The sequence below is a fragment of the Thermobia domestica genome, chromosome 12, assembly GCF_964235325.1.
Source record: "Thermobia domestica chromosome 12, izTheDome1.hap1.1, whole genome shotgun sequence".
Classification (NCBI taxonomy): Eukaryota; Metazoa; Arthropoda; class Insecta; order Zygentoma; family Lepismatidae; genus Thermobia; species Thermobia domestica.
Window position 1 is genome coordinate 158,057,402 of NC_137465.1, and position 72,089 is coordinate 158,129,490.

A 72,089-nucleotide genomic window follows, 5' to 3' on the forward strand; every position below is an offset into this window, starting at 1 on the left:
GCACTAAATGTCACATACAATAAATGATGATATATAAAAAAAATTAGCAATGAAATAAGTATTATCTCACTTGCAATGAAATTAGTATCTAAGAGGCATTAAAAATAACCAACTAATTAATATGAACGAAATGGTATTAACAAAAATTTGAACATAACATTTACAACTTAATTTTGCACAATCCAAGTGAGAAAATTGTTTCAGGGTTACATATACCTATCTATGCTAGATCTAACTCTGTTAAATTCAATAGAATTCCTATTCATTAGAAGCATTTGAAATATTGCAAGCCTAGGTTTTGGAATATAGAGTAGACTTAACTTACGTGTAGTGTGAATGGGTTCTCGGAGATTAAGCGCTGGAAATAGAGAGAGACTGTTTAATTTGTCATTCGTTATGTGTAGAAACACAATATACTCTTTTTCAGTGTCGAGTACTGTATACTGATATATTCAGTGTTCTGTTGCTATATTCGTTACTTGAGCTATAAAACTCAGGTCAGTGACAACACCAGAAGAGTTGAATATAATAATAAATGTACTAATATTTCTACCTCAATAAGTTGCGTTTATCACATGCGCTGTGGTAGCCCCACGTAGCGTCATCATTAACGCTCTCGGTTTTGGTGCAATCGGTCCCGGGTTCGATTCTTTGTCGGAACAATCGGTCGGAAAAATGTAAAAGCCTTTTCAGGTCAGCCATCTTGAGTGAGGTTTCTTTCAGTTTTCCTCATTCATACCAGGCGAATGCCGGGATTGTACCTTACGTAAGGCAGGCTGCTTTCTCCCTTCCACCAATCCTTTCTTTCTTCCCTTTCCTCGGATAGTATGATTGCCGTGGGATTTCATCCCTCATACGTGACGGGCTGATATGGCTATAGGTGCCGAGAACCCAGAAACCTAAATCTTACTTAATCCTAATCACATGTGCTGCGGTTACTTATAACACAGACATATATGGAAAAGAACCAGTGGCGCTGTTCCTCTTTCTGCGTTCCATCCTTTATTGGCCTAGTTCTTTAACACTGCCGAGTTATTATTTTCATACCAGTTCTCTGTCAGAACGGTAACACTAGGTCTGTATTAACCGCAACATTGGCTCATCGGTATTACATGCTTAAGCCATGTTGAATCAACTAACCAGTATTAGAATTAAGTTGTGTTCAAGCCATCCTTTTTCTTACCATGTATTTGCAAAACGTTGGCATATTATACAATAGGGGGGTCAAAAAATCGAAAGTTTGAGAACCCCTTTCCGGTAGTGCGAAAAAGTTGTACCTGCATGTAAATATTACCCCTGCAAAATTTAAGAAACTTGGGATAATATCTTCTGTTCTGGCAAGACCTATGAAGTTTCGAAAATTTGGTAGAAAAAAAATAGGAAAAATCTAAAATTTTGTAAATTTTCAATAGAATCGTAGGCTCTTTCGCGGTAGCGCCGAGAAGTTGTATCTATATATAGGTATTACCTGTGCAAAATTTTAAAACCCAAGAGTGATAGCTTATGTTCTGGCAGAGGGTGAAAAATTTTGAAAATTCGTTGAAAAATTCAAATTTATTTTTTAATACTATACATTTACCACAGAAACTTTCACGGTTATAACGAAAATTTGCGTTTATATATACTGTAAAGGTTTCAGAACCCTGGGATAATATTTTCTCTTCTGTCAGTTGGCCTGAACTTACATAGTTTTTTCTTACTAGCACAGGAACCATATTCTTTCAATCACAACTCGTTTGTTTCAAGTAAAGCAGCAACATTTTATAATTACACAGTAATTAGGCTTCAAACGTTTCATTCATACAAATACTTGACAGATTAGGATCGTAATATTTGTGTTCTAATAACAGAAAAATAAACGAATACAATATAAACCTTATGGACTTTCAATTTCGAGTTTGTGAAATTATTTCGCGCAGGTTTCACAATTCACATTTCATACTGACAATTGAACTTGAATGATGACTTACTTTTTCTGAATTTCAAGGTAGCCCGAATGAAGCCATCACGGTTTTCATCACCGCAAACGTTCCTGGAGGCCTCCGTAAATAGTAATACAGTTCCTACCACAGCTTGGGTGTGGCATGGGAAGTCAGTGAATGACAATTGAATTGGAACCTCTTATTGCAGTGTCGTTCTCGGATCCAAGATATGTTACCTTTAAAATTTAGTTTAGAAACGTTTAATTTGTGAACACCATCAGCTTCACCTGTTGATTCAACTTCTCTGGCTCTGACTTTAAAAACAATTCGAAGTGCAAGTGTTCGAATATGTGCTCTTTCGTCGGTTACATCGCAATCAGAAGGTTTTCTGGAGATGCAAAGAAAACATTTCACGAAATCACATTATCGATCACCTCAAGGTGAGCTTTGTTCAAATATCTAGAGGTCACAATGAATTGGTGAACGTGTTGAACTCCATCCTTAATTCAATGTTGGACTTTGATGAGTAACCAGAATAGAACATGCACTCTCATAATGTACTCCACTATGGTACAACTCATTCTAGCTTTGGAACTTCTTGTATAAAATAACAGACAAATTCTGACCAAAGCATATATTAACTAATAAATAATAGCGTTACAGTTTCGGTAAATTAACTTTGCCTTCATCAGACACTACAATTTCTAAGATTACAGCTTATATACTTCTTAAAATGAGAGGAGGTATTCCATGAACCAATCATATTCAACCTTTTCTTTAACAATTTATAATTAATACAAATGCAACTTTTAATGATCAACTTTCACTTAAGAGCTAAACTTTTAATTGGCACACCTGTGTATGAATAGCTTTCACTTTTGAAAAAAATAAACTTTTAATTAACTATACGTTGTTCAATACACCTGTTTTTACCTCTTCTTTCTTCTCTGTTTTATCCAATATATTTCTCCATACATCATGTATATTTAGTCCGCTATTCCAATTCATAAGTTTCTCACTTCCTTCCTTTCTTATCCATTCTGCCACTTTCCATTTTCTTATAATGCTTCTCTTCTCCTCCTCTCATTTTAAGAAGTATATAAGCTGTAATCTTAGAAATTGTATTTCATAACGTGTCTGATGAAGGCAAAGTTAATTTGCCAAACCTGTAACGCTATTATTTATTAGTTAATATATGCTTTGGTCAGAATTTGTCTGTTATTTTATACAAGAAGTTCCAAAGCTAGAATGAGTGGTATTCAGATAGAAGTACCTCCAAGCCTGAATAGGAGGATAAACGGATGGAAGGACACGAGAAGGAAGGAGATTTCTAAGAGACAGCAACTAAAATTCTTAAGAAAATGTTTGGAGGAAAACACAACACCGAAAGAACTGAGGATTGTTAAAAAAGGTGTAAAGTATGAAACAAGGAGATATAAACAGTTATTGAAGAAAGCAGAGAAGCAACTTGTATGGGATTTAATTAGACAGAAGACAAGGGAAGTTCAAAAGAGTGAAATAGTGACAAAGAAGATAAAGGAAGATATTGAAGATGCATTGTTAGTGTTTGTGAGAGAAGAAGTATTGAAAAGCGTAAGTGAATGGGGAATGAGGTTTGAAGAGAAAGAGTGGCAAAGATTGGAAAAGAAAGGGAAGAATTTAGGATGAAGAGAAAGAAAAAAGGGAAAAGCAAATAGAGTTGTGAAGATAGGAAACGTAATACTAAAGGAAGAAGAAGAAAAGTGCCTTGATTTGGGATACAAGTTCTAATTGAAGGAAGAAAAGACGAATACAAGAGAATTAGTTTTTTCAGTGAAATTGTGATGAATAAATGGGAACAGGAAGTTAAGGAGGAAGGAGGCGAAAGACTGATTATGTTTTGCAGGTATGTGGATGATTGCTTAGGTATTTTGAAAGGAACGAAGAGACAATTCGAGCAATTTGTGGGAAGGATAGAAGATAAAGAAAAAGGAATAAGCCTGGAGTTAGAATTAGAGGAAGAGGATAAAATAAACTTTTTAGATATGACAATAAGGAAAGTAGGAGGGAAATTCGAAACAACATGGTATAGAAAACAATGTTCAGCAGGTGTTTATTGCCATAGAAGAAGTAATGTAGATGAAGGAACTAAAGGGAACTTTATTAGTAACATGGAGAGAAGGATAAGAATGATAGACAGTGATGACGAGAAGAGAAAAGAAGACATAGAGCAATTTCACAGTTTATTAATGCAGAATGGATATAGTGAGGATACAATGAAGAAGAATAGCAAGAAAGAAGAGGGCAGAAGGTAGAAGGAAGTGAGAGAAGATAGAGAAGAAGAAAAGAAAAGATGGTTCGGGATAGAGAGCATAGGAGAAAAAAACGGAAGTCTTAAAAAACTTATTGAGAAAATGAGGAGTAAGAACGTATAGGAAAGGTACCAGAAGAATGTTAGATGCGTTGCGAACGAGGAAAAGGAAGGTAACAGAGATTCAAATAAGTGGTGAAGGGGTTATATATAGAATTAAATGCAAAGAACGTGATATGAGTTATATAGGGGAAACAGAAAAGAGGTTACAAGAAAGGATTAAACAGCACAGGGACGACGTTCGATTGAAGAGAGATAGTAACGCTATATATTAACATGTAAGGGAGACAGGACATGAAATAGACTGGGAAGGCGTAGAGGGGCTGGAAAGGGAGAAGAGAAGCATTATAAGAAAATGGAAAGAGGCAGAATGGATAAGAAAGGAAGGAAGTGAGAAACTTATGAATTAGAATAGCGGACTAAATATACATGATGTATGGAGAAAGATATTGGATAAAACAGAGAAGAAAGAAGAGGTAAAAATAGGTGTATTGAACAACGGATAGTTAATTAAAAGTTTATTTTTTCAAAAGTGAAAGTTATTCATACACAGGTGTGCCAATTAAAAGTTTAGCTTTTAAGTGAAAGTTGTTCATAAAAGTTGCATTTGTATTAATTATAAATTGTTAAAGGAAAGGACGAATATGATTGGTTCATGGAATACCTCCTCTCATTTTAAGAAGTATATAAGCTGTAATCTTAGAAATTGTATTTCATAATGTGTCTGATGAAGGCAAAGTTAATTTGTCGAAACTGTAACGCTATTATTTATTAGTTAATATATGCTTTGGTCAGAATTTGTCTGTTATTCCACTATGGTGTTTAGGTAGTGCAAAAGTTTCCTTGTGGAAACATACAGTCGTAATATCCGTTCGCTGTTGTCAGCCATTGAGACAGGTGGAGTCGCACTGGATCGCGTTTGGCTAAATCTGCTAAATATGGACAGTTCCTGAGGAAACAGCAAGAGCAATATCCATAAGATATTTTGACCCTTACTAGGAATGGATCAATCAATCGAAGGCAAGGCACAATTAATTGGCTCATACGTTACTAACGGAAGCTGCTCGCAGCCGTCCAAAGACTTTCCAATGCTGCCAGTTTAAGACGAAAGGCCAGAAGTGGGACCATCAAGGAACTGGAACAGGCGACGTAGGAGCAATTCATTAAAATGAGGAGGCAAACAGCCCATTGAACATGTTTGCCAAACTTTAACTCAAGGTGATTCAGTACTCCTTTATGTACTCCTTTGTTCACTGGTGTTCCATCACAACCATGTTCAATAACGCTGTTGAGATATCTGAGAACCTCTGTTGTAACATGTAGTTGATAACATTTTCAGATGTGTCCAGACTGGATCCAGAGGTAGGTGAACGTGTCCAGCAAAGATATAAAGAGGTCCCTTCACAAGAGAATAATGTTCTTCCATTAATGTTCTCTTCTCGCCAAGCTTTTCTTTTGACAATATGTTATCAAGTCAAACATCAAAGTAAACACCTAAAATAGGACCACATCTATTTTCCAAATCCTCACTTCTAAGTTTATTCACAGTTCGAGATCTTTATCTTGATGTTTTGCTCTTGTCGACCACTAAAGTTGTATCCGATGTACTGATTAGGTCTACGTAGTGCAAAACACCTGTGACTATTGCAGTGGCGGCTCGTACCAAAATACTCAGGGTAGGCAAATTAGAGTAAAGCATATAATCTAGTACACAATAAAACTAAATTTAGCAGCTTACCTTAATCTGTAGAGCAGACCTATGCCACGATCCTTCCTACTGGCATATCGTTTAATGATATTCTCATACCAAACTTCTTGTTTTTCCAACTTATACAGTAGTTGACGTTCAATAGACACTATAGCTAGAGCTGAAATTCTGTTTTGTCCCATGCTGCTCCTTAAATATGATTTTACTCTCTTCGAACACGAAAAGCTCCTTTCGACGCTGCAGCTTGTCGCGTGTATTGTTGCAGCTAAGCAAAATAATCTGTAGATTTCCGGTAATACACTACTAAAATCATTGTCCACAATATTCTTTATAATGTCTGATACACTACGATGTAAGAACTAACTGTCCGAATAGATTAATTCCAACTCATTTTTCAAAAGTGAAAAATCACAATAATTGTTGTAATGATATTTTAGTGAAGTCAAGGGATTCAAAGGAAAGCATTTTCGGAATTCATTGAACTTAGATGAGTCTACTGACTGCAGGAATACCAGATTCTGAATGTCTCCAAACCGTGCCTTAAGTTAAATTACAATGTTGTCCAAAATTTCAAAATATAGCTCTCTATATTAAATAATGTTTCTATCAGTGCTATCTATATTACTTTTTGTATTTTTTCTGTCGACTACGTTGAACTTTCTTCAGCTTTTCTTTCATTTCGCATTTCCTCTAGTCTCTCTATCTGTCTCTGTATAGCTGTGAAATGATACTGTATATCTAATGACTTCTGTAATATATCAAACAGTATTTCTGTAATTGGAAATATATCTTTATATACATTGAATAAGAATAGAAATTTCGGATTTTGAAGATAGATTTTTAGACCGATAGCTCCGTTAATAGGTTAAGGACTGGAAAGAGGATCTTCTTCGATGTGAATACACACAGCGATCAGTTTATCTCTTTTAGTAAAGATGGCCTCAAGAACTCTGGGGTAGGTAGACTCTGCAAGAGCCGGCCAAAGCTTTATACGCATGCGCCGTGTATGCTTCGCAACGTGTTGGATATTATGCTTCTTCATGGGCTAAAACTTGTAATACAGTGAAAATATCTGGCAGAGCAGGCTGATTCAACTTTACTGGCCTTAGCTATTTCAGAGCTACTAGTGGGTTCTTCATGAACTACGTGCAAAAGTTAATGAGCGCGCGTTCGTCCAGGCCTGGTCGTGTGTGTATCATTAATTGCAAATTTAAACATTTCAAAGACTCTGTTACAGGAAAATTTTTATACAATGCTCTATAAATATTTTAAAGATTCAATTCATAAATTATTCAAGGAAACCGTTGTAGGCTTAGCTACCCTGCCTACCCTGAGGAGCCGCCTCTGGGCTATTGCAGCAGTGGCTTCAAGCGATACCCTGAACCTTTGGCTTAATATGGCGGTATTTATAAGCTTCATTTGCATTTGGGACGACGCTGTTCGAGGCAAAGATTGTGCATTTGTACCGACGTCCTCCCCATTTTGTTTAAGTGTTCTTCTTCTAAGATGATCAATTTATTATTGTGAATTGCATATCCTACTCTGAGAACGATGAGTCACCAAACAACCTGGTTGAGGCATTACTTTCAGAACTACGAAGAAGAGTATTTGACTTTCTCTTGAGACGCTTTTGAATTTTCATCGTTTCTTACACATCGACCGGGCCGAAAGACATAAGTCGCTTTGCTTTTTGATCGGTCAGAAATGCCTTTGTTATCCCACGGTTCTGAAACCTTTTATAGTAGTTAGATATATATATATTTATAAACGCAACTTTTTGTTGCTACCATGAAAGATTCTGTGATAAATGTATAGTATTAAAAAATAAAATAAAGATAAATGTTGTGAATTTTTCAACGAATTTTCAAAATTTTGCGCCCCCTGTCAGAACATAAGCTATCATTCTACGGTTTTGAAATTTTGCACAGGTAATACCTACATGTACTGGTAGGTAGAACGTTTTCGTACTACCCCGAAAGATCTAACGAGTCTATTGAAAATTTAAAAAATTTTTAGATTTTTCGTACTTTTAAACCAAATTTTCGAAATTTCAGAGACTTTGCCAGAACAGAAGATATTATCCTAGGTTTCTGAAATTTCACAGGGATAACACTTACATGCAGGCACAACGTTTCCGCACTACCTCAAAGGGGTCCTCAAACTTTCGATTTTTTCGACCCCCCTAATATACAAGCCTAAAGTATAGGTATTGGAGAGAATGACACTATAAATCTTATGTTTCTGAAGTATACGGTGGCCCAAAAGTAGATGTACACGCATGTATTGGTCACGTATAACATTCTATTTTATTCCTTTATTTGTTTCGGCTCTTCCGAGCTTAAGATATAAGTAAAAGCACATTGAAAACAAATAATAAAGAAACAATAAGAAATGCTATAAAATGCAATGAGCTAATCATTATGGTACTGTATACTTACTTTTGGGCCACCCTGTATATTGATCACGTTAAACTTTCATAACATACAAGAGAATAATATCAATATAAGGGATAAAAGATAAAATGGTGAAAAAGTGAGAAACAGAGAGAGGCAGATGATGAGAAAAAAATATGAAAGGAGAAAATTTTCAACTACCCCTAGTTTTATTTCAATTAATATTCTATTTACTCATTAAGAGAAAATTAAATAATAATAGAAGGAACATCGTTTTTATTGTAAAATTTGATTTCCTTTAGCAGGAAAAATTTAAAAGCACAATATTGATTATTTAATGTATTAAAAAACTGATTTACTTACGCTTCAGTATGATTTCTTGTGTTCACCCTAATAAATTGTCTGTATTACATACTTAACATATTTTGTATTCATTTTATTCTTCCAGTTTTAAACTTCAGCTGAGCTAATATTTTTTCTTCCATATTTATTTTAGGTAAAGTCTTCATCATGACTGCGGAACATTCTGTATTGATAACTGTAGATTTTCTTCTTTCCGACAGTTGGGGAAGAAGAACTACAACGAAGGAAATATTTGCTCAAACTCAATTTTTATGAAGAATTCCTGAACACTTTTTCTGTTTCCTTTTGCTACCTCAAATTCCTTTAATTTCCACATATTTCTTAGGTTATTAATTTAATTTTTCCTATAGGGATATGCTCGAGGGATTAAAATTTTCCTTGAAATTTAATCTGATTCCGGAAATTTACGTTACATTTAATCATATTTTATTGACAGTTTTGTTAGGAGAACTGCTCACAACTGTTCTTTCTAGACCATATACTTATCTGTAGATCAGGTCCGTAGCTAGAATGTGATCAGGACTGCTTATATCCCCGAAATTTTAAGTCGTTTCCTTAGATAAATACCGTGTATATTCAGAAAATAATTAAGATGAACTCAAGTGTACTCCTTCCAAACTGAAATCGGTTCTCATTATCATTGTGTTCAGGCTACAGACCTACTGTAGATGCAATTATATCAAACAATTTGAATTTTCTTTGATCAACTCAAATTTTTATTACTAGACAAAATTATTAAACGTTGCTATGTGTATTTAAGATAATATTGTATTATACAAATGTCAAAGGTCAGATTCTTTTAACAAGATTGTCCATTACATGAAAAGAGTTAGAAAAATGTACAACTTCTGAGAGAATGTGTTTAAAAAGTAGAAATTAGTAAGTTTAGACAAAAGAATTTGAAGATATTAGTGTCATATACTATTCCTGCCTGTAACATTTTTCTTAATGTCCTTTCCTTTTTGAAGCTTTCAGTATTCTAATTTGCACTCTGTGGACATTGTAAACATGCTTAATTGTGTGTTAACAGGGATTTTGAATGTTATCGGATTCCAACCGCCAATGAAAAAACAAATCGTTACAAATAAATGAATAAAATTTATGTAATATGCGTAATTTTATAAAGTATTGTACAAGTTTATACTATAAATAAAATTCGTATAATTTTACAAAGAGAACGAATCTTGTGGTTCATAATATGATTCGATTGAGATTAAAAAAAAAAAAAAATTGGGGGATTTTGATGATTTATATCATAGTGACAGACCTGTAGCCAGCATGAAAGTAGTTGAAATTATGACAGTATCTGTGTGTTGTGTTGTGTGCTGAGAAGTCTAAAAATCCAACTAATGAAAGGAGATACGACCAGCGGTGCTTGCGTTGTTGAAGCAACCTATCCTCCTCTTTCTTTCTCTTTATAATTTCAATCTTAAACTATACCAGCAAGTATCTGATCTCCAATACAACACACTACATTGTATAACAGTTTGAATGTTTTTAATAAATTTTCGTTGAAAATATGTTATAAAAATCATCAAAGAAGAATACATTTCCTCGTTATTGACCTATTTCAACCGCAAACAATTCAGACAGTAGAAAATTTCCAGAAAAAATATGCAGAGACGTTCTTTTTACAAGAGTTATAATTGAAAATTTCTTTAAAAATCTGGGAAGGGGAGGGGTGAGTAAGTCCTTATGTTTGTTTGACTTCCATTCTAAACATTGTGAATTATGTGAACACTTGAATAAACAAATAAACCATATAGTATCAAAATCAAATAATTTTTACGAACGTTCTCATATTAGATGATATCTTAAAGCCGGGGAACGAGAGAGTATTATAAGATGATTCTCCTGTTCTCGATTGCTTTCAAATCCAAGTAATGGGGATTATTGTCAAAAGAAATAAGTGTCATATTGAATGAAAATAAAATACTTTTACGAAGGATCTAGTAAATCTATGTTTTGTTGAAATCGCGGGTGATGGTAATCGAATCTCCATTAGAGGAGTTAAAGTCGCCGCAAAAATAATATTTTGCAAACATGATACATATGTCAATTGATAGATCTCGTCGAGCTGAATAAAATCACATGCTTGAGGTAAATTATCATACGTAGTTTTCGAGAAAATAGGCAAAATCGAACTTTTTGAGCACTAGAAAGAAGTGTGTATATAAAAGATTATTTATTTATTTATTTATTTATTTATTGTTTGAACATATTTAATAAGAGACTGTCTAACGGCAACATACCTACTCTTACAGCTGGTGTCTATACTGCTTTTTAAATAGGTGCTACAGTTGAATTATTTTAAATTCTACGGAGCTTTCTGTCTCTCTTTAATATCCAGTAAAATTATATTTATTAAATGTAGTTAAATGGGAAAAGGGATAGTCACGAAAGGAATTTATCACTCAAATTGTGATAAGAGACAGAAGCTAAACTTCTCTGCTGTATATTTACCATACTGTTATAATAATCAATCAGACTGCTGGTACAATTATCGTGAAGTTATAATAGTAGTCCCTAAATTAAGTTCTTAATATTGTAACTATAGAATAATTAATGCAAGAAAGAATGAATAAAAATAAAATTTGAAGACGTCTAACTTTTAACAAACTTGGAAAGTCACTAGCTCTATCACAAATAAAACAAAAATACGTAAAAAAAATTGAGGGTGGAATAAGAAACCATTCCTTGAGCGGAAAAGAAAACGATTACTGCTTTTGGTTCTAGTTCTGAAAGATTGTGCCAATTAGTTTCTGAGAGTTCCTTGAAAAATCCCTCTCTGTTTTTGTTAGCGCACTTCATATCACAGCAAAGGAATTGTTCTGTCAAAAGCAAGATTAAAGATTGTTAGATTGTTTGAAGAAATTTCTTAGAGTTATTGAATCGGAAGCTTAATAGTAACATAAATCCAATTGCACAACAGAATACAGGTAGAATGGATAAGTGTTAGGAGTATGAGTCTCAAAGCTAAGAGAAGACTAACAACAACAGAAACAATCTTCTACTGAACAGTGTAATTTTAGCACATATACACTGATCAGCCAAAACATTATGGCCAACCACTACTTTTTAATGAAGTCACTCGGATGACTTAAGAAGTATGGATTCAACAAATCCGTTTGTCAGATGGTAAAAGGGATCTCACTTGATCACTCGTCAACATGATGCTTGTATATAGAACGAGGAAGGCCGGCGATATATCACAGTTTTATACGGGCCAGATTGTGGTGGCCAGAAGGCTGGGAAGGAGAATTTCGGAAACAGCGCCACTTGTCGGGTGTTCATGAGCTAAAGTGGTTAGTGTCTTCCACAAGTTGAAAAGAAAGATGGTGAAGCCAGCACAGGGCGCTAGTTGGCCCAATGTCATTAAATATTTCAGACGTCCTAGACTATCGACGTTGCGAAAACATGCTAAGGTGCGAACTTTTGCACAATTAACACAATACTTTAACAGTAGACAAAACGTATGTGTCTGAGCACACAGTTTGAAGTACAATGTTCATAAGCCTCCACAGCAGATTTTCCACGCGTCTAACAATATTAACCGCATGGCATATAGATAATGACCGAAATGGCCACGTGGAAATCATCATTCGACCGTAGAGCAATGGCACAACGTTGTATGGTTTGATACATCACAAAACTGCTTGGCCATACTAGAACTCGTCATTTTCCGGGGAAAATACTGCTCGAGACTTGCACAGTAGAATGACGACAGGTTGATGCTGGCTTCATTGTGATTTAAGGAATCTTCATATGGTCATTCCCAAGGATCCGATAGTGGTGTGGAGGACGCCCCAACAGTTCCTAGCTACAGTCTCAACAGTTCATTGCTTCTCACGTACACTTATTCATGTTTTCAATGTTTCCAGTTGTGAATCGAATCTTTCAATAGTTCAACGCTCCTCATCACAACTCCAACATTGTGCTGCAGTGGTTCGAAGAAGACAGTAGTAAATTTTCATTGCTGTAATGAACCTGAAATTCGTCCGATCGTAACCCAACTGAACACCTTTTTAATGCCATTAAACATCAGATCCAAGCTCATCATTTACAGGAATTAAGTGATTTGTGTGTGCAAATTTGGTGCGCCATGTCTCCAGCTACCTATCAAGATCTCATTGATTCCAGAGCACATTGGTGTCGCACATGTGCACATTTCCAAACCACAAATGTGTAAATATCAGATATTAGATAGATAGTCATAAAAATAATTATTATTAACAAGAAACGACAAACTTTTTTAGCCTCTTAAAACATCACTTTTATTTATTTTCTCGAAATTCCTCATGAGACTTTGCTTTTTTAAAGCATTTGTTCAGCTTGATGTGGCCTTCAATTGACATCTCTCTTATTTGTGCAAGTTTTCCTCATACACTGAAGATAATATTAAATTATGACTTTCAGGATGCACCTGCCTGCTCCATCATTTCAAGTAATTAATATTGCTTGACATCTCTTGCTTAACATTACAAGGCTGCTCTCTAACTAAAAGCATCCTTAATAAAATGGAACTTTTGAAAGAGTAAAAATATTTTCTGACAAGAATCAGTTTTGTAATAAGGTTTGTTCATTTTAGAGTAAAAGATAAGTGCACTTCTTTTTAAAATAAGTATTATGATAAACGTTTTCATATATTTTGTTTGCGAAAAGAAATTCATACATTTCTGTAAACCTTTTGAAGCAGGGAACGCGGAAATCTAGACGTTCAAATATCTAGCAACGTTAACAGAGAATGAATGACGTCAGAATGTTCATAAAGAGGAAGTTAATTTTCAAATCAAATGAAATTTAAGAAAGAAGTAAAAACAGTTCTTGTATTACGGAATGAGCTTTTTAATGGCTTTGGAGTACTTTCAAGAGATTTGAGATGCAGGCTTTTCCTTTGATTTTCAAGCGTTCAAATGACTCCAATGTTTAGTTGGATCTGCAGCCTCGTATCGTGTTTAAACATCTCACTAATCCAATATGAAATTATTTCTCCAACTCTCTCCTTTACCATTTGTTAAACTATCAGTTGCACAACCACCTTTCGCAGAAAATGGAGCAGTGTATTCAACAGTATTTCGGTACTTAAAAGAGGAGAAAACAGATTGAATTTCAGGTTGATCTGGAGTTACATTTTAAATATAAGTAAATAGATGGTCGTAATTGCTCGTAATATGATACAAACGAACAATGGTTCAGCTATATATAAAAGAAAAAAATATATAATAATAATTTCAGTATTGGAGATATGTGCTTTTCTATTAAAGACGCACCACCAAAATCATAAATCTGAATAATTGATCCAAGTTCTAGTATGTTTATCACTTTGTTAGGGCAGAAAAAAGGCTGGGATCTGAAACGAATCAAAGGTCTATGAGGAAAATCGGAAAATTAAATTAACAACTTTTGTACTGAAAGCAAGTGCAGACAAGTTCTCACCACTGAAGTTGCAAATTTCATATTGCGATATACAAGTTTCAATAGAACTTTGTATCCTATCAGATATCTATTCTTTCTCTGAACCAAGGAAGTAATAAACGTATTATAATTTGGCTCTACTTTCCACATTTGTGATTTTAATAGGATATAACAACTTTTCCAAAGCATTTATAATTTACCTAGTATCTAAAGCGGTAGACAGGACATTAGTTTGTAATGTACCATTACAATTACGTAATGTGGTCTCCGCTTGGAGGGGTCCACTTTTTTTTATCACCTTTGTACCATGCTAATTTTTCCGAAATAGGTTTCAATTTATATATGATATTTAATTGATTATAATTATACTTGGAATCAATGTGGAAATTCAGGATAATTCGGTTGTAACTATATTTTGGGGAATAATATCTTTATTTATACATTATCTCACGATAATATTCCATATATGGGTATTTCAAATAGGGAAATATTGAAATAATCATTTTAATGCTATACAAAAAACTAGGCCCGCTATTGGGCAGGAATTTCTAGAAAAATTACCAATCGAAATTTTGGCAGAATATTTTCGGACCCCCCCTCATCGTTCTTGAGTTCCCCATATCCTCTCTGCAATCCGGTTTGATCCAGATTTTACCATTTTCTATTCGTTTTGTACGCTCCGCTACCAAAAATCTCTGCTCTGATTGGAACTACTTCACGAACTATGGTATACGGCGCGAGAATCTCTATTCTAGTACCAGACACGAACTACGCAACAGCGCACTACTTCAGTTCTTTCAAATTTGGGATTTTTCGGTCCAGAGGCATCAAAAGCAGGTAAAATTCGTACATTTTAAGAAAAGAACTATTAAGGAAGCTGATGGGAACCCTGAACTGTAAACTTTTGCAGTAAAATCAATCGAAAACATCCGAAATAAGTATTGGGTTCAGCGACGCCATGTTCGTACATATGAATGATTGTGGACAGGAGCAACATACAAGTGTTTTGATTTTAGTGTTGAAAAATCTTCAAGTTTTGTAAGTGTCAGTGATTTAAAACAGTTTAAATGTTCTTCTCACTTCTCCTTCCCCCAAAAAACTATTTCTGTTAGGGTCGATACGCCTGTCCATAGAAATATAGCTTTGTTCATGTATGTAGCAAGTGTGATTTTCTTCTATTAACATGGCTGTAGGTTTTTGTGTAGTTAATGTAGTGTTCGTTATGTCAGTGTAAATAAACCTAAGGGGCTCCCATCTACTTCTCAACTGAACATCGTCTTAGCAGAAATGGGTTGATAAAATAGTTAGGGATCCTCTTCCTTACAGGAAAAGAGTCTCCCTTTCCATTGATAGCTGCTCAGTTTCCTTATTCAGATAGTTAACTAACGAACCATGAGTTAATTGGTAGAAGGGTCACTTGGGCCTTGTATAATTTCAATCCCTCCTCTTCGATCTGCAGAGCCGGTTTAATATGATAAGATCTGGATTATGTTTATTTCATGTATCATTTAATTGGGTAGTAGTGTTGATTAGCATATAAAATAACATGTATTAATATGTGTCTCGTAGTTTATGTGAAATGTAGCGTATGTGTCACTGCCAGTAATGTAGTATTTGACGAAAGTAGTAGTAGTGAGTGATCGAAATGTATGATATAGTTAAGTAAGGATAGTGTATTAATTATTATTAAATTTTTCATCTCCGGTTAGTCATAATAGATGACATAAGTCGTAATAAAAGTATTAGTTATTCCATATTACGATGTACACAGTGCAAGAAGTATTTCTAGCGTCGCAGTGTCCGATTTCAGTACCATCCGCTGCTCTCATTCCGGTTACTCCAATGTCTTAGTGATTTAGGTTTGACGAAATTGACGTTCCTTCTACGATTAACAATATGTAAATATTATTTCTGGACTATCTTAACGAACAGTTGGGTAAATTGTTTCCGAGTTAACCTTTCCTCAAAATTACAACGCTCTGTGTGGACCAGTAATTAAAATATTAACAAAAATAAACTTTGCGTTCGTCATTAAACGGAAACCAGAATATATGATGTTATTTTTTCCGTTCTTAGATTACGAAGCAAAACTTTTTCTTCTTTCTTTTATTCGTGCTGTAGAATACATCTCATTGTTGTCATCAGAATAGAAAATATTTAATTAATATTAGGATTGATAATATTGTTGTTCTTTGAGGCTATGTGCATTTCTAAACTGTGAAGTGGTATATAGTTTGGATTTGATTGCAAAATATTTGGGTTCGTGAGATATTTTCGTGTATTGGTCCGTGCGTGATTAATCTTGTAGTGACATATATGTCGTAATTATATCATAAGACTGCTTTGAACAGTCTCTAGTATATTTAAAGTATAGGGTATCCACAAGTGGACATACATTATAGAGTGTAATGAAGATAAATAATATATATATATATATATATATATATATATATATATATATATATAGGGGTGCCCACAGAGGCGGGCTATTACGCAAACTGCGTCATTGAAATATTTGGGGGGTTAAAATCTATATAAATATGTTTGAGGGGGTGTAAAAATAATCGGAAAGATTTTTCATGGAAGGACACCTACGGGTAGACAATTAGGGGGGTACGTCATGGACATACGGGGGTGGGCACCACTGATATATATATATATATATATATATATATATATATATATATATATATATATATATATATATATATATATATATAAATTGAATGTCAAATAATAATAGGACACCCCTGAATGTATGTGTTTAATGTATTTATGTAAAAGTAAGGTAAACCAATGAGTATTTACGCATAAAGGAAAGATATTTCAGACACTGACCTCTACACTAAAACCTCTCGCGCGTATGTAGTTGTGATTTAGGGAATGAACTATGTTAGCACTTCGCAGTCTGACGATCGGAAATAATAGTACCTCTTCGTTGAGAATCGAGTCTAGCGGGGTAAATAACATAATATAATAACTCATTCGAAAATATTTTACAATTAATCACGAAAGTACGATAGTTGCTTAAAAATGTGATGCGTCGAATTATATGCATTCGTCTTGAGGTTAACCTGCAATTTGGTTTTGCAAATCACCTATTCCAACTCAATTGCCTTGTTTGTAGTGGTGACAAAATGGATAGAGTTAAACATTTTCGTAAATTAATTACAGTAAACTCCGGTATTTTCGTACCCGGTGTCGACCCTCTCTCCCCTGCAGATATTTTTTTCATTTTTCTCTTAGTTTTAACTTAGATAGCTATTGAAATCATTCGACACCTCAAGATGTGACGTTCGAGCGAAGAGGGAGCCACTGGTGAGATTTGGGGAATAAATCACCACTATAAAATTCTAATTTATTTATTTTTTTATTTTGACAAATCCCTAGTTAGGATCCTTCTATTTTAACGACTTTAGTCTAGTTTCCATACTTTACTCCAGACTCTTATGTCTCTGAGGGGTCGGATACTTTTTTATTGTTCTAGAAATTTCAAAATTTAGGGCAATGACAACCCTACCCTTCCCCCTCTTTTCCTTTCCCTTGTTGGTCTGGGCCGGATTACGGTTACTAAATAATAATTTCACAAGCCATAACTTGTAAAGTTCTTATTTACAAGACACAGACTTGCTCCTTGGGAACAAGGTTTCCCCTTGAGCCACGCACTTGAGTAGGCCACTTTTTTCGGAGTATATAAGTATATTTGGCTATGGATTGTTGTATGTCTAAATTCGACCACTTATCTTTGTAGTTTTAGTGTTCTAGCTTATTCCTTTGAGGCCGCTTTTTTTCTCTCTCTCTTTCTTCACCTCTTTATTCTCTCACAAATCCTACATTTGTGTCTAATATTAAGTTTAAATTTCTACATGAAGTATTATTTAAGTGTTGAGTTAAATAACGTAATTGCAAATGTAAGTTTGTTCTTCATGAACCAATATTTCATAAACAATCTTATGGCATAAGCTTCCTTTTGGCTAAGCGGTTAGCGTACGTGCTTTTGGTGTGGGTATCCTGGATTTGATTCCCGGAGGGAGGTCTTGAGGTTTGGACACCATATTAAGCTGTAGATCCACGTCTCATACAGCATCCTATCGAAAGATCAAATTTTATAACATGGCATAAGTAATTTCCTGGGGAGAATCTAGAAAGGTTTTCTTACTCTGAATATATAGTTTTTTCGGCAGATTTTCTCAGAAATGACTATAGCAATTTAGTTCATATTTCGTAAATAAATATTACAATAAAAGCTCTATAACATAGAACATTTGTTAGGAAAAATCCAGCAGAAGTAGTTTACCTTTGAGGCTTGAGTTATCTTTCAGAACAAGTTTGTCTTTTCGTCTGTCTATCCATCTAATTGTCGATATTTGTCAGAACAGATATGGTAGCAGATGTCAATGAAGTTTTTACATTATATATGTACAACATATCGCGACTAAGTTCCACTTTCAGCCCTTATCCATCTATTGAAACCACAAATGCTATCTTTCTGAGTTCTTTATTAGATCTCTTATCTCAATTTCAATGTCAGAGTAAAAATGGTAAGACATAATGAGAACTGAACACTTTTTAAATATGGACTGAATGATCTGAGAATAGGTTTCGTCTTCTCCGTCAAATCTGACTATTGAAACCAGCAGTGATCTTTTGCTTTCAATATTGGATATCACTTTCCAGTTTTAACATTACATCTCTTACGAAATAAAACTCATTTGTGTTTTAATACCACATAAGAAATAGGAATACATAGTATACATGTTAGCTATTATTATTTACTTAATAAGATCGTTAACAAAATCTTTCGTGTTCCACAAATTGTGTGACTCTTATGATCACGTCCCGAATACTGCTATACACTAAATCTCAATATCTTATTTAACCTCTGTATTCTCAATCTTTTCCGTATATCACTTATGGTTCTCTTATATCAATAATTTTCCATCAGTTCACGTTCTATCTTAAATTATTTCTCTACATATCTTCATAATTTATTCGTCATTTAAATCATAATCATCTATAAATAAACTACCTCATATCTATATCTTATTTTCACATGTTACTACTCATTTTACTTAGTAACAGAAAGTGTAACATAAACAAGCACTTTGTGCCCATCTCACATTGTAACAATACATACAAAGATTAGTTTTAATAAGGTAACTTCGTGGACACCGTATGAAATTTTGCGAAACCTTCAATGTATGTGTGTGTATGTGTGTAGGCTCCTGGCTCCCGGTAGGCTCTTCCATATGATCGGATGTTATTCGAATCCATGGTATCAATATGCACCATTCATAATGTGAGACTAACATGTTTACCAAAATAGAAAAATAACATAAAATCTTTGAGTTTTACGTCCCATGGTTATGCCGGCTAGGCTAAAGGAGACGGTGATAATGAGAAATAAATGAAATGGTGAAATGAAGAAAGTGGGAGGAAACGGGAGAACCCCGAGGAAAGCCATGCACACCGTGTTTGTCCACCACAAAATTCATTTGACGGGAGCAGAGTTTGAACCCAGGACCCAATGCACCAGAGATGAACGCTCTATCACTGAGCCACCGCGGCCCCTTTTACCAAAAATCGATTGGCCCATCTAATGTGAAATATGGTCAGCAATTTTGTCTCTAAAAGTAAGAAATATTTACCACCAGATATGCGAGGTGTACGGAGACAGTGAAATGAATGACAGAAAATCGCAAAAATGGGTGAGATTCTTTATACAAGGTCGTCAAAACGACTCAATCTTAAAACCTGATCACATCATTTCGCTAAGAGTGTTGGGATCATCTGTCATATAGTCCAGTTTTTGCGCCTAGCCACTACCATTTCTTTCTCGCCATCTGAAGATCATCCTTGGAAGCAAATTTAGATACTCATGTAGAAGTGAAAACGATCGTGAATAACTGGTTACTGTGACAAGTGACAGTTCCATGAGAATGATATTCAAAAACTTGTTGCCTGGCACCATTAAAGATTAACACGGCAGTAGAATTAGGTAGGAAATGACAATGTTGATGTGATTCGCTTTTTATATCAGAGCGAATCATAACTTTAAAAAAATATTTCACGTATATGTGATTGGTAATAAAGTTTGATATACATCAGCTTATTTTGGAACTATTTATTATACAATCATGACATATCAAACGTCAAAGCGATGGATTAGATTTTTTTTTTTTTTTTTTTTTTTGTAAAACTCTTCTTCATACTAATGTTGTTTCCTTTCCTTCTTTCGAGACTATACAAATGAAAAATATAATTACGAATTTTTGAGTTTATTTACATACATTTTATCGTATACGGCTTTGCTTTATGTTACTGCAGGGCAGAATAAACAAACCATATTCAACACGAAACAAAATGAACTCTACAAACAATCACTAACTTATCTTCTTCATCGAGTAAAACATATTTGTTTCTTGTAACTCAGGTGCGAAAATAATACTACATTCATTCTCTACGTTTGTACTTTTCTCTGAAAATTATGTTTTTGAGGAAAAAAAGCATATGTGGCACATCATTTCCTGGTTTGTTCTTGTATGAATTTGTCTTTTATAAAAAGACCCATTATGTTTTCCTTTACCACGTGATGAAATGAATAAATTTTTCTGTTCTTTTCTTTGTGCTCTTCATAAATGCAAAGAATACAAAGAAGTTGATGAAATCTCCAACTGTTTTTGTTGTATTTTCATTTTCTTTTTGAAATATTTCTATATTATTTCTTTGTTGTATTTCTGTGTGTCTGTTTAAAATATTTAGTTTGAACTACATTTTCATATTCCTCAGTTCACAGGAAACAAAAGATAATATAGAAATATGAAAATAATTGAAGTGTATTCTCAACCAGAAAAAAGAGAATTGAAAATTCAAGATTGTTCGTTACAGGAACTGTTCGAACTTTAAAAACACGGAACATTCCGTCTCTTCCCTAACGTACAAACTATATTAATTCAATCTCCATTCAGTGCTTCGTTCAGAATCATTCATGCATTTAATGATGACTGAGGACTTCATTCGAAAACAGTTATGTATATAACCGTATCAGTTTCAACATATAATCATATCATTGTCTTACATCAAATGTTATCTTTCTAAATTTTGTACTCTTCATTCACTCGAAGAAAAATTTTCTGAAACAAAATCTTATTTGTTAATTCTTATGGAATTATATGCATTTGGCACCAAACTAAACTGTACCTTTGTTCAGTTATTCGTTTCACAATTGCCTGAAAAAGAAATAGTTAAAGGAATGTATGCATTCTTGTTGACTCCCTCAAGTTCTATAGGCCATTAGAGATTTGATTTTAAATATTTATTTTAAATTATATGAAATTATATTTTATGAACAATCTGAAGTTATATTTTTAGACATACATCAAAGCATGACCATTCAGCTACTCAAGTGCTTATTTCTACCCTATCGTCTCTCCCGTCCATCCCTAAAAAGCCTATTAAAAAAAACAAATGAAATGATAACCTTAATTATATGGGTCTTTTAACTAATGTTACACAAAACTAGTACTAAAAACAAAAGTAGTACAAGCTCTTATACAAAGTGGTATTTAAACTTTCCGCAAATTTCTCTTTAAGAATTTGAAAGCTTTCTATTAATTCTAATTTTCACCATTTCCTTAAAAGTATTCACATCAAACTTGTATGCGTCGATTCAAACAATTTCTGCACTCTTCAAATTATTGGTGGAAATCCGACGGTAAGCTGCGATTCCGCTTGGATCTCTTCAATGAAGCTAAAAGACAACTCTTTCAAGTGGAATCTCATTTAAGGGAAAAGGTAAAAACTCCAAAGTTCGGACGGGTAGGGGACAGATGTAATGATTTTTGTTTATTTTATTTTATTTTATTTCTTCTTCTTATTATTTTTCTTGTTAAAACGAGCATGATGGTCAAGTTGATTGTGGTTCAAAAGATGATAACAAAATTTCCTGTAATTCGAAGATTGGTGATAGAAAAAACCTATTTTCAGGATATTGTCATTACATAACAAAAAGACTCCACACTCAAAATTATTGAAAACGTTACCTGAGAATTTTGCTTTTCACCACTAAATATTTACGCAAATATTTTAAGCCAATATTAATCTACAGCTCTCGTATCTGGATCGCTGCTTTCCATTTGCTGCCAAATAAATATCTTGGACATCATATATTGTGAATCGCTTTCCTTGTACATTCTACGTCCTATTCTACCAACACATAACTTACGGATTCTTACCTTGAAACATAGTTTGGTTGATTGAACGCATGGATTAAATATTGAGAAACAAGAGAAAAGAATGTGAAAATAAGAGCTTATCTAAAGAAAGTGGCAAAAGAATTGGCACATGGCGTCAACTTTGAGAATAACAGCGGCGAAATATCTGAAACTAATGAAGAGATTGTAACACGTAAACGCAAAAAATAAATACCTTTTATCAAAAAACATCGAAACCGTTGAAACATGTAAGAAATGCAGAAAATACGTATGTAGTAAATGTACCTGCAGAATTTGAGGGCGAGTTGTTTGTCAAAATATGTAGTTAAATTATAAGAGTCTGTGCTAATTCATCACATGCTGTCTTGTAATTTCAAAAAGCGACTGCACCAGATATCATATGAAGGAGCGCTAATTGACACATAGGAAAAGCATTATTCTGTAACAAATACAGAGTAAATATATATTCGACATTTAGAGTTAATATCATTTGTCAAAGCTATTGTAACACGAATGAGGAAAAAATTTATTAAATATTAAAATATTTATATATTCAAATTTAAATAACGTGGTAAAGGAAAATTCATTGTTATATATCCTGTAGTAGCATCTAATATACATAGATTTTGTAAATTATTGATATAAAATCATAAAATAATATATATCGAAAAGAACCTTGATAATCCAATAGTTTCCGAGCTATTTCTCAGCTCCTCTTCTACCGATCTACTTCAAATTCCGAGTGGCAAGACTAAATAACAGTCTTCCTTTCAAATATGATGCAAAATTGTTTAACACGACCTGAAAAATAACCGGAAACCTGTGTTGGGTGATCGATGTCATATACATAAATGTAACCAAGAAAGTTCTGTCGCTCTTTCACCCACCACCTTCAAACATCGATATGTCACCTAAGACGTACCTGGAAGATGAAATACAGTCCCCATCAGAATCGAAGATTTTCCATAAATGCTCTCGAAGGCCATGGATTCCATCGCGGTAGAACTTGGTGGGTCATGGAGCGAAGAAATTATCAAGTGCATTTTGAACCTTTACTAGGGATTTGAACTGGCGTCCTCTAAGGTGATTGTCCAAGGAATGGAACAAGTAATAATCAGACGGTGCAACGTTCGAGGATTATGGCAGATGAAATAGTGTATCCCATCCAAGGTGTAAAATGGTTTTCCGGGTCACCCTAGCCACCTGGGGCTTAGCATTGTCCTGTAACAGGAGAAGCTCTTTGCGATTCATTAGCGCTAGCTCCAGAGTTTTCAGTTCTCTTGAACACGGTACAACTGCTGTCAATACAAAGTTGCATTGATGCTCTGACCAGCTGGTAGCATTTCCTGATGCAGGGTGCCGCTATCAGTCCACCGAACACGTAGGAGGATCTTCTTCTTATGCAATGCTGGTTTCTGTCGTTTTGGAACCGGTTTATGGGATGCTAACCAATGATGACGGCACCGTTGAGCTTCATACAGGACCCATTTCTCATTACATGTCAACACCCTGTCCAGAAATGTCTCCTTCCTCAGACGAGACAGTAAAGAAACATATTTGTCTGCTCGCGTTGCCTTTTGCCACGGAGTCAAATCATGAGGGACCCATCGATCCACCTTTTAGTGCTTCCAAAGTTGATGGAGGTGCTGCTGAATGGTTTCTCCACTCACACTGAATTGTAGTGCCAGTTCCTTATAGGTCTGGCCATAGTTCGCCTCAATTGCTGCCTGCAGATCTTAATTTTTTACATGTTGTTGGTCTTCCGGCACGTGGTGCGTCTTCGAGTGTTTCGTTACCATCCTTAAACATGTTACAAAACTGCTGCACTGTCCGCGAAGTCATGACACCCTCACCAAAGGCCTGGAATGTCTTCCACCTCGCTGCAACGGTGTTTGACCCCAGTTTGAACTCGTAAAGCATACACGACCTTATGACGCTCTGTGGAGGTCCCATGTTTACTTTATTCTTATGCAAGTTTACGGTGTAACTTAACTGTTACAATCAGGCAGTATGTTGGATATACTCACACCAACAACTGAAATTCGCGTCATTTTTATTCACATTGAACTCGCGGTGAGACGACAAAGTGAATACAGACTTCTACAAAAAGCGACAGGACTTTCTTGGTTATCTTTATACATATTTGCGCGTGTTTGTTCTATTGATCAAATTCGCTTTGCAACACTATTTATGTCAAAAGAAAATATTAACAAAATAGAAGCAGTCATGTTGATTGCTTGGTATTTTTCGGTATATAAAATTGCGGTACTTCTCGTGTTAGAACTAAGATTGAATATATTTTTAAGATATCCAATGTCAGTTGCTTGGGAATTCGTATCATTATTTGGAAAATTCGGACTAATAAATCTTTGAGTGAAGATCATAACCGCCTGAGGAAGAGCACGTCAGGTTTGATTGACGGATGAGACAAGTTTTCATATATCCTTGTAAATATAAAGAAAAAATGTGGGAAGTTGAGTGTTCCACATTGCTAGATGAATGGAATGCGAACGTGCAAAGGTCAATATGTGAATCTTTTTCTATGTTCAGTAAAGTTATATTTTTTTAGACAGTAATAGCTGCCCATGGTCCTCCCAGTAAATAAGTTGTGAAACATATCGTAAGGTAAGGTGAGAAGGTTATCGAAAAGTTCTCACCGTACAGGAATTTTATTAGTTTATTGTAATTAGCATTAATTGGTCTTTCAAATGGCATGCTTAGTTTCTTCAAATGGCTTCTTAGTGCTTTCAAATGGCATGCAGGCGAGTGCTTTCATCCTAATTTCCCTTGTCAGGTAAGTCCAGATTAGCGTTGTGATACCTCGTCACCATTTCAACAATGGAATAAAGACCGAATGTTATCAAGTTGTCAGAGAAATTCTAGCGGAAACATCTTAGGTGTTGACATATCTTTATGAAGACAAACGCGTTTCTCGTTTCCTTATTTTTGAATGGAATCAGAGGTTGAGTACTGACAGGAATCTGTGGAAGATGACGGAAGCTCACTCTAAACAAGATTATTGGAACAAGTGAAATGCTTGACAAAGCTCGTAATATCATTTTGGGTGAATAAAATGCAAGTCTCAGAAAAATATCCAACTTCATGGGGGTGAATAAGGGGACATTTTAACCAAATAATAATGGAGGAGATAAAGAAACGGCATGTCCTATTGCTTAATGGAGGAGCATCATTGCCCTAAGATACAACGCAGTGATTGATCTTGAGTTTTTGAACCAAAGAACTACTAGTGTTACTACATCGTGCATCCATATCAGAACTGTACCCTGTTGATTGCATGTCAGAAGGGCCCGGACAAAGGGCAAGAACAGAAAGGCTCGAATGAAAACGGTCCCAAGTCAAAAGGGCCCTGATCAAAGTGCCCCGCGTCAAACTGACCCGGCGTCAAAAGGTCCCCACGACGAAAGGGACCGAGTAAAAAGAGTCCCACCTCCAAAGGGCCCGCCAACACGCACTTGCAACATTTTCCTCTCCTCCGTTTACGTATTTCATTATTAATTCTCTGTCGGATACTTTTTTCCACTAGATACAATTGTCAAACGTAGCTACCCTATTTCGTAAATGAATGAAGATAGTTAAAAAAAGAGTTCATATTCACATTTGTAGGAAGATTATAGCCCAAATTGACGTGTTCTTTCTTTCTAAAAAAAAAATATTGTGCCATATCCAATATCTTCGAATCAAAGGTATCTGCCATAACGCCCATACCGCATTAAATGAGCTTTTGCATCAATACCAGTGACGTGCAGTGGAAAATCAGCTCCCGGGGCAAGAGTATACGACGGCGCTCCATAGTTAAAAGTGAGGTCGACAGACCAGCCGTCTAGCGCCAGCATGTTTGGCGCGAAGCGTAACAAAATTTTCAAAAATAAACCCTGCTTCTCCTTTATTTTGATGCAAAATTTCGTTTTATTACGTTTTTCCTTGCATTTTATATGCACATGGATTTCCGTAACATGAGTAACATTATCTGCTGTTGATCTAAAATATTTCAAGTAATTTTTGCTCCGTCTTCTTCTTTGCTTTTCTTCTTCTCTTTTCTACTCCCGAACTTACTTTGTGCCACCTTACGTCAGTATCTGGGGCCGTCACTGATCAATACCCACCTGCAACATTTACTTTTTCTCTCTTCACGTGAATCATTATAACTGGGCTGTCGTAATAACTTTACCTAACACCGTATACAGATCCACATGTACGATCTTTCAACACAAATAAATCAGGTGTTGTCCACAGCATATTTTAAATCTAACCCTTGGGGATCCGCTCGTAGAATTTGTACCATACGGGTGTTTCATGGCACATTGCGTTATAACTCTCCTATTTGAGCTTCTTCGTCCGTTTTTTTGTTGTTTTTTTTTTGGTTTTCCAAGTCCAGAGGCATTGTAGAAGACCTTACGTATGGTTTCCCACTTTCCTGCGTCGAGACATAGGAGGTGATGACGTCATAATTCTAAAATATATTTTCTTTTATTAAGCCTAAATTCATTATTTTTTGGCGGGCTTATTTTTGCACGTAGAAGATTGAAATTTTGCACAAACATTCAGTTCACCGAGTAGTATTTACCAGAATTTTTTCTGATTTCTGCCTAAAAACAGAGGGGATCCAGAGGGGCAAAAATTTGAAAAAGGGATATTTTTAATTAAAAAATCCCTTTTTTCGGGATTTTCTCGCCTTAGATACATGATGTAGACATGTGAATGGTACCGCCTGAAAGGTAGTTCTATTCTGAAGAGAATGATTGGCGGATTATAGTCGTAGGGTAAATAGATATGTCTCAAGAATTTTTTTTACCTGAGATCATGGTGTTTTGCGGTAATTTGGGGCATTGTGGTAATCCCTGATAAAATTTCTCCCGCCCTTAGTATTCAAGATAGAAACTTGAAATGTGGCACACATATTCAGTATACCAAGTACTATTTATCAGATTTTTTCAGATCTCTACGTTCCAACAGGGCCGCACCAGAGGGGCCCAAAGTATGAAAAAAAATCCCCCGAAATTTTCCCTTTGACATCATTTTTCCCTCTCCTGGTATATGGTATGAGCATGTAAGTGATACCATTTTAAAGCCAGCTCCATTCTGAAGAGAATGAGGTATGAACCATGATCCTAGGATAAATAGTGACGATGCAGTAGCTGCTTAATTGAAAGTCTTAAAAATAGCCCCAAAACCCCGAATCCCTTTAGGGCTAATAAGCATTTTTATACTTTTCAGGCTTTTCAGGCTATATCTCAGGTTTTTTGACGTGGGGCCCGTTTCATCCGGGCCCTTTTCACGCAGGGCCGTTTCGACTCGGGCCTTTCTGTCCGGGTCCTTCTGACGTGACAACCCCCTGTATTAGTTCCATTTCCCAAATTAAAATTATCGTTGAATGGTTTTTTATGACGATATTTCCACAATTCAGAAGGCAGTAAATAGAATTTTGAATCCCAATCAAATCCAGGATCTTCAAAAGCCACTCCATTGCTTACTGAATCATGCAAAGCTGTGTATGGATAAAGAAGTTCTCTACCTTAAATGAAGAGTGATAAATTGGCTAAACTTACTCATTAACTGTTTACAGACGCAGTATCATTATCTAATTGCTGCATAGTGTAAATATTTAAATTGGGAAATGGCTTTATGAAATCTCCAGTATAGCTATACCCTTCTGTTTCAAGATAGATATTTAAAGCATTCCTAAAATAAAGCAAAGTAGTTTTCGGCTTTCGCTTCTGACGTGATAGTAGATACTGGAGTGTAATTGAGAATATCCCATTTTTTAATGTCGAATCAATAAATACTAACAATGGTTTGAGATAAGTAACAGATATGTATTTACATTAGTATGAATATTTAACACTTAAATACATGATTTTTAATTTTTTTAACATGGTGAGTAGAGTTTAATGTTGTAAATTACAGGATGACAAATTTAAAACCCTAGGACCAAAATTTAGGTTAATAATTTGTTATTAATTGTTTGTAGCTATTTAGCTATATAAGTAGGGGGTATATCGGTCACAAAAGTCCCGAAAAAGTCACGAAATCAGAAAACGGACTTTAAAGTCCAGAAAAAGTCGCGGAATTTAGCTTTTGGGTCACGATTTTTTATCTGTACAAATATAAGTACAGACTGGAAAATTTTGTTCTATAAAACGTCCAAATTCATCATCAAAAAGTCTATTGTCAGCTTTAGACGCTACCAAATCGCAAGCAAAGCACGCTTCTACCGCATGGATGAAAATTTAGCGTAATTCGTACCCAAATTCCCTCTTGAGAATGCTACGGAAAGTAAGGTTTGGTAAAGAAAAGGTCACGAAATTTCGTTTTGGAATTTTAGTAGACACCAACGCAATATACCTACTATTCGAACCCATGTCACAATATCTACCTTGAAATTAGCTTTGATTTTTTAGTTTTAGTAATATTGAATGTAAAAAACTTGTTTTGCTCATTCACAGATAATAGACATTTCTATCTCTACTTTCTGTTGTAAAGTTTTATTAATTTTGGACATGACACATTAAAATTCAACACATGAGAATTATGTTGCGTTCTAGAGATATTTTCTTAAAGCACTTGCAAAAACGGAATTTATACAAGCTGCGACAAAATGGACTTACGAAATGAAATAACTATTCTGAGAATTAAGGCAAGAGCTAGGTGTGTAGCTTATCAGTTACACGGTGCATTGAAGGGTTAAAACACGTGTCACACTTACAAGGGACATCACCTAATTGTCCGGCTCCGATTTCAATGAAATTTTTATTGCTGATATTTATTGTGATAACAGAAATTTTTGCCATGGTGCATGTTTTCTATTTTTTAATATTTTTTAAAGGTTCTGATGTGGTTAATAGAGATTTCTGCAGAAGTCCGTTACTAACCTTTGTAAACGAAGTGTTAATGAAAAAACAACCATGTAGATACATATAAGGCCTAAGGGAAAATCGTATGATACGTATGACCTTGACGGCAGCCATCTTGAAATCCACAATTTTGAATTAAGGTCAAGTTTTTTAAATGGGAATATCGTAATATGATACATAATTTCGGGCTAGAATTTAATCAGGAAGACAATGGTGGAGTTAGTTTTAAGATACGGCCATTTGGGAAATTTTCATCCTTAATGAGTAAATTTGGTATAAAAATGGGGAATAAACGTCATTTTCACATGCAATTATCTCCAGAACCCCACATGCTAATAAAAATCCGTTTTGAAGGAATTGTGCATTGATCTTTGCACTTGACATTCGCACTATAACTTGTAAAGTCAGTTTTGATATATCGATACTGTACGTGGAAAACGAAACCCTTGTAACAGCGTAAAGTTTCTCTGCACTGTAGCGACATCTTGTGCTTAAAGTTCGACAGGGCCTAAGCCCCACCCACAGTAGAATTCGGAGGGATACAATAAAGTAGTTCGCGAGGGAAGATCCGCATGCGACGTCTGCTGGCAAGGAAAAGCAGCATTATTGTGTGTATTGTGTGACAGGTGTAATATTTTTTGACGTGTGCATTTCAAGAGTTTACTGAAGTCCCCAACATGAAGCCAAGGAAGAAAGTAGGGATGTATCTACATGAGCGCAGAAGCAAGGCCAAAATAAGAAAGATTTTTGCTTATACATTTGCTTTTTCTCAAAGATGATTCTACTCAAAGATTTTTGTCCTACACCAACTCTACTAGCAATTTGTCGTTGTGTATATCTTCCTTCCGCCAGAAGTGTTTTGATAACTTCCACTTTACGTGGAGAAAGATCTCTGGTTTTCTCATTATGCAGCGATTACAGGACTTCACAGACTAAAATTTTAATACACAAAACACGTCACGATCACTTTAAACTGGCCCATTCGAACTGTTGAACGCTTTGAATGTTGTAACTGCTTACGACTGCAACCACAACACTGCAGACTGTAACTTGTTGATAGAAACCACAATCGCTGTATTAGAGACCTGCACGGGCCGGGCTCGGACTCTGTTATTTCTTTGGGCCAGGCCGGGCTGGGGCCGATTATTGCATTTCTTTAATAGTTATTGACTTTCGTTAAACGATAATTAGAATAAAGGCAAACGCTGAAGAAGTGTGTCCGTGAAAAATGTTACAAAATAAAACTTTTAAAATTTATCGGGCCCGGGCCGAAAAATTCGGTTCGTGCAGGTCTCTGCGCTGTATACAACTGAAACATTACTTTCAGAACTTTCTCCTCACTAATGTCATCTGCTGTTCAACGGTGATATCATCACTTCAACTGTACAGTAAACAAATGAAGGATCCTCTATTGGTAGTTTAACCCTTAACTCACATGTTTTAGAACTCCTAAATTAGGGCTGCAACATCAGCTTTGCATTTTACGGGCGTGAGTCTAATAATTTGAACACGTCTGTACACATTTGATTGATTAATGACAGTAGGAAATTACTTTTGCAGTAGTGGTTGATACTATTTGTTAAATAATTATCTACCATTAATGTAAATAATGGAAAATATATTAAACTCTTTATTGCACCTTCTTGCGTTTATATATTTTTCAAAATTTTTGGGTGGGTCCGTGCCTAGCCGGCCTACTCGCTAAAGCCGCCACTGATTGTAACACCCTGTATATGTAAATATACTGTAGATTTATGAAACGAAATGTGGAGAAACATAGGAACACTTTAAATGTATTAATATTGTATTGCATAATGAAAGTTTCCTGTATATGAATTTCAAGAGTATATATATATATATATTGTGTGTGTGTTCCCGTGTATGTGTTTATTTCATTGTTCACGTACTAATTCAGGTGTTTTTATTATTGTGGTAGAATAGCATATTTTGCGGTTTGTTAGAATTGTCTCCTTTCTAAGTGGTTTGTTCTTAGGAAGCTAAATTTGTAATAATACGTGTTACAAGACCTATGCGACAATTTTCGGAAGATTATTCCGGACACGAAAGAAAGACTTTTTGAACTTTAGTGCAACTAGTTTCGGAACTGCAAGATGCCGAATGCGTAGGAAATTGAATTTCAAGGGAATATAATTTTAAAACTACTCAATGTAGAGAGTTCGGCTTCCTAAATTACTGTCGAAGTCATATCTTTTATATTTACAAATGTTTGTTTCAAAATTATGTATTGTGTCCGGAATAACCTCCCGAGGTTTGTCGCATACGTTTTGGAACACCCTGTACATGTACATATAGCTTTATTAAGTTTTTAAAAGTATTATGGAGCTTACAAAACAAAATGTGAGGAAAGATAGGAACACTTTAAACTTATTAATATTGAATTACATAGTGAACGTTTCCTACGAATTTTAAAAACGTATGTTTTTTTTTTTTTTTTTTTCCTTTTTCACCTAATGATTCAAGTTTTTGTTGTTTAGTGTAATACATTTTGCCTCTTGGAACTCGCATTTCTATTGCATTTGTACTTGACGTAAGCTAAATTAGTAATAATACACACGGTGTTACAAGATCTATACGGCAAATTTTGGGAGGTTATTCCTCTCTCACACACAAAAAGTTCTTTTGAACTTTTGTTTAGTCACATTGACACCCGTTTAGTGACACGTTGAAAGGATTGTCGCTCCGTTTGACATTTCCTTTTTGTAAACTTGACATTCCAGAAGGGTGAAATTTGACGTCATTCTGGAGTTTTCTGCAATCTGTTATTTTTTTTTTTTTTTTGGTAGCTAAGCATAGCTTTCCTTTTCTTTCCTCCCCCCTCCTTTCCTCCTTTTTTTTAATTTTCTGTCATTTGTACTTCAAGGAAACCAAATTAATAATAACATTATTATGTACTGTATATATGGAACTATTACTTATACAAGTAAAATAAATCAGTATATTCTGTACCCCGAATTATTATTAAATATTTAAAATTTGACGAATTATGTTATTACTTTTATTCCAGATAGGGAGATAATTGGTTAGAATCTTGTACCTAGAATAGTACCTTAGGTACTTTGATTAGTCAGTACCTGTACAGTACCTATCTTGGGTAGTACTTTGGCTATCTATTACCTGATACCTGTTACCGATACAAATTTGAGTCAGTGCCTTGTACCTGTACTAAGTTATAAGAAATCGTGCCTAACCCAATAGTGATTATCTTCTGCAGATATTTCTGCGTCTGGGTTCTTCGGCGATTACACAACCCGGGAAAGTGGAGGTGGAAAGAATATAAAAGAAGAGAGCCCTCTCGTGGCTAAGCGGTTAGGGTACGCGCCTTTGGCGTGGGAGACCCGGGTTCGATTCCCGGCGGGAGCTTATGTGGTTCGGATTCCACGTTAATCAGTAGGACCACGTCTCATATAGCCTCGCTGCTGAACGGGACGCTAAATTAAAATCAAATCAAAAATATAAAAGAAGAGATCCGTGTCCCCCAAATGATTTCCTGAATCCAACAAATGACCGACTTCTAAAACATTATCCTAAGATTACTTCGCTTCAGTTATTTAAAAATAACAAAGTGTACACATAATGAATAATTTACGGAAGTTGCAGCTTCTTTAACCCAAATGAAAAAAAAAATCTTGTACTTCAATTATATCCAAATTTAAAGGAAAAGGTTTAGATAATGGAACTATATTATTGCATACCATTTATAATTTTGCGAGTGTGTAATTCTTCTTTAGATTTGTGTCAACATAAACTGCATAATAAACATATGGACTTTGAAAAATACTTTTTTTGACAGCAGATTACACAATTTATTTGACTTATTGACAGTTTGAAGACAAACGTTTTAACAAGGTACTATAAATACTGCCATAAAACAATGGTACTAAACTGCTTTATAAGTACTTTATATTTTTATATGCTATAACTAGTGTTTTAAAAAACATATTTTTTATTGGATGGAAAATTTGATAAAAAACGCTTTTATTCTATTTTGCAGTTTTTTCTACTTTGTGTAAAACAGGAAGTGAGATATAGCTGTTAATAAAAAAAAATATGGTGTTTTTTAATCACGAATAATAAATAAATATTTTTGTCAGTAAATCTTAGTCTTATGTAGATAGGTTCTGTGTACAAGGGCTTAAATTGAAATAGTTATACACAAATTTATGTTTTTTCCGGGGTAGTAGTTCTTGGTTAAGCATAATAAAAACTACCTGGTACATAATATTTATGGAGAAAAAAAGAAAAAAGCTAAAAAAAATATAAATTTTTTCGGTCGGAAACTAAAATTTTCCGTTTTTTCAGGCCTCAAATTTTTTAACCTTTGTATATTGTAGCTGCCCCTCCTAGATAAACCTGCTGGCTACACCCCTGTTCTAGTGTAATGTAATCCGATCTACATTCATCCCCCACCCATGGGCATAACTACTATGGCACAAAACTAAAGGGGCCCATAGACGATCCATGGTTTGTACAAACATTAAGTTTGTGCAAACACTGTGCGCAAACTCTCTGCCATACACGATTCTACTGTTTGTACAAACTTCAGTTCAATTTTGAGTTTGATCACGTAAATATGTTCACTGAAGCAGTTTGTTTAGCTATAATAATGGCTTGTGCATGGAAGGGGAAAAACCCGCGAAACCAAAAAGGAAGAACAGGTTGTGGATGAGAGAGTGGTTCAAGAAACGGTCTAGTTTAGTCATCAAAATTTAATTGCCGACAGGCACGTAGCCAGGATTTCGTAATGGGGGAGGGCCATGATATGAAATACGGTGGTCGATCATTCTAAACTTTTTTACTGGAACATATATTGGTTCGTTTAGCAAGGATTTCGTAACGGGGGCGTGACTTGAAATTCTGAAGGGCCAGGAGCTCGATCAATCTAAAGTACTTTACTATCAACATATATTGGTTTGTTAGGACAATAAAATGATGATATGTTGTCAAGTATTTAATAACAAACTATGAAGAAATTTCGAGCAAAATAATAAAAAAAAAGTATTGAAAAAATTATAAACTATTTACGCCCTTCTTCTGTTTATTCAAATATAACAATTTTCCTTTCATTATGACCATAACTATTATAAAAAGTACATATTCACTATTATAAACAGTACATACTCAATAATGTCTTGTAAAGTATTTTACAATATTTGCGTTCCTTCGTTTCCCGGCGGGAGCTCATGTGGTTCGGACTCCACGTTAATCAGTAGGTCCACGTCTCATATAGCCTTGCTGCTGAAAGGGACGATAAACTAAACTCAACTCAACTATATTTGCGTTCCTTTCTCTGTTGAATCAAATGTTAACAGAACTTTCCACATAAATTTTTGTTTTTATTATTCCGTCAACTACTGTCTGTTCCAAATAACATGTCAAAAGAGCAGTAGAAAATTGTTTTTGAAATAACATGTTTGATACTGTAAGGATGCGATGAAAAATTATTATTTAAAAAAATGTCCACGCAATTACACAACGGCACTATGCTTTCGGAAGCTTGAAATCTCCCTGACTAGTAGCAGAAATTCTGACAATTCCGTAACATTTCTAGAAATTTCAAATTCCCTGTCTCTTCCAGGATATCTCGCTCACCTCGCCACCATGTATTGCAAGTAATACAAATTTCCTCATGAGAAAGAGTAACCAAAAGCTTCCTGTAGTTTATTTTTAACGCTGATCCTTTTTTTCTCATTTCATTTTGTTTAATCTTCCCTTATTTTTTTTTTCATTTCTGGACTCGAAGAAGGGATCCTGACCCTTCTAAACCCCCCTTGGCTACATGGTTGTTCCCGAGCTTGAGATAAGTTCGACTGTGGTCTTATTTACGAATGGATTCAACTATATTTGGTGAAATATTGGAAATGGGTACTCCTCTTATTCGAGAACAGGATACAAATATGAAAGATGCAGTATCTCGCGAGCAGAGGTTCTTTGACACTTTGCATTATCTTGCGTGCGGAAACACGTACGAGGACTTAAATTTGAAACAGCCATTGAACCCCAGACGCTTGGACAAATTATTATAGAAACGTGTGAGCCCGCATTTTTCAGATTCCTGTTTTTATAATCTTCACTCTTTACCTTCCACAGTTCAGGTAAATTTCGATAAAATTCAATAAATTCTTGCCAGAATTCTTGAATTCTATTCATTAACGCCACAGCGCGAGAAATAATCGTTTCTACATAAGGTCTCCTACCTATAGGGCCCATACACGGTCCACGGTTTTTGCAAACAATTTGACCGTGTATAGTGCTGTATGAACTGTTTGCGCAAACATTTGTGCAAACTTTTTTCCACATCGAACTCGTTCAAAAATTGTTTACACAAACATGATGTTTGCGCAAACACGTGGACCGTGTATGGACATGTTTGTGCAAACACGAGCTTTATTTCCGAGTAAGAGGCCTAGTGTACAGACGTTTATTTCTTGCGCTATAGCGTCAATGAATAGGAATCAACAATTCTGGAGAGAATTTATTGAACTTTATCGAAATTTACCTGAACTGTGGAAGGTAAAGAGTGAAGATTATAAAAACAGGAATCTGAAAAATGCGGCGTATGAGAAATTGGTGGCTAAAATGAAGAAAATATATTAGAAGGCGGATAGATAGTCAGTGAGGAATACAATCAATTTTCCAGTATTTCACCACATGTAGTTGAATCCATTCGTAAATAATTTTTATAGTCCACAGTCAAACTTATCTCAAGTTCGGATATTACCTAGGTAAATTTTGATGACTAAGCTTAGACCGTTTCTTGAACCACTCTTTCATCACACCCTCTTCTTCCGTTTTGGTTTCGCAGGTCTTTCCGCTTCCAAAGCACAAGCAATTACTATCGCTAAACGAGCTGCTTCAGTGGACATGTTTACGCGATCAAACTCAAAATTGAACTGAAGTTTGTGCAAACAGTTGAACCGTGTATGGCCGAATGTTTGCGCAAACACAGTGTTTGCACAAACATGATGTTTGCAGAAACCGTGGATCTATGGGCCTCTTTAGAAATAAACCTCGTGTTTGTACAAACATGCCCATACACAGTCCACGTGATTGCGCAAACATCATGTTCGTGTAAACAATTTTCGAACGAGTTCGATGTGTAAAATGTTTGCACAAACGTTTGCGCAAACAGTTCATACAGCTCCATACACGGTTAAACTGTTTGCACAAACCGTGGACCGTGTATAAACCCTATAAGAGATGAATCCTAAGTTTTCGGAAACGCAAGCATTGCACGTACTGAATAAAGTGTGTAACAGTGGTTTCCATTTCATGAATTTTCGGTGATTGTATGCATTTACACATTATTCACAGATATAGCAGTCTTTTTTGTAATTAGAGCTCAGATATTTGCTATAATTACGACTCGCTCTTTAAAAAATACGATAAACTAAAAACGCGTAAAAAAAATGCTTGTCATAAACGTGGAAAATACACTGAAAAAGCCTTAAAATATATTATGACGTCAAATATTATTCTAAAATATGCTATTTTCACTGTACCTTAGCTGAGATTTACTACAAATATTTGAATTAAAGTACGTCAAAATAAGTTTGAATTAAAGTACGTCTCCTTGCAACGTAAAATTATACCTACGCAATACTTTTATGATATGTTTGATACAGCGAAACAAAATTATAAGTTCACACGAGAGGTCATTGTTGAACTGTAGTGCAGTTTTTATATAGTGCGAATGTTATATCGACTTGTGGAAAAACAATAGGGAAACTGTAATCGCGTTCTTCATCATCATCATCTTCCTTTTCTTCTTCTTCTTCTTCTTAATAATAATAATAATAATAATAATAATAATAATAATAATAATAATAATAATAATAATAATAATAATAATAATAAACTGAAAAGCGGGAAAAATGTGCAGAAAAGTTGTAAAAAGGCAAACAGCAAGAATGCCAAAAATACTTTTACGATGAAAGTCAAGAGCGTTATTTTTCTCATTATATGGACAGCTAATGTATTTTGTTTTGTTCCCGACATATATATATATACAGTGCCGGATCCAGGATATGATCAAGGGAGGGGCTAAACCATAATTTGCCGTTTTATCCAGTGTAAAGTAGAATTGAAGCCCATTTTATCCAGTGTAAACCTGAGCGTCAAGGGGGGCTATAACCCCTTAGCCCCCCTTGTATATATATATATATATATATATATATATATATATATATATATATATATATACTTGCCCTAGTTATAATTAAATTATCTACCATTCTGCTACGGAGAATGTTGATTATGGGTCACCAGAAAGTCTTCGGTATTATCTTGCAGGGGGCTGCCCTTACCCTTCTTTTCTCCTCGTATGGATGGATTTGTTGGCTGATGGGCACTTGATGCTTCTATGTTCGAGCCAAACAGGTTTTCAGCATTATCCTCTGCAAGCAAGTGTCAACTTCTCCCTCACCCTGCCCGTTGCATTTCGAAGCAGATATATGCGAGCACACAGGACAAAAGAGGTCTTCGCCGGGATTTCACGGATTCTCGTCCACACCACAATTTCCGCAGCACTCGCCCCACACAGAATAGTTTGTTTCACCCCCAAGTCCAAGACTTTCTCGTCAGCTGAGCCGTTGGCTTCAACGTGTAGAATGTACGGACTATTTCCTGACTCGGATTCTGACCATTGCGGCGGTGCAAGGGATTTTGGCTTGAGAGAATCTGTCAATCTCGTGACGTATCTGCTACGTCAGTGGTAAAAGCCACGCAAATAACATATCAAAAATCACGCCCTTTTTACCCCTGTTCCTCGGTTTTAAGTTTTCTCGCTTGTATGACGGAGCCTTAATGATAATAAATGGATAAAGGTTTCGGCAATACATATTATGCCTAGAGGGAAATGATACGATAAGGGTATCATTGACGGCAGCCATCTTGAAATCCGCCATTTTGAATTAAAGTGAATTTTTGAAAAATGAAAACCATAGTATGTGACACCTCATTTTAATAGTAAATTTTCCCCAAAAGCCAATGGTATGCTTATTTTTGTTCTACTGTTAACCAGTATGAATTTTGGATTCTTCGAATGTACACCAAACGTCCATTATTCGACCTTTCAAATTGGCAATACTACTAATTTTCATCGCATGTTTTAAGATTCCAACTGGCACTTTGCAATTGTTATCATGGCTCATGTTTTCTAAATTTATTACATTTTTTAAGAGTTGCGATTTATCAGTTCATGAATAGTGTTGGGATAAGCATCCAGCAATCTTTCTGAATTTTGAAGACTTGCCATGTAATTATTAATTTCCTCTACCTGCCCTTGAAAACTCATTTACTGACATGAATCATTGCACAACGAAACAACTCCAACTTTGCATTCAAGTAATACCGAAGATGTAGCTTCTAATGAATATTAGACGAGACGAGAAATCAAATGAAAATTCACTTCAAAAAAGAAAACGAAATATCATTGTTGTGTAAATCAATGGTCTTTTGTTTTGTTTTATATTTATTTATATTTATTTGTTTATTGTATATTTATTTATTTTCTATGGCAATATTTCAGCTAGTCAGACAAAAAAAGTCATTCGTTTTGTAGCGATTGTTGTCGATGGTTCATGTTTTTAAGATTTATAATCAGTATTGATCGGAAACTCGATTAAGTTACACCTGTATATGAACAAGTCACCTGTTTTCATATTTTGTTCATGGTAAAAACAGTGTGTTAGGAACAGTCATATTACGAGGGCTATCCAGAAAGTAGATTACGTTTTGGAATAAAAAATCAACAAAGTATAGGAAACAAATTTTATTATATACAGATGAAAGCCACACACAAATACTACTTTTCGACATAGTCACCATTCAAATTAAGGCATTTATCGTAGCGATGTACGAGCTTGGAAATTCCTTCGTCGAAAAATTCGGCCGCCTGCGACTTCAACCACTTCGTTACCTCTTCTTGCAGCTGTTCGTCGTCATCAAAACGCTGCATAGCCAGCCACTTCTTCATTGCTGGGAATAGGTGGAAGTCGCTCGGTGCCAGGTCGGGACTGTACGGCGGATGAGGAAACAACTCCCACTGAAAAGATTCAAGAACTTCACGCGTGACATTTGCCGTGTGGGGCCGGGCGTTGTCGTGAATCAACAAGATCTTAGAGCTCAACATTCCTCTGCGCTTGTTTTGAATTGCTCTTCTGAGGTTTTGCAGAGTTTTGCAATACCTTTGAGCGTTTATTGTAGTGCCTCTTTCCAGGAAGTCCACCAAAATCGCACCTTTTCTGTCCCAAAAAACAGTCGCCATCATCTTCCTTGCCAACATTGTTTGCATGCATTTCTTGGGTTTTTGGGGAGAACCTGTGTGCCCCCACTGCATTGATTGCAATTTCGTTTCACAGTTCACGTGTTTCAACCATGTTTCGTCACCAGTAACGATGCGATCGAGTAAAGAGTCACCATCCTTATTGTAGGCGTCCAAAAAGTGCAACGCTGCAGCCATTCGCTGATTTTTGTGGTCCTCTGTCAAGATTTTTGGAATCCATCTTGCACAAAACTTGTGGTAACCAAGCTTTTCGCTGATGATTTCGTGCAACAAACTTCGCGAAATTTGTGGAAAACTCAAAGAAAGTTCCCTTATTGTGAACTTTCGATTTTCACGGACTTTAACATTGACTTTTTCGACAAGTTCGGCAGTCACTTTGCTGGGTCTCCCACTTCGATCTTCGTCGTGAACATTGGTTCGGCCATTTTTAAATCTTATGACCCACTGTCGCACTCCACCTTCAGTGATAATGTTGTCCCCATACACTTCACACAGCTGCCGATAGATTTCTATCGGTTTACAGTTTTTTGCTGTCAGAAACCTTATTACTGCACGCACCTCGCAGCTCGCGGGATTTTCAATTAACGCAGACATTTCAAACCGTCACAGTATCTTAACGGAGCACAGCACGAACCTCTCACTACCACGGCTAGATGCCGACTGAGCTGCGCAACGCTCTGACCCCAAGATGGCCGCGCTAGCCCCGCCCCTAGCGGACACAGACGAAAACGTAATCTACTTTCTGGATAGCCCTCGTATGTCTCTTTGATATTTTCTATCATTGCTGCTGTTCCTTTAAAGTTGTATTTATTTTTAAAAACTACTGTTTGTCGTTTGCACAACGTGTAGGCTACATTTCATGATAATTTTGTGTTCGTATAACACCAATTTGTTATAATTTCATTTGTATTTCTTTACGTCATATAGCTCCATAGGTTTCTTATGTACTCTGGCTTAAAATAAATGATTACACTGCCTAGGAAATTAATAATTACGTGGCAAGTCTTCAAAATTCAAAAAGGATATCCTAGGCATAATATGTATTACCCACTTATTATTATTATTAATACGCAGGTTAGAAGCGGAGATAAGTGACTTAAGCACATAGTAAGTTTAAACAATTAATATGCCTATAACTTTTCCCCAAATGGCCGTATCTTAAAACTAACTTCACCATTGTCTTCCTGATTAAATTCTAGCCCGAAATTATGTATCATATTAAGCTACTCCCATTTAAAAAACTTGACCTTAATTTAAAATGGCGGATTTCAAGATGGCTGCCAAACATTGAAATTTGTGCCAATTTGGTTCCTTCCGTGGCTGCACGTTGATCCAAACAAAATTAATATCATTTTCTGGTTTTACTGTATGGACATCTTGGAAAATATATTAAAAAATAAGTTCTTACTGAAACCAGGGAAGACGCTTTCTCTACTGTAGGCTTTGCAATTGGAAGAAGGCTAAATAGAAATTCCGTGTACACGAAACTTCAGAATGCCATAAACTGGCTGTACGGCGCTACACGCAGAGAAAAAAATCCCATAAAAATCCAACCAAACAGACAAATTTTAGATGGACAACTGAAAGCCAGGAAATTCTTGAAAAAAAAATGTAATCTCAAGTATACGTTTTTCTTGCAAGACAAGGACTTGCATTTAGAGAACATGACTCCCGGTTCAGGAATTTCTTTCAGTTGATGAGTCTTTGCTGTGAAGATTTTCTACAATTGAAGAGCTGGATAAAGAGAAACATGAAGAGATGTAATTTCATGGATGTCAAAATCCAGAACGAAATCTCGAAACCACGGACCAAGAAATTGCTTCTCATATATGTAAAAAAAAAAAAAAAATCAAATCTCAAAACCCTGTTCTCTATCGTGTTTGATGATTCCCGTGATGTGAATGGTGAAGAGCAATTAAGTATTTGTGCCAGGTGAGTTTATGAAGATCTCCGTCCTCATGAAAGTTTTCTTGCTTTCTACACTATATTAAAAAACTACTGGTTAGTTTATAACTTCAGTTATTCTGGATGAGATGGTGAGACTCCAGCTTCCCATTGCTCAACTCAAAAGACATGCTTATCATGGCTCTGGAAATACGAGTGGTGCAAACCTTAGTGTTCCATCTATCATATGTAAAGAACAACTTCATGCCTTGTACATTGTGGAGCTCACAGTACTAATCTTGTTATTAAGGGTGCTTGTAGTGTGTCAGAAGTAGTAAGAAACTCTTTGGAGTGGGCGCATGAACTAGGAGTACTGTTTTCACAGTCACTTTCAATGAGGTCAAGATTTTCTGGCCTGACCGAGGCAATTGCTGGTGGTCTGGTCTCAAACATTGTAAACATTAAACCTATGTGTCCCACTAGGTGAATTCGTAGACTCAGTCTAATAGTGGAAGTTGTGTAACATTATGAAGAAATTCTCTTTACGTTGGAAAAGATGAAGACTGACAGAATTGTCAACACATCTTCAGGAACAGCAGCTGGGCTTTTGCAGCTTTTTCAAGAAGGATCTACGTTTCTTGGGCTCATATGGTTAAATATATTATCAGCAGGTTGGAACTTCTTAACAGAACACAAAGACCCAATTTCAGTGTCAAAATGGGAAACAATACAAATTATAAATGAAAACATGAACTTGAATAATATGTTTAGTCACCGATTTTTAGTTCATTATACTGTCATGAAACCTATAAATCAATATCATCGCCCTGGAAACCTCATTAATTTTAATAAATATTGTCAGCAGTACCATAAATAGGATTTTTCGTGGCGCTGGAATAGAACCTGTTATCACCATTGATAGGATTTATCTATCCTAAATTGCAATACTTTAATTCATGTTATGTACCATTTTGAAAATTCAGGGGGGGGGGGGGAGAAATGCAATGCATAGCCTTCTTTTAAAATTTGTCCCACAATGTTGATGAAGGGTACTGTCCCCCCAGAAAATTTTTGGTGAGCACGCCTATGGTGGATCTGACCTTTATGATATAATATGGTAAAGTGTTTGTCAGTGAGGAAATTGAAACAGTCTGAGGTGGGGAGAAATTAGTGTGTGCCTAAAATATACTTGTACTAAGAGAGTACTCTTGCAAGTGTTAATTTCTCTATGCATTCCAAACGAAACTTCTATTAGCAGGAAAATACCCTTGTACAATAAGGAAAAGGTTATGGTTTCTCAGTTCGCAGTATTTTTCTCAAAGACTTGAAAAATGAGTTTTTCATAGTGTATAAAGGTGCTCGGGTACATTATGTGAGAACATCTCCATAAAGTATGCTCATAATTCTAATTTATGTAATTACTAAAACACTACATTAAATTTAAGTTACAAATATGCATAATTGCAATTATTATGAATATTTATTCAAAGTAGTTTACCTAAAACAAAGAAGAGACTTACTAAAACTTAGGTACAAAGTTGAATAACACTAATAAACCATTAGTAATACAAGTACCGTATACATTTTCCATAACTCGTAATTTTGCACCTTAAAAAAATCTGAAATCGGGTTTATTTCCTGTTGGTAACTGTTTCATGGTAAATCATCCGCAACGGAATGATGTCCATCCTTCAGCCAAGAAATAACTAGCTCGTCTACTTTGAGCTTGTCTAGCGGTGGGCCATTAACACTGATGAACAACAAGTTAAACAATGTTTGAGCACTTAGTCTATTTCTAATATCAGTCATCTGTAAATTCATAAGGGGAAATCCCCGTTCGCACTCTATCGTGAAAATTGATAATACTTCTACCTGATTTCTGCAACCCCTCATCGACAATCTGCTTATTAGACTTAAGTCTGATAACGATTTTTCTTGGTCAGTTTTGAAATACTCAGCAAGAAGTATCATATCTCTATCACCATACAATATCTTTTCCATATTGACCATGTCAGTTGGCAATGTCGACTCATGGAGAACAGTAACTTCATCTACCACGCCTTCGATAGGGAATCTTGTGAATAAATTATCAATTAAAGCCTGATAAACTAATGATTTCTTATTTGTTTATAAATTTAATTTTTGTAATTACACATGGTAATTACCAAGTTCCCTCCCCCGTCTTGAAAGCGAAAGGGAACGAGGTTCCTGGAAAGTGTTCAGAGGTGAATGGGAATTTCCTTCCTTTTTCCCTTCAATTACCACACTGATGTTTGCCATGTGCCAAATTACGAGGAATTTCATTTAAATTATCATTGTATAATTATTTCCTTGTTGAATTATCGATTATTTTCAGTGGAAAAAAGGATGAAATTTGAAAGTTCCAAATCAAGGTAAGTAAACCAACGTAAAGGGGAAAAAAGTATAAAATTCTCCATATAATTATGCGTACAATCCAAACTTAAAATTTCCGTGTAATTAAGCTTACAGTACAAATTTTATGCCTATTTTTCTCACAACTTTATGGGTTGATTGGCCTGTGCTATAAGCGCTCCATATAATAATCATAAGCTTCAGCAATTATTATAGTAGAAAGCAATGGATATATGAAGCCAAGCACTGTATTTTTTGTTTCTGATTTTTTCTTAAATAACATCGATCGTTTTCGATCATTTTTACAAACCAACTCACTACCAATTTTCCATATATAGAAAGTGCCTCCCCCACATAAAGGATAATTGAAAAAATGCTAGGACACATTCTGTTCATTTTCAATACACTGAATTTCAGATCCGTACGTTTAACAGCGTGCGAGATGCAATTTTTTTTTCGCAAAAATTCGGATCCTCACTACCTCAGAATATTATGCATTATAATGAAAGCAATATAAAAAAAAAACAGTTTGGATTAAGGCCTAACTATATACCAAAAGTAATTTCAATTTACTTTGCAATTTGACCGTGATGATCAGGCACACATAATTACATTCAATTTTTCATATAATAATTTATATATTACAGTTATTCAAAAATGTATTTTTTCCAGTAGTTAGCTCCTCTAAAAACTCACAGGTCTCGAAAGCCAAGTAGTAGTATAAGTCCTATTGCTATTATTACAATTACAAATATTAATATCCAAAAGTGCCAGAAGTTCTTTTTTTCACTTGGTTAGATATACTCACCTGAGGTAAATAATCAGTGGAAAAGGAAAGGAAATGAAGGTCTTGAAAGTAAAACGAAGACAAATTTACCAGTCTTCAGAAGATACTGTCTACAATGCAGTGAGTAGAGTGGGTCGGTAGATCATACTGAGTCGGTGGGTCGCAGTGGGTGGTGGGTCACAGTGGGTCACATGGTGTTGACCCACGACCCACTGACCCACTCGGAAAACCTGACCCACTTGCCCCACCGACCCATTGACCCACTCCATCTCTGGAATATACCGGACATGTATCCACTTTTGTCAATGAGTGGGCCCAAAAGCTAAAAGACATGGAAATCTCCGAGAGAGAAGAAAAAAAAGAATCTTAATATAAATTCTAGGTCAAAGCTCTAAGTTTTATTTCTTCATTCATCTCAAATCTTCGAAGCCCCCTATACCTCGCCCCCAAAAATCGATATCGAAAATTTAAGATGTTCGCGATATAGAATGTTGATATATGTCAATATCAATATCAATGATATCGATACATCGACATATCGCACAGGTCTAGATCCGAGAAATGATGTAATAATAATAATAATAATAATAATAATAATAATAATAATAATAATAATAATAATAATAATAATAATAATAATAATAATAATAATAATAATACGAATCTATAGAAAATGATTAAAGTCAGTTTCAAAATGAATACGAAACTTTGTGGTCAAATAAAATACTCTACTTCCAACAGAACTGTAAATCTCCGAGACTCATCTAGGAAAATGTGAAACGTTTAACACATGCTTTCTTTCCGCGTGGTTCGGTTGCAAAATTCGGTTGTGATCATTGCACACATTAATCCTAAATACATTCTAATAAACCCAGTAGATAGAATTGGTCGTACCTTCCATTCCAGACTACTAATGCAAACTGAACAAACAGGAAGAAAGAAATGAAAAAGAAAGACACAGAAAATCAACAAGTGCTACTTTTCTGCTAAATTCCTATCACAAACACCCTATATTAAAAGTTCAAATTGCATCATAATGAAAAGTTACAAATGTTCAAAAGGAATATTGGATGTTCCTTATAGATGTAGCAGACCATACATGTTTCAGATTTCAAATGTGAATAAAACACATTGAATTATAGGATGGAAAAATATTTTATGCCAGACTAATAGAAATAAAATCTTGTTTTGATAGAACCAAAGAAGGGGACATCTTCTAGTCATCTTGGAAGATTTATGTGTTCGGAACATCCAGTGTCGATTTCATTTATTGCGTATGTAATGTAAGTCGCATAGTTGCAGCCATTATTTTATGCGAAAAAACAACAGTACCTGGTGGAAAATCGAACCGAGATTTTCCAAGTGGAAGTCTTGTACGACACCCATCACTCAAACAATTGCTCTAGCCAAACTTTGCTTAACAAATAGCAAATGGGTTTCTTCCTGAGAACGATAACATGAAAAATGCTGCAGATCAGTGAATTATTTCGAATGTCCTTGTAAATTCCTTGCCCTTTCTCAACCAACATTTGCAAATCGTCTCTGCAGGTGTTTGCTTCCACATTCTTAAAGAATTACACGTCTAGTATGAGAATTGGATTCCTCTTGATAACTTTGTTTAAAAGAAGACTTGGACGTGAACAGAATTTGAACATGGTTGCATAGCTGTACTGATTGTAAGTAAGTAACGTTACCCATAGGCTATCATGCCACATGAAACTAAACCCAAATATCACTAACTTCAACTTTGGAACGAACCGACTTCTTCTTGTAAGGTTATTTACACCAAAATGCACATCGAAATTCATTTATTCAACGACCTACAGATAAATTAGTGTCGACTAATAAGCGAATTAACGTAAAATTCAGGGAAAATTACAGAAATGATAACATAGTATACAGTAATTTTAAGTACATATTATACAGTAATTGCAAGTTCAAAAGTAGGCGAATGATAATAATAATTTGAAAACCCGCACATCCTGAGAAGCGAAGGACACTCCGCGATTTTCCTGCGTTAAATTAAGGAAAAATAGAAACATATTCCGATTTTACTATTACTAAAGCGTTCTTTGATATTGGTCATTTTCGATGATTTTTATATATTCCTCTCCCTTCCCCATGTTGCATTGCACGGCATGATAAAAATTATTCCATTCCCGAATGTCATGCATGTTGAAAATTTGAACGAGATCTGTTGTGTGGTTCAAGAGTTAATTTGTCTTTATTTTTTACTGTTAATCTCCTCCTCCCATCCTCTTCCCCTAGGTTCTACCGTCAAAGTGAAAATATTTATAAAAAAATCTATCCAGGCTCGAACATCATCTATACTGAAAATTTGGGAGAGATCGTGAGGTGATTCAAGAGTTATTAACACTGGCAAGACTGGCAGTAGTGAAGTACCTAGAAGAACTGTTACCGGTCATTTCGACTGGTGACGTCTTTCTTTTTTTCTTCAGTTTAACCTCTTAACTTTATTCAGTACGGTGTCTTTATAGGTCAATACTGCATTATGCTTATCCTACAAATAATCAATGGCTACAGAAACTGCATTTGATTAAAGAAAAACTGATCAAAGTAAAGAATACACTATAAAGAATACAAAATGTATTGAAAATAAACTTACAGATGCAAGAAAACATATATAGTATGTTTTATCTCTATGACTTTTTTTCGATGAAAGCCCCAACAGGTTTTATATATATAATGAAATTCAAAAAAAGTTGACATAAACTGCAGTAAGCTAAGCGTATGAAAAAAACTAATGTCGTGGCTTTACAGACATAAAGCGCAAGAAAAATGTCACCTGTCATAATGACCGGGAACAGTCCTTTAAGGTAAAAATGTTTATAATTCGTTCAGTTTTTTTCAAAACGTTTGTCTTTTAGAGAAATGTTAAACCACCTAAGTGCGTTAAAAGTCATTAAATATGGGTCCTCAAAATTAAAACGTACGCTACTTATTAAATGTTAAACAAAGCTCAATGGTCAGATTGAGCGGTTCCCTCCTTCCAGTATCAAATTTTATTTATTTTTATATATATATCTCCCCTCTCCTTCTCCTACACCAAGTTCTACCATCAAAGGGATATGATAAAAACCACCCCAGGTCCGAACCTCATCTATGTAGATAATTTGACTAAGATTGCTTCAGTGTTAATGCGTGATGAAGTCACAAAAACAATTTCATTTTCATTTTTTTTACATATAAGTCCACTTTCCCCTTCATTGTGCCGCCAAAGTAAAATGATGAAAACATTCCAGTTATCTATGTTGAAAGTTTGATCGAGACCTGTCGGGTGGTTCAAAAGTTATTAAGCTTTATTCATTTACATATATTTATCCTCCTTTCATTCCCCTCTAAGTTCTACCATCAAAACAAAATAATAATAAAAATTTTCCAGGTTAGAACTTCATCTATGTCGAAAATTTGACTGACATCGATCGGATGTTTCAAGAGTAATTAACTCACGAACATGATCACTTTTTTATATTTATTCATATCTGTATATCTCCCTATCCTCCCCAACACCTACATTATTCCGTCAAAGTGAAGTGGTAAAATCCATCCCAGTCACAAACGTCATCTATGTGAAAAATTTGATTGAGATTGGTCGTTTGGTTCAAGAGTTATTAAGTTTTATTTATTTTTTATAATTCTCCCTCCCCTAAGTTCTACCATCAAACTGAATACCTAAAACACTCCCAGACTAGTACTGCATCTACATAAAAAATTTCATCGAGATCGGTTGGATGATTCAAGAGATTAAGAGTCACAAACATAGTCACTTTCAATTTAGATCTTCAGTTGTTTTGTACACAGATACCGCTATTAACATATAAATAATAATAATAATAATAATAATAATAATAATAATAATAATAATAATAATAATAATAATAATAATAATAATAATAATAATAATAGAGAAAAATAAGTATAAGGACAGATTGCATTAGTCTGTAAAATAGCCCCTAACATTACACAAAAGTTACAACATAGTCGAAATTGAAGATGTGTTTCCGGACCACCAGAACATACCCCCTGCGTACGTCCCTACAACCACTTAAGTTAAACAAAAGGTTTCCAGGCAAATTTCATGTATAAAGTAGAGCTACTGAACTCACAGGAGCCGTAAGAAAAATTGTTTATAAATTATACGTTCCATTGTTATGTCGGCTAATCTAAAGGAGACGTCGATGATGAGAATGAAAGTAATAGTGGAATAAAAAGGGGGAGGAAACAGAACCCGAGGAAATCTACACACACGGCGTTCGTTCAGCAGAATGCCCACTGGGCGGTAGCTTGGTAGAACAGTCTGATTCATTAAATTTACAAAACGTTAGTAAAGTAAATACTAATAATAATTATAAATAATGCTATAAAATGTTTAAAGTTGCCCTATAATTAGGCAAAACTTACAGGGATTTCAGGGAGAGAGTTTCATACCTCGAAGGTACATTCCTGGAACAACTCAAATTTTAAACCAAAGCATTCCACTAAAATTTCACAAAGAGTTTTATTGTACGTTTTAAGAAAATGATTAAAAGTAACTGGATATCACTGAAGAGTAACGCATGTAATAACATAACTTTTACGATATGCAAAGTTAATTATAAAAGCTTTGCTACAAAAATATCTATACAGACAATAATTCGATGAGCTCCGAAATACGAAGTAACAAAATAGAGTATGAGATTCAATCTACAGAGCAATTGCTACTTAAGGAATAGACTTACACTATTTTCTGAATCGAGATAAGACGCGAAATGTTTACGATAGTTTTCGTCTCGTCTCGATTCTCATCTCCAAAGCGATACGATAATTTCAGTTACCCTTGTCCCGTCTCGAATGTAAAATGTTAGTTTTGGTCTCGTTTTTGCCTGTTTGTTAGGAAAGAGATGAGAAATTTCTCTTTTTGCTGGCAACATTAACTAAAACCGAAATATTCTTGCCAAAAGTCAAGTTTCTGCTCATAATGGTATGACATGAGCGATAATAAGCTTCTAACTTTTAATCTTCTACGAGATAATTATTATTATTATTATTAGTTTATTATTTTTACTATTATTATTATTCTTTAAGATTTGATAGTTGAAGTATTGAAACATCCGAGTATTAATATATCTGAAGATAGTAAAACGTGTGTCATCGCCATTCAATCACCACCAAAAATCCTGAAGGAAAAAACTTTCCGACGGGAATTCGATTCGAGAACCTCGAGATTTCTTTCAAGGCGCCTTGACCACTAAACCACGACCACTACGCGTTAAACGATTTGACTTTACTATGCTTACGTAAGGTTTCTTCGCCTCGGCTTACATAAGTTATACGTTGTTTTTCTTCGTTCCAATACGTCTTTCGTATTTCTTTTATGATGCCATAAGTCAATAATCTTTGGTATAGTTTATGTTAATAAATTGAGTTGTTCTTAAACCTTTGGTTCACAATTTACTTTCTTCTCCACACGAAACTACAGATATAACAGATGTAATTCTCATACTCTGTATTTGGTTCCTAAGCAGACCGGCGTTACCTGGTCATAGCACAAATTCCCGGCAATAAGAAAGTTTCTTATTTTCTTTTTAAATTCTCATAACACCTTTTTCATCAAAATAAGATGACAATAATACTCAAAAAAGTGATTTAATTACTTTTGTGCAGATAATCAGTAGTAGTAGTATGAGTAGTAGCAGTAGCAGTAGTATGAGTACTAGCAGTAATAATAGAAGTATAAGTAGTAGTAGTAGTAGTAGTAGAAGTAATAGTAGTAGTAGTAGTAGCAGTAGTAGTAGTAGTAGAAGTAGGAGTAGAAGTGGTAGTAGGACCGGACGTAGTACCAGTAGTAGTAATACAGAGGGTGTTCAGTCTACATTTGGACAATTTCGAATTACCTAAAAATTTAGAAGATTCCATGGCGCCAGGTCCGTGAGTGCTCGATGTGTTTCCCTTGGTTCCTAACAATAGTCCGACAGCGTAATTTCCACTGTAATAAGCTTCTCTGAGGAACTGAGAGGGGAATCTTGTCACATTCCCTTTGCACAGCTTTCCAAAGTCCTTCTGCAGTTGTCACATGCCGTTTCCCCAAAGCCCACTTCAGCAATCCAAATCCACAATAGTCCATAGAACTTGCATCTGGAGATTTAACAGGTACCTCATTGAAATGTATCATCTGTATACCACTACGTCCTCCATCTACCTCTAGGATGCGAAGGATGTTCGTGAAGTATGTGATGAGGCCTTGTCCTTGTGAGTGAGCACCAGATTGGCGTCATTTCCGTACATTGTTGGAATCTCATGCTCGTAGATCGGCCGCATGATCTACTCCTGAAAATACTGCGAATTTACTTTGCAGCTCTTCGCCACCCTACGAATGTTCAGTCGATAGCAGTAGCCAGTGACGACCATGAACCATTTTGGGAAAGGTTCTTTACAGACATGGACCCACCTTGTTAAGTTCTTCGCACCTTTCTCACGGTACACGATGTATCTCGGTTTGCCGCAGTCGGAAAGGTAGATCCATGTTTCATCGAGCGTTACGACGCACATCCACCTTTGTTTTGCCAGATGCCGTTCGTACAGCTTCCGGGTGTTACACTTTCGCTCCTTTTGGTGGGCATTCGTGAGAAGATGGCCGCGAGCTTTCATGACTTTTTCCAGCTTGAGTTGGTGGTGTAAGGTCCTGCTCACAGTCCCCTAGACACGTCAAGACGATTAGCCATAAACCTTTGTGTTGGCTCATTTTCTTGCATTGCCATTTTGTGAAGTTTCCCCTGAATTGTAGAGGTGGCCTTGGTGGATTACCGCTTCCCAGGCAACTTCGTTGGTGATCCAAATAGTTTAGCTTCGTTGCCCTTGCACTTTTTAATAACATTTTTTATTCCACTTAAACTGATGTTGCAACCATTCTTCTTGCACTGTTTTCTAATGACAGGAACACTAGTGAGCGTCATAAAGAGCCGCAACATAACCTTCCCAAAAACCGGCTCGTTTTGTTCCACCTTGACCCCCATGGTATAATTGTGACCAACTTAAAACAGCTGGCTAGGGTAGCGCGCGAAGAAAACGTACTTCCGGAAGTATTACTGTCCCGAGCGGGTCGTAAGGCAATCACCAGGACATTCGTAACACTTCATTGATCTGCAGGACTTTTCGTGTTATCCTTCTCAGAAAGAAACCCCACACCATTTGTTAAGCAAAGTCTGGCTAGAGCAATCGTTGGATTAGTGGGTATTGTGCAAGATTCCACGTGGAAAATCTCGGTTCGTTCTCCCGCCACGTAGTATTGTTTTTTCGCATAAAATAATGAGTGCAACTATGCGAATTACAATGTTATCCGAAATAGATTGAATCGACACTGGATGTTCACAACAGATAAATCTTCCGAGAAGACTAGAAAATGTCCTCCTCTTTGGTTCTTTCAAAGCAAGATTTTAATCTACTAGCCTGAAACAAAATTTGTTTCCATCCTATAATTTAATGTGTTTTATTCACATTTAAAATTTGAAACATGCAAGGTCTGCTACATCTATAAGGAACATCCCATTTTCCTTTGGAGCATTTACAACTTATCATTATGATGCATTTTGAACTTTTAATATAGGGTGTTTCTGATAAAAATTTAGCAGAAAAGTAGCACTTGTTCATTTTTTCTGCCTTTCCCTTTCATTTCTTTCTTGCTTTTGGTTCAGTTTGCATTAGTAGTCTGCAATGAAAGGTATGACCTACGCGACCTACTAGGTTTATTAGAATATATTTCGGACCAGTACGTGCAATGAACACAACCGAATTTTACAACCGAACCACGCGGTAAGAAAGGATGTGTTAAACGGTTGGCATGATCCTAGATGTGTCTCGAAATATGAAATTGAACAGTTCTGCTGGAAGTAGAGTATTTTATTTGACGACAAAGCTTCGTATTCATTTTGAATGTGACTTAATGAATGTTTCAAGCATTCTATATATATTCGTATTATTATTATTACTATTACTATTATTATTATTATTATTATTATTATTATTATTATTATTATTATTATTATTATTATTATTATTATTATTATTATTTCTCGGATCTATGCCTGTGCGATATGTCGATATATCGATATCGTCGATATTAATATTGACATATATCAACATTCGATATCGCGAACATCCTAAATTTTTGATATGGATATTCAGGATTCGGGGTTTAGGTGCACATAAGACTTGCGATGGATGAAGAAATAAAACTTAATCTGTACAATTATGTCTTCTAAAGACAATTTCTTTATAACCACAAATTGTATTTTAAGTAAATCCACTTGCAAATTTGCAATATTATATACTGTAACTTCTTAGAAAGAGCAACAGAAAGTACCTCTGAAAAGCAAATGCTTTGAACTTCAACCTAGAATTTATGTTCAGAATTTTTTTCCTCTCTTTTGGAGATTTCTACCGCTTTTGATCTTTGGGATCGGTCATTGGCAAAAAGTGCAACCATTACCACTATATGCACACGTGCTTTTGGCCTAATCAGAGATTTTGAAAAGAAACTGAATCTTTAATAATAATAATAATAATAATAATAATAATAATAATAATAATAATAATAATAATAATAATAATAATAATAATAATAATAATAATACCTATTATTATTATTATTATTATTATTATTTTAACAATTGGATTTGCACCTGAAGTCTCATCTCTTTATCTTGCATAGAGTAGTCTGTTATCCCACTAGTATCACTTATTCTGTGTTTGTCTCTCTTTCCGTTTAGTGTTCATGTTTATTTTTGTGCTGTTAGGTTGTTATATTATGCCGTTACATTATGTAAACTTTTTCTTTTCTAAGAGAATTTTTGGAAAAATTAGAGAAATTGTTTTCCTTTGGTATCTATTTCTTATCATTCATCTTGTTTAAACTGCGTAAGTAAGACCATTTTGTAACTTTTTATGTCATCCATTGTCCTCACGATAAAAAAAAGACCTCATTTTTAACAATTTATTTTATTTTCTTATTTGCAGTTTACCACACTGCTATTTGTAGCAAAATTGAGGTTTGGTTCAACGCCTTTCTAATTGTCAGCCACCCCAAAGACTGCGTTTATTTGGTTGCCAACTATTGCAGGAAAGGGAGAATTGCAGATGATAATGCACTTCTGAAGTTGTAGATACAATAAATAAATATTTGATTCCAACAAAATACAAAATTGTTATTCATAGTTGACAATGAATGACACACTTTTCTGCATCACAAAAGTACATGGTTTTAAATTTTTTCTAATAACTTAAGAGGAGAATACATTTTCAGATATTTGGTTTCAGCTCAAAGTGATTTATCGGCTGATATGTCTTATATTTGGACTAAATTGAGTTAAAGAAAAATGTAAATTTAAATGTTAATGTTAATTTTACCTTATATTTTATTAACCATCCTATGTTCTGTCATCTTGCTACTATCATAACTATAAGTTTAATAACGATAAAGTTCAATGTATCAGTTTCAAATTCAAGAAGCAGCACGTTTCTTTCACATTACATTTTTTTGGTTTATGAATTAATTTAATTAATTAGTTTTTCTCTAACTTTCTTGGAAAATACTCGCTCAATCTTTTACACTCAGGCATAACATTATGTTCATCTTATTAGGATCTATCGAATGGTATGTCATATCTTTCGATATTCTTTTTTTTCGTTAAACGTTAATCATATTATAGAAATTACTTAGTATTGCTTCGTCTATGAAACCTAATATATTGGAAAAACTCGTGAAGATGTGATGTTGCTAGGATACAGTGGAACCGACGGGAGTCTATTACTAATAACGCTAATTTCTTTTGCTTGAAATTTCCCTCGCACTAATAATCCTTTGTGTTATAATACGCGTAGTATGTCGCTGAAGGAAAAGACTAGATTATCAAGACTTGCGTTACACTTTATATAACAAAATTGGAGTTCCCTTAATTGAAAAAGTGACGTCAGAAAGGTGTTTGGTGACGTCATGCATATTATCCTTCCCACTCCTGTGTTGCTTTGATTTCATCTATATATTTCTCATTAGAGAAGGAGATGACAAGGGTTGCTGAGGAAACCATGCAGCCATTACTGCTTTACGAAAATTAGCTTCAGGCCATGATGACTCAATGGTACAGTACTAACTTCTGGAGCGTGAAATTCATGGTTCGATTTCAGCCAGTAACAAGTGAACTTTGTGGTGGACAAACACCGCGTGCTTTGGTTTTTCCGAACTGTCTCTCCTTTGTTCCTACTTTCGTTCTTTTTTCATTTTCATCCATCTCATGTACATAATCACAAGACGTTAAACTAAAGAAAAAAATTGATTTGTTGTCTATACCAACAGAAAAATCACCATCATTCTTATCAAATTATTTCTTCAATCAAATATAACATAAGTTCGATAATATGGCGTCATAGTACTCTTATATTTCCCAAATGTGTATATGTTTATATTCAACTATTAATATGAGTTAATCCGTGGCTAAGCGGTTAGCGTAAGCGCCTTTGGCGTGGGAGACCCGGGTTCGATTCCCGTCGAAAGCTCATGTGGTTCGGATTCCACGTTAATCAGTAGGTCCACGTCTCATATAGCCTCGCTGCTGGACGGGACGTTAAACTCAAAATCAACTCAACTCAACTATTAATATGATTTGCGATAAATGTTCGGCACTTTCTGTATTGATTAACTATAGCTCAAGGTTAATAATAATAATAAGAAACTAGGCTAACATCTACGCGTATTTTAGGACTTCCCAAACTGTGCGTCGCAACATTTATGGAAGTCGCCTTATACAGTTATAATTGAAGGAATCTCGTCTATAATTGAAGAGTAACATAATGAAACACAGCACTCAAAGGGAGTATGGAGACGGATGTATCGATATCAAAGCTTTGGCTTTTGTTCCCTACAAGATGTCTTTTGCTGGGTTGCAGGTTATGTCAGTCAGCTCTTGACAATATTTTATCCGTACGTTTCTTCCGGGTTCTTCTGCTTTTTTTTTCATATTTACATTCTTTGAAACGTTTCCGTAATCATTAATTGGTAATTATCCTTCGTTGGCTTTAACGCATAGGGTCAAGGTCTGCTGCATATTGAGAAGAGACATGAGGCAGGAAAGCCACGCCAAGGATGAAGTAGAAAGAGCTCTCAGTGCATTGACCCCGTGTCACAATCATACATTGGGAAACCTTTATCTAGCACGTGTTTAAGTGTATATGCAGTAAGAAATTTTCATACATTGCTCACAGTACTGTTATCTTAGCTCGTCTGTAATGTCCTCTGATTGAGTTACCATCAAAATAATTTTACATTTGGCAATAATTTGTTCGGCTTGGCCCGACTTAAAAACATTATAGATAACAGTGATAAATTATTTTCTATTTTCAAGCACTTTCTTCTTCTTCTTCTTCTTCTTCTTATTATTATTATTATTATTATCTGCATTTTATTGCTTACATTATATTTCCATTTTAGTGTTTTTAGGTCGGTTCATATGTTTTTAAAGTTTATATATATATGTATATATATATATATATATATATATATATATATATATATATATATATATATATATATATATATATATAATGTATATATATATATATATATATATATAATGTATATAGGGTGTTTCAAAACAACACCGACAACTTTTAGGAGGTGATTTCTGACATCAAGATAAGACAAAAAGTATAGACCAACCTGGGTGCACAAATGCTTTCTTTTGGAGTTACTGCTGCCGAAAATATGAAAAAATGAACTTTAAAGGTCCATAGCTCCAAAACTATAGGACCGCAATCGGGTCAAGACTTCACTTAGGAACACATTTTTTTCATGTTTTCGGCAGTTTGTAACTCTGAAAAGAAGCATTTCTGCACCCAGATTGGTCTATAATTTTTGTCTTATCTTGGTGTGAAGAATTACCTCCCAAACGTTATCGGTGTTGTTTTGAAACACCCTATATATAATTTTTTTTAGGACAAATTACTCCGTAATGTCAGACATAGGTGGTCACACAATTTTACATTCGCGAAAATAAATTTATCATTTGTCTATGTATAACCAAAGACAATCATTGAAGAGTGTTATGGCAAATCTTATTCCGAAATACACAGATATAGTTCAAATCATGATATCATTCAAATTTAAGAACTCTAACTAGATCCAATATTTCTATACAGTCATTACGCTGGACATTAGGACAGAGAATTAAGTGTTGCTACACATACGTATATAATGACGATCTAATACTTTATGACCACATCTTAACAGTTCTGAATACCGTCAAAGAAGAAGAAGGTGTTCTGCATTATTTATTAACAAAACGTGTCTAATATCTCAATATGAAAATGATTAATAAATAACACAGTAGTTGAAGTACAACATTCACGACAAATGCACATTTTGTAGAAAATCGTGACACACACTCACACATGGAATTCAATTTTCTATATTCATGATCACTAAACTAATATTTAACTATCGGATATCTATTTAAATTTAGAATCGATTGGCAAAATGTTTGTATTTCATTCTTCAATTACTTTCCAATAGTTTGGTTACTATATTAATTAAAACGAAAATCTGACCAAAGTTAAAACCAGGCCGGTAGAGAGTCCAAAAATGTAGGGGCCCGGTAGAAGTTACCAATCATATCCATGGGGGCAGATCCAACCATATTATAGTTCATTGCCATATTATAGGTATTTCATTTCCAACCCTACCGTGAAAATTTTAAGGAGGCAGTAAATATTTAGGAGACCCGAACCCCTAGAACCCCCTTGGATACGGGCCTGATTAAAATGGGCGCCATTGTTTATTATGTTCCTTCAAAGACAATTGTCTCAAATAATATTCGTAAGAAATGTTTTCTGCTTTTGGTAAAATTATATTTTGCACATGTTTCCCGATTGATTTAAACTAGGAGTTTTTCCCCACGCATTCTTAAAGATACCTTTCCATTCAAATTTGAACTCTGACTATAGTTCAATGTATCTTCTTACTTTGTTATTGATCACGAACGAATTTCATGCACAGAACAACACCATACAACGTTATATTGTAGTTCTCCAGCTATTTCCCAATCTAGTTTACATCATGATGTTGATTCCAGATATCAAACCATTTTCAACCTACATTAGGTACTCAGAAACGTTTGACAGTCTACTTAATGGTCGGACCTCCTTCATCATATCAATGAAACCCTACGCGATAACATGTCTTGCTGGCATCATTATTACTGTCATCTTACTTCTCTTGTGGCCCAGTGCGTCATAGTCACTAATACTCGAGTCTTTCGTGCGAGCGGTCCCGGCTTCGATCCCCGGTGGGTTTAAAATGTGTAGAAAGCTTCTTCAGGTCAGCAATCCTGAGTGAGGTTTTCCTCAGTTTTTCTCATTCACACAAACAAATGGTGAAATGGCACATAACATACAGGTCCCAGGGCACATGCTTCCTTACCCAATACTTTCTTCCTTTCCTTTTATCAGATAATGTGATCTCTGAGGGGTGTCATCTCTCATACATGACGTTCTAACATGACCATACATGCCGAAAGCCCAGAAATCTAATTCCTAGTCCTAATCTTACTTCTCCAAAAGGAGATTCTTCTTTTTTCTTTTCTCAGTAACAGGGAAACACTCCCTCCACTTCACTATAATATGCTCTACTAAACAGTTCATCTTTATTATGATCTACAATTTTTTCATTTTGTTCATGTGTGGAAAAAATACCTTTCAATCTAACATGTTGATATCCTTTTCTTAAATTTCCGCAACGTTTTGGCTACGTTTGAGGTATAGAGAGCGCAAAACTGTACTTTTAAGAATTCTGACGTAGATCCTACAAACTGACGTTAGTTTCCACAGGCGATGAAAAAAATAAATTGGAAGGTTGTTTTAGTATTCTCAAGACACTGTGCAATCACTAATTCATCACAAAATTCGCTCTCGCAAAATTTACTCTTCAGTCTTGAACTATAGAAAGTAATTCTTCACTAAGCCCACTTTCTTCCAGTGAGAATATGTCGAAACTTTATATTTATACTTCTTTGTCAATGTTTCAGTCGATTTCGCTTCATAGCACGTATCAACAATTTGTTTTTTATTGTTTTGCTTGTTTGTTTTCTTTCACTCTCGTCTAAAAGCTACGCAAGAGAGTTGAAGCACCAACGTTCGTCCTTCAGGCCAATAAATCTTGTTTCAGTTCTACACGTGTCTTAATTTGATATACTTACAGAATTTGGAGTACTGTTTCCTAACAAAAGCAGCAAACGAAGGCAATCGAATTCTTTCTTTCTTCGTTTCTTATAAATACATTCCCCGATTAATTAGGCCACAATGTGTGCTTAAAAGAACGATCAAATGTACATTAGTACCATCATTTATTAGCAACATTTATTTATTAATTTATATTTGCTAGAGTCAATAAATTAATTGTGAGAAAGGTATTCTGTCAATCCGATATACCGTACTTGGGATTTAAACATATTCAAATATTCAACATAAATCACGATGGATAAATTCATTCCAAGAACAGGAGATAATCAGGTTAGTGATAAGAGCTATCATGCCAACCACCAGATCGTTATTCCTGTTATTCTGCTAGATTCCAATTGGAAAATTACAAACATTTTTTAAAACATTTATATCCTCTACATATTACCACTACAATCAAAAGGATTAGCAAGATAATTTACTTGTCACGTTCTTTTACGTAAATAACACGTAATTTACTATTAATTTACGTCACGTAGAAATCTAGCTTTTTTAAACAGATGTAAAACGAATTACTATCTTCTTTTTCTTTAAAAAAAAACTAGATCGTTGAAAGGCACAATAAAACGCACGTTTCTTTTTTCAACTTGCAAGTTGTATCACCTAAAGAGAAGTCGAAACTTCAAGAGTTTACACTAATAATAGAGACTGTGGAAAGATATAACGTATTTATTATTTATTTAACCCTCGTTCTACACATCAGAGTGGACAAAACATTGAAAACTGAATCCGATAAAACAGCCAATAGCAAGTGTGAATTGAAGTGGGCTTTTATGAGTGGAAAAAGCAGTCAAACGTACAGACCGCGAAAGCTTAGTGATATTAAAAGCGATCATTGTTGTTGCATTGTTGTCCTATTCTAAAAAGTTGACCACATTGATTAGACTGTTTTTAGCTTATATTTCTCTCATTCCAAATTTGGCTATCTTTGGAAATAATACCCAAACCAAAGATGTCAGATTCGAGCCTGCAAATAAACCTTCGCAATTGGGCAAAAATTTACGTCGATCTGTTATCTTACTTTAAGTGCAATAAGAGATGTTAAAAATGTTATTAAGTGTAGAAGAAAGTAACATTTATTGAAATAAGTAATGATACAGTATTTTGAAACAAAGCATACATTGAACACATGTTGATTTTGTCGCCTACTTTTCTATACGAAAAATAACATTCCCAATCAAAAAAAGACAACGAACATAGTTCATGTATCCATAGTAGAATGGGAAGGACAAAGGAAAAAAACATCTGCATTTTCAATGGATATCAATGTCATTACCTTGGAATTCAGTTAAATTTCTTCAGAAAAATGTTGGCATGACTATTTATGTTAGCTCAGTAATGAAGTGACTTCTAACCATGAATTCGATTCCCATTTGGGTCAAACGTTTTGCTATGTAATGATATACTCCTCAATGCATAAATAATTATATAAAATAATACATTAAGATAAATCAGTTGTATATATATATATACAAAAAATCTAAAAACACTTCATACAGGACACGTCAGTTTGGCCGTAAACTGTACAACAAGTGTTGCGGTTGCGATCGTATTTTTGTTTACAATGTGTCATGTGGACCTTCCTCCTCCGTCAGCAGTAACCAGTTCACGTGTGAGTGTCGTGGTGTGAAAGTAGTGCAGGTAAAATGGGTAACCTGGCAGACTTCCAAAGAGGCATAATCGTTGGTGCCCGTCTCATTGGAGCTTCAGTGGCAACATTGGCGAACATTGTGGGGGTATCGAAAGGCACTGTGTCCAATGTCACGAGGGCATACGCAATTCATGGGCAAACGACGTCTGCAAAGCACAACAGTGATCGAGAGACAATCCTGTCAGATAGGGACCAGAGGGCATTAAAGTGGATTGTAGCAGCTAAAAAAGAGACCACTGCAATGAAAATTACGTCTGAACTCAATTCGGGCCTACAGAACCCGGCTTCATCGAAAACAGTGCGACGGGAACTTCATAAAATGAAAAGTCATCCAGGGCCACTATCGCCAAACTCCTGGTTACATCAGTAAACGCGAAGAGGCGTATCCAGTTTTGCAAGGACAACAAGGTGTGGACTCATGAGCAGTGGAAACACGTAATGTGGTCCGATGAATCGACCTTCACCTTGTTTCCACAACCGGTCGTGTTTACGTATGAAGAACACAGTCGCAGGCCTATGATACAGACTGTCTGCTAACAACTGTAACTAACTGTCTGAGTTAGAAAGACGTGTTCGGTCCACCAGCATCCCTTAAGGAACTGGAGAATATTTTGGAGGAACAATGGTACAATATTCCACACACCACGATTCAGGAGTTGTATACGTCCATTCCACGTTGGATCCAAGCTGTTTTGGACGCAAAAGGAGGCCCCACACCATACTAGGTATAATTTTTACACTTTTGCAAACGTTTTAGATTTTTTGCCCAACCCCTGTATATATAAATAAATAGTTATTATGTTCAAAATATAACATCTGAGATGTGATGAGTGTTGACAGAATTTGTTAAGTATATGTGAATGTTAATTACAAATAAAATAAATAGAGTAAGAGCAATAAATAAGTGTGTGTGGTGCATTTGTCTGCAGCTATTTGTTATACGTAAGTTACTTCGCAATTTTCTCATTACACCATTCAATTTACGGTTTTGAAATATATTCAGAGTCATTAAAAGAACATGTGAGTATTGATACAGAATATCCAAAATCGGATTGTGGTTCCAGACAGCAAGTTTATTACAACAAAAGTCCACAGCAAGTTTGCGATTACCAAAGGCCACTTTAAATGGCTACATTATTTTTTTTTTTTTTTAAGCAAGGAAATCAGAACATATTTCTAAAGGTTTTCAGTTCAATACTCTGAAATTCTTTTATATGTGTAAATGGTAAGGCTTTGGTCGCACTCTCTTTCTCTTATTATATATATATATATATATATATATATATATATATATATATATATATATATATATATATATATATATATATATATATATATATATATATATATATATATATGGATGTGTGTGTGTAAGTATCAGCATAATTCTTTATTGTCTGGAGCAATTTTCACCAAATTTGTATACATATTACTTACAGTTTGGTAAAACGTACTGTTGGAGTAAAGTCCCTGGCACATCTAAGATGGAAAAATGAAGTGAAATCTTTAAATTATGCGTCCCACGATTATGCCGGTTAGGCTAAAGGAGACGGTGCTGATGAGAAATGAATGAAATTGTGGAATGAAGAAAATGGGAGGAAAAAACCTCGAGCACGGTGTTTGTCCAAGGGGGGCGCGGTGGCTCAGTGGTAGAGCGTTCACCTCCGGTGCTTGGGGTCCCTGGTTCGATCCCAGCTCGCGCCGTGTGGACTTTGTGGTGGACAAACACCGTGCTCGTGGGTTTTCTCGGGGTTCTCCCGTTTCCTCCCACTTTCTTCATTCCACCATTTCACTCATCTCTCATTATCACCGTCTCCTTTAGCCTAACCGGCATAACCGTGGGACGTAAAACTTAAAGATTTCATTTTTTTTACGGTGTTTGTCCACCACAAAGACATCTAAGATGGAATCTGAGGGGGGAATGCATATAAAAATTATCAAAAGCTTCCGAAATTACTTTCGAATTCATAGTTTTCCGGGTCCGTGAGCTAATTGGTGACAGCTCCCATGCTCCTAAAGTTCAAGTTCGAGAAACGATATGCATAAACTAAAACTTCGTAAGTAGTAGAAAATGGATCGATCTGGGCCAGTTTTAATCAACTCACAAGCCCCTGGGAAAATGACCACCTTGCACCGTGAGACCACTGTCTTTTACGACCTCCATTTTAGGGGTGAATTCGTTCCCTTTTATGACCACTTTTTAAGGGGTGTATTCGTTCTCTTTTACGAGCACATTTTAGAGGGGTGAACTGATTCCCTTTTATGAGCATATTTTTCAACCCCTATGAACATCAGACTACGTAACATAACGAACATACAGAAGAGCAAATTGAACTCGTTCTCTTTTACGACCTCCATTTTAAGGGGTGAACTCGTTTCCTTTTATGAGCATATTTTTCAACCCCTATTTTAACATAGGAGATAACACATACGATTACGAACACATAGAAGAACAGATAACACATAACACTATGTAACACACAGCAGAACAGATAACACATAAGAGTACGTAACATAACAAGGGTGTACTCGTTCTCTTTTATGAGCATATTTTTCAACCCCTATTTTAACATAGCAGAAATTACACTGACACTACGTAACACACAGCAGAACAGATAACACAAAAGAGTACGTAACATAACAAGGGTGAACTCGTTCCCTTTTATGAGCATATTTTTCAACCCCTATTTTAACATAGCAGAAATTACACTGAGACTATGAACACACAACCGAACAGATAATACATAGCACAGCTAATAAAAGAACATGGCTAATTTTTCAACCCCTATTTTAACATAGCAGAAAGTACACTGAGACTATGAACAGATAATACATAAGAATACGTAACATAGCAAGGGTGTATATATTTTCCAACCCCTATTTTAACATAGCAGATAGCACAGCTAATAAAAGAGCATGGTTTATTTTTCAACCCTTATTTTAACATAGCAGGCCTCCATTTTAAGGGTGAACTCGTTCTCTTTTTCAACCCTTATTTTAACATAGCAGAAATTACATAGCACAGCTAATAAAAGAACATGGTTTATTTCAGAAATTACACTGACACTGCGTAACACACAACAACCTCCAGGGGTGTACTCGTTCTCTTTTATAATTACTTTTCCAACCCCTATTTTAACATAGCAGAAATTACACTGAGACAATGAACACACAGCAGACCAGGGAATACGTAAGATTCATTCCCTTTTAAGGGGTGTACTCGTTTTCCAACCCTTATTTTAACATGACAGAGACTACGAAACATGGCGGACATAGCACAGGGGGTGTATTAATTTTCTCCACCTCTAATTGAACATAGCAGAAATTACACTGAGAGTACGTAACACACAAAAACCTCCATTTTAGGGGTGGACTCGTTCTCTTTTATAATTACTTTTCCGACCCCTATTTTACCATAGCAGAAATTACATAAGATTTTTTTCAACCCCTATTTTAAGACAATGAATACCTATGTAACATAGCGATTCGATACGCTCTTTGAACCGACTTGGATGAAACTCGGTATATGGGGGTTTTCGACCATGCTGAGTACGAATATCATACTTATTTTTACCTGGGTCCTATAGTTTACGTGGCATACGCCCTTTCTATGACAATTTTAACCGATTTGGATGAAACTCGGTATATAGGGGTTTTCGGACATGCTGATTACAAATATCATACTTATTTTTACATGGGTCCTATAGTTTATGTGGCATACGCCCTTTCTATGACAATTTTAACCTATTTGGATGAAACTCGGTATATGGGGGTTTTCGAACATGCTCATTACGAATATCATATTTATTTTTACCTGGGTCTTATAGTTTATGTTGGATACGCCCTTTGTATGACACTTAAAACCCAATCACTCGTAAACGAAGCAACATATTAAGGTTCTGTTTCCTCATTTAACAATTGGTCATCAACTACTACAAGTTCCAAAAATAATGACCATCGAGGTCAAAGGTCAACATACTTAAAACCTAATAACTCGAAAATGGATCCACATATTGAGGTGCTGTTTCCACATTTAGTAATTGGTCATCAAATACTACATGTCCTAAAATTAGTGATCATCGAGGTCAAAGGTCAAAATACTTAAAACCTAATAACTCGAAAATGGATCCACATATTGAGATGCTGTTTCCAAATCTAGTAATTGGTCATCAGGTACTACAAGTTCCAAAATACTGATCATCGAGGTCAAAGGTCAACATACTTAAAACCTAATTACTCGAAAATGGATTCACATATTGAGGTGGTGTTTCCACATTTAGTAATTGGTCATCAACTACTACAAGTTCCAAAATAATGATCATCGAGGTCAAAGGTCAAAATACTTAAAACCTAATAACTCGAAAATGGATTCACATATTGAGATGCTGTTTCCAAATCTAGTAATTGGTCATCAGGTACTACAAGTTCCAAAATAATGACCATCGAGGTCAAAGGTCAAAATACTTAAAAGCTAATAACTCGAAAATGGATCCACATACTGAGGTGCTGTTTCCAGATTTAGCAAGAGGTCATCAACTACTACAAGTTCCAAAATTAGTCGCCATCGAGGTCAAAGGTCAAAATACTTAAAACCTAATATCTAGAAAACGGAGCCACATACTCAGCTGCTGTTTCCAGATTGAGTAATAGGTCATCAGATACCACAAGTTCCAAAATAATGACCATCGAGGTCAAAGGTCAACATACTTAAAACCAAATAACTCTTAAATGGATCCACATATTGAGGTGCTGTTTCCAAATCTAGTAACTGGTCAACAACTACTACAAGTTCCAAAATAATGATCATCGAGGTCAAAGGTCAACATACTTAAAACCTAATAACACGAAAACTGAGCCACATATTTAGGTGCTGTTTCCAAAATCTAGTAACCCAGTCATCAACTACTACAAGTTCCAAAATAATGATCATCGAGGTCAAAGGTCAACATACTTAAAACTTAATAACACGAAAACTTAGCCGTGTTGTATATTGAGATGCTGTTTCCACATTTAGTAATCGGTTACCAACTACTACAAGTTCCAAAATACTGATCATCGAGGTCAAAGGTCAAACTCGAAAACGGAGCCAAATATTGAGGTGGTGTTTCCACATTTAGTAATAGTTCATAAATCACTGTAAGTTCCAAAATAATGACCATCGAGAGCTTGTAAACGGAGCAACGGATAAATTTTGTACAAAGCAGAAAAAGTGAAGGAGGAATAAATTTGAGTGGCCTATTGAATTTTGTACCAACGAGAAATGTCATTTTTTCTAGACCATGTTCTAATATTTAAACAAACGAAGGGGTGAATTTGAGTGACCTATTCAATTTTGTACCAACGAGAAATAATTGCGTATTTTAAACAAACAATCGGATAAATTTAACCGGCTCAGAAGTTCAATTCTATTTTGTACTCTTGAGTGAGCTTTCCAATTTTGTAGCAAGAAGGACCATTTCTTTTTAAAACTAACTCAGAATTTCATTTCATTTTTGTAATACTCAAATTTGGATGGAGTATTTATATTTGTATGAACCAGAAAAATTTGATTGGATTATTTCCTTAGGTACTAACTGGAAAAAGTGAAGGGCTATTATTTAAATAAACGAAGGAATAGAGTTTTTAGTTTTTGTACCAACTAGAAAAAAAAAGAAGTGAAGTATGAATAAAATTTAGGTGGACTATTTTCTTTTGTACCAACTGGAATGTTCTATTTTTGTATCAATCAGAAAAAAACGAAGAAGAGCCATTTTAACAAGTTCATAATTTCTGTAACGAAAGAATAATTTCGATGTTCTACTTTTTATACCAACGAGAAAAAATGAACTAGCTGAATATTTAAAGATACGAAAGAATAAATTTAAGTGACCTATTCAATTTTGTACCCATGAGAAATTGCATTTTAACTGGCTCAGAATTTTACTATTCAAATAAGCAATGGAGTATTTAGTTTTGCACCATTTTGGAGTATTCAAATAAACAAAGGACTTATAATTTGTGTCAACTCTAAAATCAATTAAACGAAGTAATGCATTTGAAAAACCGAAGTTGAGTATTTAATACCATTTTGTATTATTTCAACAAAACAAAGGAATAAGCAAAAAAAGGATCATTTTATATCATTTTAAACTAGTCTAATAAACGAAGGCATAAATGTGAGTGAGCTATTTAATTTTGTAGCAACCAAAGGATTTTCACGAAAGAACAAAATTGTACTAATCAGAAAAAGCAAAGAAGACCCATTTTAACTAACTGAGAATTTCTGTACCTTTTTGTACTATTTAAACAAACGATGGAATAAATTTGAGTGACCTGTTTTTTGTACTAACCAGAAAAATCGAAGAAGGTACCCTTATACTAGCTCAATGAACGAAAGAACAAATTTGGGTCTTCTACTTTTTTATACCAAACAAGGAAGAACCATTTTGTACTACTCAAATAAACGAAAGAAAAAGCGAAAAGAGTCCTTTTTAACTAGCGCAGAATTTCTGTAACGCAAAAAGTAATTTGGATGGAGTAACAAGAAGAAAAGCAAAGATATGTTATATTAACTATTTAAATAAACGAAGGGATAAATTTAAGTGATCTATTCCATTTTGTACCAAGGAGAAATGCCATTTTTATCTAACTTAGAATTTCTAGTGCATGTTGTATTATTTAAACAAAACGAAGGGCTAAATTTGAGAAAGCGAACATGAACCATTTTACTCAAACTTGGATGAAGTATTTAGCTTTGTATGAACCAGAAAAAAAAGTAAAGAAGAACCATTTTAACTAACTCAGATCTTTATACCATTTTGTACTACTTTTTGTACCAATCAGAAGAAAATCAAAGAAGGGTCATTTTAACTAGCCAAGCAGAAAAAAGGAAAGAATTAACACTTTGTACTAACCAGAAAAGGAGAAGAAGGATCAGCATTCTGTACCTTTCGTGCCATTTATTGGGGTGTCCTTTTTCTTTTTGTACCAACGAGAACCATTTTTAACTGGCGTAGAATTTTATGCCTTTTTGTAAAATTTGTATCAAATCGAAAAAAGCAAGGAAATACCATTTTTAAATAGCTCAGCATGTTACAGCTTTTTGTGTTTTTGGTCTACCCAATTTCTTGACCATGTTGTACTATTTAAAGAAACAAAGGAATAAATTTGTGTGACCTATTCACTTTTGTAACAATCAGAAAAAGGAAAGAATAAATTTGAGTGGCTTAAGCAAAGAAGGTCAATGGTAACTAGCCTATTGAAGAATGAATAAATTTTGTTTGCAATTTAAAAAAACGGAGGTCTATTTTATGTACATTTTGTACTACTCAAATAAACAAAGAAATACCATATTCTGCTACTCAAACAAACGACGGAATAAGCTCAGAATTTCTATACCTTTTTGTGTTGTGACTTATACCAACCATGAAGGTTCATTATAACAAGCTCGGTATTTTTATACCATTTTGTATTACTCTATTTCATTTTTGTAACAATCAGAAGAAAACAGCTCAGAATTTTAAACCTTTGTGGTGTTACATTTTGTATATGTTTGTGTCATCCAGAGAACAATTTAAATTGGCTCTCACGTCACTAAGGCTCATAAAATATTTGAACATAAGATTTAACAAACCAGAGTTGCGTCATAATTGTGTAGAACAGACTCCATAGCAATTTGCGTAATATCATGCATGGCCATTTTTGATCACAGCAGAAGAGATCATATCAAAGTAAGAAAAGTTTTCAAAGTTCCATGTTGCTGCAGATATTTAAGCAACGTTACGAATGCGTTACCTAACATTTGTATTGCTAAGGTATTGCCTATTGTTCAACGATTCAATTATTTATAGACTTTCCTTCCTCGTCTAAGTCAAAAAAGACAAATATATATTTTTGCATTTATGTATTTTATTATAATGGAATATAAATTTATGGGGTATATTTGGAAATAATAGAACATACATTATGATGTTTTATATTGCTTGAAACATATTATTAAACACGGAGAATGCATAGAATGCTTGTATTGTAGATATATATAATTATTTATTTGATTTGTTTTTTGCTGAAGAGCAGAAAAATGACTAGCATTGAGATTGTTTATGTTTCACCTCGAGAAAAAGAAATTCAGCGTGAAAACGAGAAACCTATACTGTTAATCCAGCCGTCTGACCCCGATTTGCCAGATGAATTATGTGATAAAGTGAGAATCATATATCCAACACAAGAAATAGAAGAAGTGTATTATTTTAGACGCTATAATAGATATAATGATGAAATACTCCCGGAAAGTGATGATGACAGTGTTTCAAATATTACCTGTTTTGAACTGGAAGCTAATGATTGCGAGTGTACTAGTGAAAGTATTAGTCATACATGTGTTATACAATTATTTAATGAGTATACTCCAAATTCAGTATTATTATGTGAAGCATGTTCTAAACATAATGAGAATGAAAAAGATCACAACTGTTTGCTGCAGCATGATTACGAATTATTGCAAAAGGTGTGGACGATCTTAATTAAACGTGAAATGAGAGAAAAAATATATAAACTTTATATAAAGAAGCATTTTAAAAGTTGTAATATTAAGAACACTTATACTTTGGAGAAAAAATTTAATCTGGTATATGAATACATTACAGAGTGTGATTATTATATCAACAAAATAGTAGAAATGTTTTTAGAGAAAGATAAACAATTATTTAATTCTGTAAATAACACTGAGTCCACTGTAGCATATGCATTTGATTGTGTAAAAATAGAAGAACTTGAACTGTTAAATGGATCAATTTGTAGTATTGTAATATTACAAACATTGGACTCTGGCAACTGAATTGTCAGTGAGAGCCAATTTAAATTGTTCTCTGGATGACACAAACATATACAAAATGTAACACCACAAAGGTTTAAAATTCTGAGCTGTTTTCTTCTGATTGTTACAAAAATGAAATAGAGTAATACAAAATGGTATAAAAATACCGAGCTTGTTATAATGAACCTTCATGGTTGGTATAAGTCACAACACAAAAAGGTATAGAAATTCTGAGCTTATTCCGTCGTTTGTTTGAGTAGCAGAATATGGTATTTCTTTGTTTATTTGAGTAGTACAAAATGTACATAAAATAGACCTCCGTTTTTTTAAATTGCAAACAAAATTTATTCATTCTTCAATAGGCTAGTTACCATTGACCTTCTTTGCTTAAGCCACTCAAATTTATTCTTTCCTTTTTCTGATTGTTACAAAAGTGAATAGGTCACACAAATTTATTCCTTTGTTTCTTTAAATAGTACAACATAGTCAAGAAATTGGGTAGACCAAAAACACAAAAAGCTGTAACATGCTAAGCTATTTAAAAATGGTATTTCCTTGCTTTTTTCGATTTGATACAAATTTTACAAAAAGGCATAAAATTCTACGCCAGTTAAAAATGGTTCTCGTTGGTACAAAAAGAAAAAGGACACCCCAATAAATGGCACGAAAGGTACAGAATGCTGATCCTTCTTCTCCTTTTCTGGTTAGTACAAAGTGTTAATTCTTTCCTTTTTTCTGCTTGGCTAGTTAAAATGACCCTTCTTTGATTTTCTTCTGATTGGTACAAAAAGTAGTACAAAATGGTATAAAGATCTGAGTTAGTTAAAATGGTTCTTCTTTACTTTTTTTTCTGGTTCATACAAAGCTAAATACTTCATCCAAGTTTGAGTAAAATGGTTCATGTTCGCTTTCTCAAATTTAGCCCTTCGTTTTGTTTAAATAATACAACATGCACTAGAAATTCTAAGTTAGATAAAAATGGCATTTCTCCTTGGTACAAAATGGAATAGATCACTTAAATTTATCCCTTCGTTTATTTAAATAGTTAATATAACATATCTTTGCTTTTCTTCTTGTTACTCCATCCAAATTACTTTTTGCGTTACAGAAATTCTGCGCTAGTTAAAAAGGACTCTTTTCGCTTTTTCTTTCGTTTATTTGAGTAGTACAAAATGGTTCTTCCTTGTTTGGTATAAAAAAGTAGAAGACCCAAATTTGTTCTTTCGTTCATTGAGCTAGTATAAGGGTACCTTCTTCGATTTTTCTGGTTAGTACAAAAAACAGGTCACTCAAATTTATTCCATCGTTTGTTTAAATAGTACAAAAAGGTACAGAAATTCTCAGTTAGTTAAAATGGGTCTTCTTTGCTTTTTCTGATTAGTACAATTTTGTTCTTTCGTGAAAATCCTTTGGTTGCTACAAAATTAAATAGCTCACTCACATTTATGCCTTCGTTTATTAGACTAGTTTAAAATGATATAAAATGATCCTTTTTTTGCTTATTCCTTTGTTTTGTTGAAATAATACAAAATGGTATTAAATACTCAACTTCGGTTTTTCAAATGCATTACTTCGTTTAATTGATTTTAGAGTTGACACAAATTATAAGTCCTTTGTTTATTTGAATACTCCAAAATGGTGCAAAACTAAATACTCCATTGCTTATTTGAATAGTAAAATTCTGAGCCAGTTAAAATGCAATTTCTCATGGGTACAAAATTGAATAGGTCACTTAAATTTATTCTTTCGTATCTTTAAATATTCAGCTAGTTCATTTTTTCTCGTTGGTATAAAAAGTAGAACATCGAAATTATTCTTTCGTTACAGAAATTATGAACTTGTTAAAATGGCTCTTCTTCGTTTTTTTCTGATTGATACAAAAATAGAACATTCCAGTTGGTACAAAAGAAAATAGTCCACCTAAATTTTATTCATACTTCACTTCTTTTTTTTTCTAGTTGGTACAAAAACTAAAAACTCTATTCCTTCGTTTATTTAAATAATAGCCCTTCACTTTTTCCAGTTAGTACCTAAGGAAATAATCCAATCAAATTTTTCTGGTTCATACAAATATAAATACTCCATCCAAATTTGAGTATTACAAAAATGAAATGAAATTCTGAGTTAGTTTTAAAAAGAAATGGTCCTTCTTGCTACAAAATTGGAAAGCTCACTCAAGAGTACAAAATAGAATTGAACTTCTGAGCCGGTTAAATTTATCCGATTGTTTGTTTAAAATACGCAATTATTTCTCGTTGGTACAAAATTGAATAGGTCACTCAAATTCACCCCTTCGTTTGTTTAAATATTAGAACATGGTCTAGAAAAAATGACATTTTTCGTTGGTACAAAATTCAATAGGCCACTCAAATTTATTCCTCCTTCACTTTTTCTGCTTTGTACAAAATTTATCCGTTGCTCCGTTTACAAGCTCTCGATGGTCATTATTTTGGAACTTACAGTGATTTATGAACTATTACTAAATGTGGAAACACCACCTCAATATTTGGCTCCGTTTTCGAGTTTGACCTTTGACCTCGATGATCAGTATTTTGGAACTTGTAGTAGTTGGTAACCGATTACTAAATGTGGAAACAGCATCTCAATATACAACACGGCTAAGTTTTCGTGTTATTAAGTTTTAAGTATGTTGACCTTTGACCTCGATGATCATTATTTTGGAACTTGTAGTAGTTGATGACTGGGTTACTAGATTTTGGAAACAGCACCTAAATATGTGGCTCAGTTTTCGTGTTATTAGGTTTTAAGTATGTTGACCTT